Genomic DNA, 72,089 nt, shown 5'->3' with positions numbered 1-72,089 from the left:
TCTCTAAGTGTGAGTTCTAGCTTAGTTCGGTGGCATTCTTGGGACACATAATGTCTAGTGAAGGAATCAATGTAGATTCGAAAAAGATAGAGGCAGTTCAGAGTTGGCCCATGCCATCTTCAGCTACTAAGATCTGGAGTTTCCTTGGTTTTGAAGGGTATTACCGCTGATTTGTGGAGGGTTTCTCATCTATTGCTTCACCTATGACTAGGTTGACCCAGAAACAATGCTCCGTTCAGATGGTCTGAGGAGTGTGAAGAGAGTTTTCAAAAGCTCAAGACAGCTTTGACTACAACTCCAGTATTGGTGTTGCCTATAGGTACAAGGTTTTATATTGTGTATTGTGATGCATCGTGTATTGGTCTTGGCACGGTGTTGATGTAAGACAGTAGGGTAATTACTTACGTGTCTAGACAACTAAAGGTATATGAGAAGAATTATCATGTTAATGACCTCGAATTAGCAGCTATTGTTCATGCCTTGAAGATTTGGCGGCATTATTTGTACGGTGTCCATTGTGAGGTCTATACATACCATCGGAGTCTACAATATCTGTTCAAGCATAAGGATCTCAATTCGACAATGGAGGTGGTTAGAGTTACTTAAAGATTATGATATCACCATCTTGTATCATCCGGGGAAGGCCAATGTGGTGGCCGATGCATTGAGTCAAAAAGCAGAGAGTTTGGGCAGTTTAGCATATCTACCGGTAATAGAGAGGCCATTAGCATTGAAGGTTCAAGCCTTGGTCAATCAGTTCATGAGATTAGATGTTTCAGAACCTAGTCGAGTTTTAGCTTGTGTGGTTTCTCGATCTTCCTTATATGACGACATTAGGGAGCGCCAATATGATGATCCCCATTTACTTGTCCTAAAGGACACAATTCAACACGGTGATGCCAAAGAGGTTGCTATCAGAGATGATGGGGTGTTGAGGATGCAGGATCAGATTTGTGTGCCAGATGTAGATGGACTGCATGAATTGATTCTTGAAGAAGCCTACAGTTCGCGGTATTTCATTCATCTGGGTGCTGCAAAGATGTACCAGGACTTGAGGTAGTATTATTAGTGGAGAGAAATTAAGAAAGATATAGTTGGGTTTGTAGCTCGATGCTTAAATTGTCAATAGGTGAAGTACGAGCACCAGAGACCTGGCGGATTACTTCTGAGACTTGAAATTCTAGAGTGGAAGTAGGAGCGTATCACCATGGACTTTGTAGTTGGACTCCCACAAACTTTAAGGAAATTTGATGCCATTGGGTGATTGTGGATATATTGACCAAGTCCGCGCATTTTATTCCAGTTGGTACTACGTATTCTTTGGAGCAGTTAGCGGAGATCTATATCCGTGAGATTGTTCGCCTTCATGATGTGCCAGTGTCCATCATTTCAAATCGGGGCACACAATTTACATCACGGTTTTGGAGAGCAGTGCAGCAGAAGTTAGGCACACAGGTTCAGCTGAGTACAACATTTCACTCTTAGATGGATGGACGGTCCGAGCGCACTATTCAAATATTGGAAGATATGCTACGTGCTTGTGTTATTGATTTTGGGGGGTTCTTGGGATTAGTTTCTGCCACTAGCGGAATTTGCCTATAATAATAGTTACTAATCGAGCATTCAAATGGCTTCATATGAGGCTTTATATGGGAGACGGTGTCGATCTCCGGTGGGTTAGTTTGAGTCAGGTGAGGCCAGGATATTGGGTACTCATTTGGTTCAGGATGCTTTGGACAAGGTTAAGTTGATTCTGGATCGGCTTCACATGGCACAGTCTAGACAGAAAAGTTACGCCGATTGGAAGGTTCGTGATGTTGCCTACATGGTGGGGGAGAAGGTATTGCTCAGGGTTTCGCCCATGAAGGGTGTTATGAGGTTCGGGAAGAAGGGAAGGTTGAGTCCTAGATATATTGGACCTTTTGAAATACTTAAAAGGATCGGAGAGGTGGCTTATGAACTTGTTTTGCCACTTAGTCTATCGGGTGTTCATACTATGTTTTATGTATCCATGCTACGAAAATATGTCGGAGATCCGTCACATGTTTTGGATTTCATTACAGTTCAGTTGGATAGTAATTTGACTTATGATGTGTAGCCAGTGGCAATTTTAGAACGACAAGTTCAAAAGTTGAGATCAAAGAATATAGCTTCGGTGAAGTGCAGTGGAGAGACCAAACAGTCAGAGAAGCTACTTGGGAGACTGAACGGGAGATGCAGAGCAAATATCCATACCTATTTGAGACTCCAGGTATTATTCAAACCCATTCAAGGACGAACGTTTGTTTAAGAGGGGGAGGATGTAACGACCCGGCTATTCGTTTTGAATAGTACAACCCATTCCCCTATTTACAGCTAAATTCATACTTTACATTTGTTATGTAACTTGCTGGGGTGATTGGTTCGGGTCCAGTGAGGTTTTGAAATGAATTGATACACTTAGTCTCCAAGAGGGAAACTTAAGTTAAATTAATTGGACGGATGGTGAAATATATATAAACGACCTCGGAATGGATTTTTGGTGATTCCAATAGCTTCGTATGGTAATTTCAGGCTTAGGAGTGTGTCCGAATATTTATTTCGAGGTCCGTAGCTAAATTAGGCTTGAAATGACGAAAATAAGAAATTTAAGTTGGAAGTTTAACCGGGAAGTTGACTTTTTGATATTGTGGTCGCAATCCAGTTTTGAAAATTTTCATAGATTTCTTATGTCATTTATGACTTGTGTGCGAAATTTGATGTCAATCGGACTTGATTTGATAGGTTTCGACATCGAATATAGAAGTTAGAATTCGTTAGTTTCATTAAGCTTGAATTGGGATGTGATTCGTGGTTTTAGCGTTGTTTGATGTGATTTGAAGTTTAGACTAAGTTCGTATCATATTTTAGGACTTTTTAGTATATTTGGTAGAGGTTTCGGGGGCCTCCGATGAGTTTCGGATGGTTAACGGATTGAAAAGTTGGACTTAGGAAAATCTGGAAATTTTGCTACTCGTGTAACCGCACATGCGAAGCTTTGATCACAGGTGCGACACTGTAGGTGCGCAAGGATCACCGTAGAAGCATCCAGGAGTGAAGGGCAGGGTAGGTTGCGTAGGTGCGAAGATTTTGTCGCACCTGCGAGGTCGCAGATGCGGCTGAACAACCGTAGAAGCATAAAGGGAGCAGTTTGAACTCATCATAGAAGCGGACAGCTTCTTCGCTGAAGCGAGTCCGTAGAAGTGGACTTTTGTCTGCAGTTGTGATGTCAGCTGCAAGAGCGAGGGAAATTCTCGCACGTGCGAGACCGCACGTGCGGCTAAGCTGGTCGCAGGTGCGAAAACCCCTAGACAGAATAAAATTAGAGAAGTTTCGAGCTTTGGCCATTTTTGGGCATTTATAACACGGGTTGAGGCGATATTTGAGCGAGAATTCATGAGAAATCTTGAGGTAAGCAACTTGTGATTATTTCTACTCCAAAATATTGAATTATCATCGAATAATCTGACTAGATTACGTGTTTTTGAGGTGTAAATCGAGAATTTGGAAATAAGATTTGAGGATTTGGAGCTCGAGTTGATGTCAGATTTTGGTAAAATTGGTATGGTTGGACTCGTGGATGGATGCGCGTTTATATTCTGTATCTTTTGCCGGGTTTCAAGTTGTGGGCCCCACGGGGCAATTTTTAAGAGTAATTTTGGATTTTTATTGGAAGTTGTAGAATTTCATATGGAATTAATTCCTATAATTTGTATTGATTGAATCGAATTTATTGTGACTAGATTCGAGATGTTTGGAGACCAATTTGAGAGGCAAAGGCATTTTGGAATAGAGTTTTACTCGGATTGAGGTAAGAAATACTTTCAAAGTTTGTTTTGAGGGTTCAAGACCCCGAATTATGTGATATGTGATTGGTATTGAGGTGACGCACATGCCAAGTGATGGGCGTGCGGGCGTGCACCATAAGAATTGTGACCTAGTTGATTCCATGGCACTGCATAGTGATCTTATCTTATCGATATCCATGTTTTCATCATGTGATAAAGTAATTGAGTTGTCAATCATGTTAGATATCCTGTTTAGATTTTATGTCAGTACTGTTGGGACACATAGTAGTCGTTTCTCGTTTTCATCTTACCGATTTCATTGATATTTTGTACTCAGTCAAACTCATTCATTTTATATCATATCTCAGTCTCAGTTGTTATTTATTGATACATCATATCATTTTTCGGGCTAGTTTTCATGACATTATGAGCCCGCGAGTGAGACTGGAGAGATTGCTGACTGAGTGAGGCTGAGAGCCTGATTATAAGTGACAGTTATGGGATCGGGATGGACGCCGAAGCGGTTATAATGATTTATGATAGCACTTGGGTTGAAGGAGCCCCTCCGGAGTCTGTACACACATCCAGTTAGCGTGGTTGATATTATTGAGGGATGGATCTTTCCTGGACATGGATCGTGTCCGAAGCATTTGATACATGGAGATGGATCTTCTCCATAGGGCTGGATTGGCCTTTCTCGGTACTGGGTGACTGATGGTCAGTGATGTATATATTCCGGAATGGATCTTTCCTGGGCCGTATGGGCCATATACAGTGCCGAGTAGTTAAGCATTTGAGAGTGTGAGCACATGAGGCAGTCAACATGGTGGATCACATACATCATGTGTATTGGAACGTAGAAGTAGAAGAGTTATATTTTTCACATTGTTCAGATCTGATCTATTTTACTGTTTGAGCTATCTATCTAACTTGAAAGCATGCCTACGTTTTTGAATTGTTATTTCTATTTGACCTGTGTTGGTTGAGTTCATCACTACCTTTCTGTCTAAAGATTGGACTTGTTACTTACTGAGTTGTTTGTACTCACGTTACTCCCTGCACCTCGTGTGCAGATCCAGGCGCTTCTGGTCACGGCGGCTGCTGATTGAGGAGTCAGGTCCAAGAGACTATCGAGGTAGCTCCATGGCATTCGCAGGACTTGACTCTCCTTCATTATCTATATCTGTATTTTAGTTTTTATTTCCTAGACACTGTAGTGGACTGTATTCTGATATAAACGCTCATGTACTCTGTGACACCCTGGTTTTGGGATAGATTGTATCGTATTTTGGATTATTTCTATTTTCAAAAAGGTTTTTCTTAAACCTTATTTGCTTCCATTTTTATTTTCAAAGTTTTAAAACATTGAGATATTGATTTGAGGCTTGCCTAGTTCCACGATAGGCGCCATTACGACAGGTAAGATTTTGGATCGTGACACATAAGTTCAAGCACAAAATTAATTTTGAGGTTATAGTATTTATGCTATTTTATAACAAGTGATAAGTAAGTGTCGTGAAGGTAAGAGGATAAACAAATCTAAGAAAATGAGTTTCGTCAAAGTTTGATATTTTGGGATAAAATACAGTCCAAGCTATAATACCCCGTATTTATGGACCAGTGCCATACAAGGTACCCTATGACCGTGATAGTAAAATATATAAAGTATGGTAAAAGTTATTAGTATTTAAGTGAAATTAGATTTAGAAATTTATTATGTATTTAATTAATTAATTTGGGAAATTAGTTAAAGTATTTGGATAATGCTAAGGAGACAACATGTCCCTATAGGTCCTACAAGGGGGTTGACCATTTTTATCATTAGTAAAAGATAAATATTGCTAGTAGTAGAACTAGATAAAGATTAGATGAAATAAAAGGGTGGGTACATGTACAAGTTAGGTAAATTTATGGAATGGTGTCTAATTTTAGTAGGTGGTTAGTGTAAGTATATATCCATGTGTCTTCATCTAAATTATCCACACATGACAACAACTTATATAAATAATATAGGCAATAACATATACATGGAAGACAACAACTTACATAGCTAATACAAAAAAAAATATTCCCATTGTGGAAACAATTCATTCGAGAATAACTCCATTTTTTGCGGCAACAATATTGATGATGTTGTGAGCAATTCTTTGGGGGGAACCAAGCACGGGAAGCAAGTATATTTCTATAATTGTGTAGCAATTTTACTTCCCAAAATTAATCTCAAGTACACCAAAGAGATTTCTAGTGTTTGTTCGATTCCTATAAGCTCAGGGTAGAGCGTCCGGTTCCATATTATATAAGGTTAAGACACTAATCAAGCTGAGGAATAGGTTGCTACAAAGCTTAAAGAGGTATGTTAAGGCTAATCCTTACTTCTTTTGATATGAGCCAAGCAACGAATTGTAAACGTAATGTTATTCCATAATGGTTCTATTCTTAGTGGTTAAGGATGTCTACGTTATTTATTTCTCCGAAATGTAATTCAAGCATGTCTAAGTATGTTCTTAAGTCCCTATTGAGACATATGTTTAAGTTGTTAATGTTCATAATATAATATTATATGCATCTTCATTTACCACCGAGCTACGACTGGTTGGGCAGTCACTATTTATCACCGAGCTATGGTCGGTTGGGAAGTTACGTATTTACCACCAAGCTACGGCCGATCGGATAGTCATATATTTACCACCGTACTACGGTCGGTCGGACATTTATCATTGATCAGTTGGGCAGTTAATATCACGATAATAATGTAGTAAGGACTATGGTATTGTAGCTATATATAGGTATATACGAGGTTGAACTTATTATACATGTTATGGTGCTTAGCGGCAAGTCAGAGGTTACAAGTTAACTCTTATCCCTCTTAGTGATAATATCTTACATTATGATTTATTCCTACCTTACATACTCGATACATTCTTCGTACTGACGTCCTTTTGCTGGGGAACATGTATTTTATGTCACGCAGGTGTAGATAGACGAGGTGAGGATTCTCCACGGTAGGCTCCCTCCAAATATCAGCTTTTGGTTGGTGAGCTCCACTTCTTCCTAGAGTATTGCCGAGTCAGGGTTCTGTATATATTATTTTGGTTTATGGGAACTTGGGGGTCCTGTCCCGGCTTATATACTATGTTCATGTTTCCATAGAGGCTTTGCAGTACCCTGTGTATAGGGTTAGTTATGACATGTCAGTTTATCATGACGGCCTTGTCGATCCCCATTAACCTGTGTAAATTCTTTATGAGTTGGTTATGTGAGTTAAGTTCTGATGTCGTTACATATATACGTATATCCATGTGTCCTTTAATGGCCTATGACAGGTCTAATAATAAAGAAGAATAAAGTATGTGTTACTCGGTTGAGTAGGCATCAGATGCTAGTCGTGGCCTTCTAGTTTGGGTTGTGACAGATATGTGCTATCTTCAAGTACTCATTATACAACTTCATGGCTTGAGGACTGAATTCTCCAGTCCATTTCACAATTGACTCCTCATGTTCTCTCAACATATTCATTACTTTGACCCTAATAGTCTTCAACATCCCAATAATGGATTTGTACCTTGCTTCTAGTATCCAATAATTGAAAGATTTGGTTAGATTGTTGTCAAGTGTCTGATTCTTGCATACTGTATCAAGGTACGCTCTGCACCACATCCAGGGAGGGTAATTCATCAAATACTTAGCAGTATCTAAATTACCTACGTCTTCTAGTTGGTCTTTGAACTCCTCTTCATACGTTGACCATGCACATCACCATACCAGCTTCTTCAGTTAACCTTTACTTCATCTTTTGCACCAATTTGACTCAATGTGTCTTACACAAAACATATGTTATGCTTTAGGAAGGATAGTCTTTATAGCATCAATCAATCCCTACATATAACAGACAAACAACTGAAATATTAAAGAATTCAATGATAAAATCAGCAAAGATAAAAAACATATACACAACTGAAATCTCATACCTTCTACATGTCTGACATGAAGGTTATTCCTTCCCCACTTTGGAGTTCCAATGAATACTTAAGAAGCTATAAGAACCAATTTCAAGTCTTCTTAGTTTCCTTATCCACGATTGCCCAAGCTAAAAGGTAGAAGTGGTTCATATTATCCTGGCCAACAACAACTAATAACTGTCCCTTAGCTTTTCCTTTGAGAAAAATACCATCTAACTCATTAAAGGGTATTAAACCTTACTTAAAACCCAACTTCAGTGCATTGAAGCAGATGTATATCCTAAGAATTTTTTTTTACCATGTGAAAGTGCCTCTTTAGACAGATTAATCACAACATCAAAGTCTGGATTGAATTCCTTCAACTCATTGGCATATATGCTTCCAGTTTGTTGTAAATTGTAACCATCATTAAAGATTCCTTATAATATTTCAAGGACCATCCTTTTAGCTCTCTTACATTTTGCTTCACTGGCTTTTAATGAGAGTCGTTGATCTAAATGATCAACAGCTGGGATTAGATGGGAGTCCGGGTGGGTCATTTAAATGGGTCGTGGGTCGGTTTGAATGGGAATTAGGTTAGGGTAATTGGGCTTCAAATTGGATTCAGTTGGGGTTCAAAATCGGGCTATAATTGAAATAAAATGGGGCTAACATTTAAATAGCCAATGTTTCCTATTTGATTTATAAAAAATAGTAAAATAATTTTTGTAAAGAAATTACAGTTACTAAAATGATTTATAGTACATAATTATCAAATTAAAAATACTAGACTTAATTTTTTGTAGATATAAACGTAATTAAATCTAAAAGAGGCTAACATTGCAATTACATGTAATTTAGTTTTAAAAATACTAAATAATGTTTAAAAATATGCAAAAATCATCTTAGCTATATTTTAGTAAAATATGAGGATCCAATAAATGAATCACCAAAATAATAATTTTGGGAATTATTATTGGTTTTTTTATGAGTAAAATAGGGGAATAAATTGGATTAAAAATCTTTTAAAAAATAGGAAAAAATGATAAAACATTTGGACATACATGCATATTTATGCTATGTTGAAAGTACCTTGTATAAAAAAATATCCAGGAAAAAAATGGGTATCAATAGGGGTCATTTACACATATTTCACTATCCGTCCAATTAATTCAACTTAAGCTTTTCTCTTGGAGACTAAGTGTCTCAATTCATTTCAAAACCTCACTGGACCCAAACCAATCACCCTGGCAAGTCACATAACAACTGTAAAGCATGAATTTAGCAGTAAATGGAAAAACGAGGTGTACTATTCAAAACGACTGGCCGGGTCGTTACATTATATCAATTATCTTGCAAAGAATCTAATGTAACAATATCAGTTATAAGGTTCAGAGCAATGGGGACCATGTATACGAGATATCAGAAGGATGTGACAAACATATTGTCAATCTAATGATGAAGAGTTGCACGTGTAGGTCATGGGACCTTACTAGTATCCCATGCCCACATGTAATTAAGGCCTTACATCTCTTGACTGAAAAAACATTGGTATCATAGCAAGGAGATATTTCTGCTAACATACAAGCATAAGTTGCAACCTGTGAGGAGATAATTTTTTTTTGCAAAATAGACTCTTCTCAAGCAGTGGCACCACCAGAAATGGTCAAACTTGTTGGTAGGCCTAAGGTGAAAGAGACACATAAAAAGACGAGGCTATTAAAAGGCAAGGGGAATGGTCTATTACAAGGAAGAGTAGAATAGCTACATGTGGTAATTGTGGATAGCCAAATTATAACATTAGGAGTTTTGACAAAGTAAATACTTCTTATACTACATTTTGTTAGTTATGTTTTACCATTTCCTCATCTAACTTATTTTTTACGTGGCAACCAAGACAAGAAAAAATGGTTCCCAAGGGAAAGGAGAAGCATGCTAGAAGGGCTTTAACTGATGAAGAAGTAGTGAACCCAACTGAAAAACACATTAGTTTGTCAGCCCCTAGGAGATACAAAAACATCAAAGCAGTAATGGTATATTTATGTCTACGCCAATTTAAGACTTTGAGGAGGAAGAAGACCTTATTCTAAGGCCTCTAAGGTTGTCTTAGAAATCCTCACTATACTTCAAAATAGGCAGCAACAAACAATAACAACTGCTACAAGGGAAATCAGTTTCAGAGGCAACCATGCAGGCGTATGTGAACCAACAAAACTTCTTTATTCACCAACCAACTTAACTTGGAAGAAAAAATATACTATGACTACAAATCAGTTGGAAGTAGAATGCAAAAAAAAAAAAAAAAAAAGCAAGTTGAAGCCAATGAAAAGACAATATCAGTAATGTTTTTGAAAAATATCAGTAGTATTTTGATGAGGTAATTACTGCTTATGATAATACTCTTATTTTGGTGATTCGATGATGTAATTACTGCTTATTGACAGTGCACCTAAAGATTTGGATGCCACAATATAATTCATGTTGTGTAAGTTTTTGGTGATGTTATAGTGTTGCATCCAAATATCTATTTTAACTGTAATTGCTACTCAACTTTAAGTTGTATGAATCTCCAGTTACTTTGTGTATCTTTTGTGTTTGTGTGTGCTGATTCAATAACTACTTTGTGTATCTTTTGTGTTTGTGTATGCTGATTCAATAGCTACAACCACATACATTAATCACCAGCTATTTTATATTGGTTTTTGACTTATTTAATGCTGAAATGACCAATTCAATAGGGATCAATTGGCAGGGATAACTCTGCATTTTTATCATTATTAAGGAAGACACTAATTTGTCTTTTGGTGCTGAAATTATGATACAAAGTGTTGCCAAAGAAGACTAAAAAAATACAAGCAAACTTCACCAATGATGAAAGAGGGTTTAGGATGAACAACACGACACATCATATTAACGAAAAAATTATCTACAACAACAGTTTTATCCAGTCAAAACAAAACATAACATAAAAAAGATACAATAAAACTAACATAAGACATCTATTCATCAATTGTGATACAACAAATACAAGCAATAAAGCACATGGAATCATAATCAACATCTTCATCGTCACCACTTCCTCTTCTAATTCCCTTGAATCGTTGAATTCATAGTTGTTCATAGTTTCCAAAGCATCAACTTTTTGCTTCCAATTATCTCTTTATATCTTAACCACATTCAATGAAGTATTCAAAGTATAGATTTTAAATGTTGATGCCTCTAATTCAGCCTTTAAATTACTAATTACCACCAATTCTCTATCCGATAGCACATCATCGTGCCACTTCCAATAACCACAAAAATCTTGTTGTCCAACCAAAACCAACAAACATCGCATTATCAACCATTATATAAAGAATAAAAGCTAAAAAATAGAAGAAAAAAAAAACAAAGTTAAAAATAATAAAAAATATAACTTACTTCAGGTTTAAATGAATCTAGGTGGAGGAATTAAAAAGTTCAAGTTTTGTTGGAACCCTAGAGAGAAAAGCTACCGGACGGGATTTTAGGTGTAAATGGGATATGATCTGTGGTGTGGATCGAATTAATTGAAGGGTATTGGGTCGGGTAACGGAGCGATTTAGAGAATATATAGGTTTATTTTGTTTTGGGGGTGGGATTAGTCGTTCAGAAGGCGACACGTGGCTCGCCAATTAAAATAAGGATATTTGTGCCTGGAGGTAGGGGTATACATGGACCGGGTTGGTTCGGTTTTTATCAAAACCAAACTAAATCAATTATATCGATTCACCGGGTTCGGTTTTGTCAGGTTTTCGGGTTTTTCGTTATTTAAATATTATTTTAATCTTACTTTGTTAAATTTTTGATAAATAAATATATATTTAATAAAAAATTAAAATTTGACAAATATATTATCTATTAAAATATTTGTCACGACCCAACTTTCCCTCCGTTTGGGTATTTTGATGGCACCTAATCTTAGGGGCTAGATAAGCCTAGCTCATACTGAGATACAACAACAATAAATGAAATTTAACAGTCTCGAAGCAGAAATCTCTACAAAATTTATAATTTTCAAAACCCGGTAGTACAAGTCATAAGCTCTACAGAGTTTCGCTACAACTTCTAAATACAACCGTATAGAAATAAGTACAACAATGTGAATATAAAATAGGAAGGTGACTCTGAAGCATGCGAACGCAGCAGCATGGCTAGCTTGAGTCTCCTCAGTAAGAATCCGCACAGCTACCATCGAACAATTCTTGGATATGCACAAAAAAATATGCAGAAGTGTAGTATGAGTACACTACAACGGTGTCCAGTAAGTATCAAGACTAACCTCGGTGGAATAGTGACGAGTAACAGTCAAGACACTTACTGGTCTATTAAACTGAACAAGTAAGTATAGAAATAACAAAACATAATATCTATATAAGGACTACGCGATATGGCTAACAACACAGTAATTGCAATAAGGAAGGAAAATAGCAAGTAACAGCGGAACATCGTAATAAGAACACAGAAAAGTGAATGGACTACAACCCAACTCCGGAATTACAAATATAGCAAAGACAAGCCATAACTCAGCAACTACGACAATTTTCACATTTGGTCTTAGCTAGCAAACTTCAATCAATTAGTCAAATGCTTCAAGTGATAAAAATGTTTCTAAATATACTTCGTTCCAATAAGTATTTTTCCAAAAATAGTTCTTTCAAAGTAAATATCTTTCGAGTATAATTTTCTCGAATAAATAACCTTTGAATATAAGTCACCTTGTGACACCTGATCTCAAAATCCTATAATACGGGCCTCAATACCTGAACCCTAACACTTGGCATCATGTGCCCTCATCACATCATATAATCATACTGATAACTCACGTACCAAATAGAGCCACTCTCGCATGGAAGACAAATAAATAATGGTGTGCGTCTATACTCGACAATACTAAGAAACCTCCTATCCGATTAGGGTGCTTAGCCACGTGTATGCTTGTGCAAGTGTCCTAACATAGTTCATACCAGCTAGTAAGTATACAAAATAGAATGGACAACACATATAATATTTACATAGGAAACAACAACTTAGAACACAATGATAGGGGATCTCCCAGGATATCGTCCCGTAGTCCTAGACGTAAATGTGCATAGGATCTCCCGGGATATCGTCCCGTAGTCCAAATCGTAAATATGCAGGGGAATCTCCAGGAATACCGATCCGTAGTCCCAAAGTAAATATCCAGTACAGGGGATCTCCCGGAATATCGTCTTGTAGTCCCAATTATAAATATGTAGGGGGATCTCCCGGAATACCGATCCGTAATCCCAAAGTAAACATGTAGGGGGATCTTCCGGAATATCGTTCCGTAGTCCTAAAGTAAATACGCATCGCAACCAGCAGAAACAACAATTACAGCGCAATAGAAAACTCGTACATCACCACAATACGTATAACAACAACAATGACAATAGTACAAGGTAAGACAAATAAATCAACTCAAGAACCGTAAATCACAAGGAAACGGTAGAACCAGTTCACAAGGAATAGCCACAGAAAAGAATGCTGGCATAAAGGGAATAGTTCAACAAAGAGAAAACTGAAATGTAGCAACGATCCCACAATATACAAGTCAATAACAAGGAAATCAACACGAGTCAAGTAGTCCCAACTAAAGGCGAGTCAACAAAGATATAGGTTATCTAAACTCCTTTTAAGGTTGGACAATTTAGAGGATATTCAACAATTCAATTAAGGAAAGATAATCTTAGATTCACTTAAGACTAAATAAATTTCAGAAGGGATAATAATAGTTCTCAAATAAGACTGGCAGCTATGAAAAGATAGCATGACAATAGGAGAGGCGAAGTTCTTCAATTAAATCAAATAGGAGTCAATTAAGCAATAAGAGTGAATCATGAAGCAATTAATTCTAATTAAGCATGTAGAGGTGAAACTAGTAAATAGGAAACTCAGTCATGTCAAGAACACATTCATATACAGTGAATATACATACCTAAGAAACCTAAAAGTATAATTTTCCACAAATAAGTCCGAGCACGCACTCGTCACCTCGCGTACACGAACTGCAATCAACATAGAAGACTCGAATCCTAAGGGCCCCACACAAGGTTAGGCAAGATACTTACCTCAAACACGACAAACTGATAACCTAAAATGCACTTCTCGGGTGAAAAGACCTCCAGACGGCTCAAAGCTAACCAAATTAACTTCAAAGCACAAATAAAACACATAAGAAACTATTACAAATCATAAAGTCTCAATTTTTAACAAAATCCAAAAATCGGTCCAAAAGTCGACCCCTGGGACCGCACCTTGGAACTCGATAAATTTTACAAAAACCGAATATTCATTCCAATACGAGTTCAACCATACAAATTTTATCAAATTCTGATACCATTTGGTCCCTCAAATCACGATTTTTCATTTTAGAAATTTTCTTTCAAAACCAATATTTTCCAAAACTCAAAACAAAAATTAAATGATGAAAATGAAGATAAAATCATGGAATATGTTAGATTCTAGGTGAAGAACACTTACTCAATCGATTTGTGTGAAAAACCCTCAAAGAATCACTCAAAACAAAGCTCCACAAGTCAAGATATGATGAAAATGGTGTAGCCCTCGATTTTGGAATATATTTTGTCTGCCCACGCATTTGTGCATCGCGAACACGGAGGAAGGATCACGTTCGCGAAGAGGAAAAATGAAGGCTGCCCAGGTTGCTCATCGCGAATGCAGAGAAGAAGAGCCAGGATCCTACGTGAACGCGAAGAAGAAAAATGCAGGGCTTCGCGAACACGAAGTGCTGAACGTGAAAGCGAAGAAGGATTTTGAGGTGGCCAACAACAAAGCATCGTGAACGCGAAAGACTGTTCGTGATCGAGAATGAGAATACCAGAAGTAGAAAATAGCAGTTCCAAAATAGGAAAAATGACCCGTAGCCCACCCGGAACACACCCGAGGCCCCCGGGATCCCATCTAAACACACAAACATGTCATATAACCTAACACGGACCTGCTCAAGGTCTCAAATCACATCAAACAACGCCGAAACAATGAATCACACCATGAATTGAACTTAAGAACTTTCAAATCTTCCAACTTCCAAAACTCATGCCAAAACCTATCAAATCAACCCGGAATAACGCCAAATTTTGCAGACAAGTCCAAAGTAACATACGGAGCTGCTCCAACTCTCGAAATCGTATTTCGGCCCCGATATCATAAAAGTCAACTATGGGTCATACTTCTCCATTTTCCAAACTTCAACTTTTCCAACTTTCGGCGAAATGCCTCAATTTACCCTACAGACCTCCAAGTCCGAATCTGGACGTGCGCCTAAGTCCAAAATCACCATACGAAGCTGCTAACATTATCCAAGACTCATTCCGGAGCCTTTTACTCAAAAGTCGAATTCCGGTCAAATTCTTGCTGCTTAAGCTTCTAAAACTAGATTCGTTCTTCCAATTTGATGCTGAATCATCTGGTAGCTGAATTCAACCATGCACACAAGTCGATACTCATATTATGAAGTTATTCCAAACCTTACGCCGCCAAACGGAGCTTATTGTTGATATCCAATTTTTTCCTATATATTTTTCAATATGCAAAATACCTTCAAAATAGCATATATATGCATATACAAGCATGTCCAAGGTTTTTATTATTTTTTTATAATTTTAAAGTTTTAAATTGATTTATTTTCTCCCATTTTATCAATAAAATCCCCATAATTATTTCCAAAATTATTGTTTTGATAATACATCTATTGGATATCTATATTTATGTCAAAATATAGCTAATTTAATTTTTATATATTTTTATAATTACATCTAGTATTTTTAAAAGCTAAATTGCACATAATTGCAATATTAGCCCTTTTAATATTTAATTATGCTTTATATGCATAAAATTGGATCCTGTATTTTTAAATTGCTAATTATTTATTATAAATCATTTTAGAATTTTTAAATTATTTTTTTAGAAATTATCTACTATTTTTTATAAATTAAATAGGAAAAAAATTTACTCTTACCATAACTCCTATCCATGGCCTTTCCATGGAAAAAAATTTACTCCTGGAGTAGTTCAACTCCTATCCATGGCCTTTCATGCCATTTTCTGGCCATCCATGGTTGTTCGGGTAAGATCCATAACTTTTTCGGCTAAAACCGGTAACGTTCTACGGTTTTCTCATCTTCTCTGGGTTCTCTGAAACCCTAACTCTTGAGATCATCCGATTTCTTTTAGATATATCTTATATCTGTGTATATTATGAGCTTTTATTGTCTTCCTCAAAAAAATTTCCGATTTTCTCCAAAGTAACCATTCGTCTTCAAGACTAGGGTTTCTTATCCTTTTTTAAACGACTTCTCCTCTGTTTTTCAGTATTATCATATGATTTTGACTACATTTAAATGGTTTATTTTTATCTAACTCATTACGTTAAAAATCCTAATTTGTTTGGCTCTAGTTGTGATTCTGAGTTCGTCTTTACTGTTCATTCAGTCGGTTTGTCTGTATGTGCGAATCTCATGGATATGATGTGATTAGTTAGAGTATTTCTATGACTTTCATCCTAGTGATGTCTTATTAAGCGTTCCGATTTGGTTCTTCCTATTTGTACTCCATTTATTGGTTTATTCATGGAAGTCTATACTATTTTTCTTAATATTAGTACTATTTTTTCGATTCTTGAAATCCTTGATTTACAGTATTTATGCTCTTATACAGATTTTCGGCGATTTTTTCCTATCCCTTAAAATTATTTCTTACCTTGTTATGGGATTGACTATATTTTAATTAATTTATGTTGTTATTTCCTTAATTAGACCCTTATGTATCTAGCCCTAATTTACATATTCTGTACCTATGTTACTTGGATTTTTTCCTTATCTGTTACCTGCTTTCTACCGTTGGTAAATTACTCCCTTAATTAAGTGATACTTTGCTGAATTTCGTTCTTAATTAATACTGAGTTCTATAATTATTGAAGAATTGATTCTTGCCTTATTTTGAACCAGTTTTCAAACTACTATATAAATGACTCTCTTCTACAGTCTTAACACACGAACAATTAGTTCAAAATCACACACATACATAAAAACTCTCTCTTCTCTCTTTGCTACTTGTGCTAACTGCTTGTCTAGCCGGCTTAAAGCCAAGGCTAGACTGTAGGACACTACTTGCTTTACTTTCTACACTTTGCTTCCTTAACTAGTATGTTCCTAGTTCAATTCTGAAACTCAACTCTATGTGCTTCTTGTCTGTTAATCCATGTCTCCTTCTGCACTAATTTAATGGCTCATGTGTTTAATTGCCCTTCTTGTCTACTGCTTTATTCAGCATGCTTAAGTTTTGCCCTCTCTTGTTTAAGTGTATCAGCATGTATAATTGAGTTTTGTTTATTTCCCTCAACTAGTATGCCATGTTAGTATCATAGACTCCTAATGTACTTGATTAACACTAAGTGGCATGACTAATTATGTAGGCCCATGTCCTCAACATGACTATTCTGTCTTATTACTATTCTAATTTCAAGCATGATTCCCTTGTTAACACTTTGAAGTAGTAATTGTTTGTGTTCTGAAGGTCAATCAGTTCTTACTTGTTCTTTATACTTACTGGTCTATATACATCTCTTCTCAGCCATGTTTATGTATTTCTGATTTGGGCACTCTATATCCCTAACCCCTTATTTCCCTGCTTGTGAATGTTGAGATGATACTATTCTTTAAATTTGTTATGTGTGTGCTGGCTTGTTCCAAGTTGTTGTTGCTCCTGTTCCCTTCTCCTTTCAAAACTGTTTTCCCTAAGGCAAACTCTTCTATTGCTTTTTCCAAAACTTATTTCAAACATGTTGTTTCAAAACTGTTTCCAATTCAACTCTTTTAAATCTATGTCAAGCATTCCCACATATACTCTTAGACCACTAGGTTCTGCCCCTTTTGTGTGAGCCTTTCCTTGTGACCCTGGAGCTCCTTCTAAACTTGGACACATAAAAGCTGACCTTTCCACACTGCACTTACTCTGTCTTGCTATGCAGTCTGGGTGTGAGTACTGCCCGAGATCCCTTGAGGTCCTTAGGGAACTCTGACACACCCAGATATGAGAAAGACTATGGAACAATCTTGGCACTTGAGGTAATTTATTACATAACTCAGGGAGGAAGTCCTAATCAGGCTCTCAATGGTGTAACTTATCAGTTTTTGTTTCTACTAATGTAATTCATTTCAATGTTAGAATGTAATAACCTGTTGTAAACAAGTATTGGGATGGCTAGTGAAAAGGGATAGGGTAAATATGCATGTTATAGTTGCTAAGGGTAGAAAAATGTTATTAGGTTTATATTCCTAATTGCGCAATAGAAACCATGCTTAGGATTCATATGTGCGTTAAAAATCATGCTCTTAGGTCCTACGTTTATCGATTCAGCATGTGCACCCTTATAAAATCATGTGTTAAAATCTGCTAATAACTAGCACTATGTTATGCGCAGCCATGCACACTTAGAGATCCTGCCTTAGGATAAAAACAACACTAATAAACAGGTCATTTCCATATCTTCTGCATATTCTGAAAGTATGTAATACTTATGCATTTAGAAATCTTGCTCAGGTCCTGCATATACATTATTCTGTATTTTTGTGCATTAGATATCATGCCTTAAGAATTGTATTCACCTCCGCTTAGGCATCTCTAGTGCTGGTAATAATTCCGTAATTCTGAACATTTAGAACAACGATACAATTCAAACAGTCTTCTCTAAGTAACCCTGATAACTAGAACACTATTTTACACCTAGGTAAGCCTTAAGTGCTAAATTTGTCAAAACTGGAAACGTGTTTTTTATGTATGCTGCTTAATCAATAGGCAAGCCTGATTCGGACTACTTTTCTGAGTCATGCAATAAATCTGGTTCTACTATTATCACTTAGATATCATGCTTAGGATCTTAATTCAGACCTTAATTGTGTATGAGTCATGTTGTTTATGTGCGTTGTATGTGGAGGTATATTTATATCACGTCCCGAACCTGGGCATGGACATAACACGACACTCGGTGTCTGACTACATGTGACCGAGCGAACCAACTGGCTGGCTAAATCAACATGTGATATCATAACATACTGAATGCGGAAGATAAACTAACACATACTGATATACTGAAAGTCTGAATGATATAAATCAAAGTACGAAAATACTAATACAATTTTTGAAACGTATTTGTAGCAAACATAGCTTAACATGAAAAACTTGAGACTCTGTCTAACTGTTACTCTAGTCTATGAAGCCTCTAATGAAGTACTGAAACACTGTCTGTTTGTAAATACTGAAAGACTGTAAAGTAATGATAATGCCCCAGAAGAACTGGGGATCACCAAGTAGCTGGTACGAGAATCCTAGCGCTCTGAATCATCAACCTATAAGTCATTACCTGCATCGTGAGATGCAGGCCTCGGGCAAAAGGGACGTCAGTACATTTGAATTGTACTGGTATGTAAAGCAATTGAAAGAAAGAATTATAAATGCTGAAACTGAAACTAAGCTGATAACTGAGAATTTATAATTGATAACTGAAATAATAACTATTGAAACTGAAACTGAAATGATAACTGATATCTGAACATTAAACTGCGACCTCAGGCCCAAATATATATATATATGTGTGTGTGTGTGTGTGTGTGTGTGTGTGTGTGCACAACTACAGCCTCGGGCCCAAATATACGTATACATAACTGCGACCTCAGGTCTTAAATGCCTAAAGCATAAAATACGGCCTCAGGCCCAAAGATGCATAAAGCACTAACTGCGGCCTCAGGCCTAAAGATGCATAAAGCATTAACTGTGGCCTCAGGCCCAAAGATGCATAAAGCATAAACTACGACCTCAGGCCCAAATACATGTGTTCAATATTCAAGAACTGAGAATCGTACTGCAATACATGATAGTGAAATACTGAATTACACTGAGTTGCAAGATACTGGAATACTGGATCACACTGAGTTACATAATACTGGAATACTGAATAGGACTATACTAGGGGCGTGCATTCGATTTATCGATTCGATTTTGACCCTTATCGATAATTACTTATCGATTATCGATTTGTACATATGCTTATCGTTATCGTTTCAATAAGGTTTCGATTTTTTCGATTTCGATTTACCGATTTTTGGAGCTTATCGATTCGATTATCGATTACGCCAATAAGAAAATTTATGGGATTCCACGGAAAGTATATCGCTATAAACACACCTAACAAATATGGACAAGAAGAAGCTAAAATAAGGCGAACACCGTTTATAACATAAAAATTGTATCATTTACGTGGGCTAATACATAAAAGAATATGTAATGAAAATTTTATTTAGAACAAGCTCTTGTAATTTTTAATCAAACAAATAATAGTACAAAAAACATTTGTCATTTACGTGGGCTAATACTAGCAGTGCTACTCCGTGTTATCCTATTTTGGATAGGTATAAAATAGTAAAGATATTATGGCATGACTGATACTGGTATTGTCAATCAGAGACGAAAATGACAAATAATCACCTATCCCTTGATTCGTTGTAAACATCTGATGTAAAACGAGGGGAGGAGAAAGTTCCTAAAGATGTCATAAATAGCAAAAGGGAACTTTACCTTATCGGTTTATCGATAAACCAATAACCGAAGAGGACAAAATCGAAATTGAAATCGATAACTCGATAAGAAAAATTTCGAAATCGAAATCGAAATCGATAAATCGATAAACCGATATCAATAAACTGATAACAAATAATTGATTCGATTTATCGATAAACCACTTCGAATGCACACCCCTAGACTAGACTGAGACATGTATTCTTGAACTAATTATGAACACTGAAACTTCAACTGTTTATGGCATACTGAGTAATCTATACTAAGACTCGGGGCATCAAACCCAAGTCTATATTGAATACGCATTGAGCTCACAACGTTCAGAATAAAAGTGATGAACGAGTTATGAAGCTAGAGAATAGAAGTTTTGTAATTATTCAAGGAACTAGGCTAAATTATATTTCTGAGGCAATTAGTATCGTCGTAAAAGAAACGTAGTGTAGGGAGAATCATTAACATTCCCAAACATAGAGAGTTAGCCTCACATACCTTAACTTCCTGCTCTTGAGCGTAATACAACATTCGCCAACCCTTTCAACTTTAATCTATATCAATACAAGTCAAAGGGATTCCATATTAGCAATAATTATCATGTTTTGGTCACTTAAGCATTTTCTCAAACACTTGGTGACATAAATCTTCATAGTCCTTATTAATGATGTTTCTACACCCAACAAGCCATTATCTTGATCCTAGATAAATTCTAAAGTCTCAGATTGTTATAATCAACATCATTCTTTATCACCCATAAGGTAAACAACACCCTTAACCAATAATCAACAATCAACACCCCAAACCTATAACCGTTCATGCTTTTCTATCAAACCTATCAACTCATATCTCATGAACTAGAGTCTATAATCATTAATCCAATAGTATAATCAATTAGAGGTTGAAGACATTACCTTTTTGAAGTTCAATCCTCTTGAATTCAAGTTCTAGGGTTTCTTCTCTCGACAATGATGTCCCAATCGAATATATAATAATATGGAGGGTTTACCCATGTTAATAAGATGTTAGAAAATTGAAATTAACTTAGAATTACCATTAGAACTTACCTTGGGTGGTGGAAGGACCCTTAGGGAGTTAGGTTTTTAAGAATTCTCCTTTCTATAGCAAGTTTTTATACTTTGGGGCTGTGGGGACAAAATATGGTTTTAAAATGACCCCCCATGAGCGTGCCCGTGCTACTGACCACGCAAAGTGGCAGTAACACTGCCTCAAAAGTAGCGCGGTCGCGCTAGGGACGTGCTACATGACGCTCATATCACATACCATTCTGTAAAATGCGCATAACTTTTTGCACAGAGATCCGTTCGGGTCCATAATATATTGTTAGAAAGATATTTCAAAGGACTATAACTTTTGTGCTTTGAGTTTTTCCAAATTCCTTATACATTTTCACTAAACTCTACTGGAAGACAGACCTTCTGCAAACTTAGTCGATTTTGTCAAATCTTATGCACCTTACTTTCCATCTTGATTTTGAAACAACTATTTTCACCCATAATCATCCCGATGGGACTTCACATGTACAAAATATAACCTTACTAATCGTTTAACTTATTCATACCTAAGTCGAATTTACGAGATGTTACATTATCTCCCCCTTAGGACCATTCGTCCTCGAATGATTGTCCTGACTGTAACTTCTTCTAACTCCGGACCTTAAACAGGTCTGGTGGAAACATGAACTTTCATTAACACTTGTATACTAAACTGAATGAATACATGATTACTAAACTGTTATGATACTAAACTGAATGACTACTGTATTGACTAAATATTGATCTTCCTTGGATACATGAATACTGAACTAACATGGATATATGAATATTGAACTGACACGAATATTTGAGTAATCTGAGTACTGAACTGACATGAGTATCTAAGTACTAAACTGACATGAGTATCTGAGTACTAAACTGACATGAGTATCTGAGTACTGAGCTAACATGAGTATCTGAGTACTGAACTGACATGAGTATTTGAGTACTGAACTGACACGAGTATCTGAGTACTAGAAACTTGAATGTTATAACATGACACGTGAAATACTGGACGTACCATCGGTAATTCTGGTGGCAACTACAACTCATAAGCTAATTGACTGATCCTTCACAAGATTCTATATGGCCCAATATAGCAGGGATTATGCTTCCCCTTCTTATGAAATCTCATAATGCCTTTTATAGGCGAAACTTTCAGAAACACCCAATCATCAACTTGAAACTCTAGGTCTCTATGCCGCACATTTGGATAGGACTTTTGGCGGTTTTGAGCCGTCTTCACACACTTTTGAATCAACTTAACTTTCTCCATAGGCTGATAGACCAAAATTTGTTCCCAACAACTCCCCTTCACCAACTTTGGACCAACCAATTGGTGATCTACACCTTCTCCCATACAGAGCTTCGTACGGTGCCATCTTGATACTAGAATGGTCGGTTATTTTTAGAAAACTTAATGAGAGGTATGTGGTCATCCCAATTACCTTTAAAATCAAGGACATATCCTTAAGTTTTTTAACAATGCGCTTTGCCTGGCCATCTTTCTGAGGATGAAAAACTTGTGCTTATTCCTTTCGAAAAAGGACTTCTAAAAGTTCATTTTAAACTGAGCATCACAATCCAAAATGACGGACAATGCAGTACCATGCAATCATACGATTTCCTGAATGTACAACTTGGTATAATCTTCTACTGAATTTGTAGTTTTTACTGGCAAGAAGTGTGTTGACTTGGTAAGTCAATTTACAATCATCTAATAAAATCATGCTTTTAAAATAAGCAAGATAATCTTGTTATAAATTTCATATTTACCATCTCCACTCAACATATGTGTATTCTGTGATAAAAACACTAGGCTTTCTACTGTTCGACTTTCACTTGCTGACAATTCGGACAAATAGCCACAAAGTTTGCGCGTTCTTTTTCATGTATTTCCATCAATAAATCTCCTTGGTCATGATGCATATTTGGGGAACCTGGATGGAAAGAATACTTGGAATTATGGGCTTCTAACATGACCTTCCCTTTTTAAATCCATCTATGTCTGTAACACACAATCTGTCTTGGTACCTCAAAGTACCATCATCTCCCCCTTATTCAAAAGCCATCGTCTTATACTTGTGAATCCCCTCTTTCAACTGCAATACGTAGGGATCATCACATTGTTTCTCCTTCACATACCGAACTGATTTCTTTTTTATATCCCATGCTAATTATTCAAGTTTTAAATCACTAACTGGACTTACTAAAAATTTTCGTATCACCCATTAGACCAAATGTCTTATACTTGAGGATCCTTCTCTTTTTGTTGGGATCCAAATAACTTTCCTTATTTTCTGCAATTCTTTGTACTCTACGTCAATGACGACTAATCTTCCAACTTACTTCTGAGAAATCTCCTTTTTCTTTTCTAGGAAAAACTAAATTATTCACATAACAGAAAGCTAATGTATTCACAACTATCATACATAATCTTAATAATTTAACTCTGCTCACACTGTCAATCCCGGAGAAAACCCCTTTTGATAACTCTTAAAGGCTATTCTTCTGTAGCTTGCTCTCTCACTGCCTAGCTGATTGTTTTTCCCACTATCATTGTACTTCAGATTTAACTTAAACTCTTTGGGTTCTAACACACGTTTGGTGTTTTAAACTATTAACCACTCACTATTGTTGACCTACCTAAGTAAATCAAATCGTACATCTACTAGCTCTGCTGAAATTGCTAATTCACTATATCTACTCAAAATGTACTTTACTATTCTTTTACTAACCACCTACTAGCATCATGTTTTCTAGTCCTCTTTGAATAACTAATGTGAAATAGAAGATTATTCCTAAAATCCCTCACCATCCGACCCTATTCTACGGTCGCATACTATCTCCCTTTTTTTCTAAACTATGTGCATGGATCACACTTAGGGAATTCATCTGTCTTAAACAAAATTGGAATATCTAACCCCAAACTTTCTATACAATACAAAATCATATCATACTATAAATATCCTCGGTAATCACTTAGTCACATAACCTAAGGGGGAACTGCCATATCTTTTATCTTACATTAATAGCTGCTTCTTATAGTAGCTTACTAGCGTGGTACTTCTAGTTCTGATTTGAATAAATCTAAACAACTTAAAATCATTCTCTGAAATTCAATATTGGCTACCCTTGGTTTTCATTTCATATATCACATCTTCTGGTCATTTGCATGAGTTGTACGAAATCACATCTTTGGTAATAACAAACGTTTCTGACTCCAAGGTATTTTTTCCCTTAGGCTCTTTTCTGTCCAAAACTATAGTGACCAATGTTAGGGTGTGACATCTAAACTATCATCATCCAACTTGTGGCTCCATTTCCAAGAATTAAATGAAGTTGTTCTATGAGGTAAAACACATATAAATACACTACCATGCACAAACGTATCCTTCAAAGTATACCATCATCTGATAGATCACTTCATGCGTCATCCGGTGAGTCTTGGTCTTAATCCAGACCTAAAATATGTGAAGGTTTCTCTATAATCACTATTACTTACATTTTCTTTGAGAACCCATATGCATCACTGTATACTCACAAGTCACCAGAAATTTTGATATACTAAAAATGGATATTTGGTAACCATATAACTGAATACTGGCATACTGAATAACCATAAACTTGCTAATTGAAAGACTGTATAACTGGAAACTGAGGTAAACTAATAACCATAAGACATGATAACTGCTTTTGTACTTTCTGATAAGGTTATGCTCTAATATGTACTACTATCCATTGCATCCCACTTTTAACATCATCTCATGTCTCATTTGTTACCAACTTATACTCCATAATTATACCCCCAATGGGAATCATCTTCTCTAAGAACTTGAGTTTTTTTCCGCACGTCGTTAGGGCATTTTGATACGTTTGGAGTTCGATAGGAAGAGAAGGTTAACTATTGCTCTAAGCTTTATGGCACGATCTAGAGTAGAAAGATATGAGACAATCCTGGATGTCTTGGTAGTTAACCGTTTATATGAGTGGCCGGCACATACATATAAAGGAAACTCCACTAGACACGGCTTCATAGACTCCCTAGAACTCTTGAACCTAGTGCTTTGATACCAAGCTTTGTCACGCCCCAAACCCAGGCCTGGACGTAACGCGGAACTCAGTGCCTGACTATATGTGACCGAGCGAACCAAATGGCTGGCTGAATCAACATCTGATATCATAACATACTGAATATGGAAGATAAACTAACACATATTGATATACTAAAAGTCTGAATGATATAAATCAAAGTACGAAAATACTAATACAATTTATGAAACGTATTTGTAGCAAACATAGCTTAACATGAAAAACTTAAGACTCTGTCTAACTGTTACTCTAGTCTATGAAGCCTCTAATGAAGTACTGAAAACACTGATTGTCTGTAAATACTGAAAGACTGTAAAGTACTGATAATGCCCCGGAAGAACTGGGGATCACCAAGTAGCTGGTACGAGAATCCTAGCGCTCTGAATCATCAACATGTAAGTCATTACCTGCATCGTGAGATGCAGGCCCCGAGCAAAAGGGACGTCAGTACATTTGAATTGTACTAGTATGTAAAGCAACTGAAAGAAAGAATTATAAATGCTGAAACTGAAACTAAGCTGATAACTGAGAATTTATAATTGATAACTGAAATAATAACTATTGAAACTGAAACTGAAATGATAACTAATAACTGAACTGATAACTGGTGACTGATGTGATAACTGATAACTGAACGGTAACTAATAATTGAACTGAAAGGAAGTAAGGATATGAATACTCCCTCTTCTGAATGATGAACAACCTATTTATTTGAATATTAAACTGCGGCCTCAGGCCCAATATATATATATATATACACAACTGCGGCCTCGGACCCAAGTATACGTATACATAACTGCGGCCTCAGGCCCAAAGATGCATAAAGCACTAACTGCAGCCTCGGGCCCAAAGATGCATAAAGCATAAACTGCGGCCTCAGACCCAAATACATGTATTCAACATTCAAGAACTGAGAATCGTACTGCAATACATGATAGTGAAATACTGAATTACACTGAGTTGCATGATACTGGAATACTGGATCACACTAAGTTACATAACACTGGAATACTGAATTGGACTAGACTGAGACATGTATTCTTGAACTGATTATGAACACTGAAACTTCAACTGTTTATGGCATACTGAGTAATCTATACTAAGACTCGGGGGCATCAAATCCAAGTCTATATTGAATACGCATTGAGCTCACAACGTTCAAAATGAAAGTGGTGAACAAGTTATGAAGCTAGAGAATAGAAGTTCTGCAACTATGCAAGGAACTAGGCTAAACTATATTTCTGAGGCAATTAGTAACGTCGTAAAAGAAACGTAGTGTAGGGAGAATCATTAACATTCCCAAACATAGATAGTTAGCCTCACATACCTTAACTTCCTGCTCTTGAGCGTAATACAACATTCGCCAACCCTTTCAACTTTAATCTATATCAATACAAGTCAAAGGGATTCCATATTAGCAATAATTCTCATGTTTTGGTCACTTAAGCATTTTCTCAAACACTCGGTGACATAAATCTACATAGTCCTTATTAATGGTATTTCTACACCCAACAAGTCATTCTCTTGATCCTAGATAAATTCTAAAGTCTCAAATTGTTATAATCAACATCATTCTTTATCACCTATAAGGTAAACAACACCCTTAACCAATAATTAACAATTAACACCCCAAACCTATAACCATTCATGTTTTTCTATCAAACCCATCAACTCATATCTCATGAACTAGAGTCTATAATCATTAATCCAATAGTATAATCTATTAGAGGTTGAAGACATTACCTTTTTGAAGTTCAATCCTCTTGAATTCGAGTTCTATGGTTTCTTCTCTCAACAATGATGTCTCAATCGAATATATAATGATATGGAGGGTTTACCTATGCTAATAAGATGTTAGAAAATTGAAATTAACTTAGAATCACCATTAGAACTTACCTTGGGTGGTGGAAGGACCCTTAGGGAGTTAGGTTTTTGAGAGTTCTCCTTTCTTGAGCAAGTTTTTATATTTTGGGGCTATGAGAGACGAAATATGGCTTTAAAATGCCCCCACGAGCGCGCCCGTGCATCTGAAGACCCGATCACACTACTGACCGCACAAAACGGCAGTAACACTGCCTCAAAAGTAGCGCGGTCGCGCTAGGGACGCGCTACAGGATGCGCGTATCGCATACTGTTCTGTAAAATATGCATAACATTTTGTACAGAGATCCGTTAGAGCTCTATAATATATCATTGGAAAGATATTTCAAAGGCCTACAACTTATATGATTTGAGTTTTTCCAAATTCATTACACATTTTTACTAAACTCTGCTGGAAGACAGACCTTCTGCAAACTTAATCGATTTTATCAAATCTTATGCACCTTACTTTCCATCTTGATTTTGAAACAAATATTTTCACCCATAATCATCCCGATGGGACTTCACATGTCCAAAATATAACCTTATTACTCGTTTAACTCATTCATACCTAAGTCGAATTTACGGGATGTTACAATTTGAGCCTTTCGTTTGTCTTCTATGTTCCCTTTAATTGAATTCATACTTGTTATTGTACAGCCTTAGCATTTTATCTTTAAACTTGAGGGTCTACCTAGAACCCCCTTTATAGGATAAAAGTCTTAAATTTCTCCGGGACTGATAGGAAGGGACGGGTAACAATATGCAATAAAGGTCGAGACCAACCCTCGCTTTAATTACCTTCACGGGGCGGGAAAGGGTAGATATGGATACGATGACCGGTGCGTTAATACCACGTATAGCCCCTCTTTTGAGGAGTGTCATACCGGATATTGCATTGATGTGATCCATATTATAAACAAACCTAGGGCACCCCCATTTCATTTACGAATGTGCTTATATTGTAACTCTTTTCAAGATCTCGCTTTTCACTAATTGTTTTTCAAACATCTGTGTTCTTAAACTTAAATTCCCTACTATTTGAGCCATACTTGCTTATCTGCTAATTGTACAAATTTACAAAAAAATATTTGACCGGGAACCACACTAGTGGATCCTGAGGGGTGTCTAACACCTTCCCCTTAGGATAATTTCAAGCCCTTACCCTATTTCTGGTTACCAAGCGTAGTTATAAATGAACCATATAGGTGCGCCAACGCACCTTAAATCGTTAGGTGGCGACTCTTCAAAAATGCAAACCCTCTTTCCCAAAAGGAGAGAGTTGTCCCAGCAACCAAAATGTCATGAACCCGATCCCGCGAGGGAAAAAGGGGGCGCGACACTTAATTTCTCAAAACGACCGTCCGGGTTGTTATAATATTCTTATGAGAGAGTTTAGTAACACATGTTAGTTATTTTTTTTCGTCTAACAATAATTTTTCGTTGATGTAGGTTAAATAAATTTAGTAATTAAAACATAAAAATCAATATGATACCTAAATAATAATAACCATTTCAAATTCGAAAAAGATATAAGAATTTAATAGATCTCGACATATGAATATATGTAAGAAAAAAGAGATTGACATATTTCAATATCACTTGATAAGAAAATGATCATACAATCCATTATTTAAGGTTAATAAACGTGGAGCACTCATATTCTATTAAATATTATATCCTGTAAGAGAATCCCAAACATTTCTAAATATTTTTAAAGAAAATTCTATATAAAATCTTAAAAGTATAAATAAAATTACATATTTATATGTCGGTTTGGTTCGAGTTTGTTTATTCAATACCAAATCAAATTAAATCAAACTTAGTCAAATTTTTTAATCAATTTGATTTGATTTTTTAGTTTGGTGTAATTTTCCGGTTCGGTTTGTAGAGCCCTAGTGAAACTATGAAGACAGGGATCTTAGAGGCCACATAGTGAAGCTGAGGGTTCTTTTATGCAATTTCAAAGTAGAGGGATATAAATGTCCTTTTCCGTTACTCACCTCCCCAGTTAAATATTGAGGCGCCTAAGGGCAAGAGTTTCAATTGCTTTACCCTAAAGCCGCCATCGACCGCCTCTAACGTATTCTGCAGCTATGCCGAAGCATTACAGGCCTGCTGTAAGTTTCTAGCATTTTCTTTTATTGTTGATTAGTTATGTTTCGCCTTTTCAATTTTGATGCAATCTGCCCCTAGGGCTTTGGTCCCGCAGCTTGTGATGTGTGGGTTACTAAAAAAAATTGATGCAATTTGTTTATTGTTTTCAGGGAAAGAAAAAGGAAGGAAATGCAGCAAGATATATTACAAAATCACAAGCTGTGAAATACCTTCAAGTCAGTTTATCACTGTTCAGGTTTTCCCTTTTCTCTCTCTATATTTTTTTGGTCTATTTTCAATCCCTTTGTGGCAGTAGCTTATATTATTATTAACATGTGGAATAAGTAATGAGAAGATGCTTTTTTTGGTCCTGTGTTAGAATGCTCTTGTATTAAAAAAAGGATTTTGTGGTGTTAGAATGCTCTTGTACAATAAACCCCTCGTGGTCCGACCCTTCCCCAGGCCCGCGCATAACAGTATTCACGGGAGCTTAGTGCACTGGGACAGTATTCACGGGAGCTTAGTGCACTGGGATAGTAAGGTGGTAAGGTGTGGTGTATCTGTTGATTTTGGGCTATTGACTGTATTCAGTGATGGAGCCCTTTTGTTGAAAAACTATACTGTGCAAATAGGGAAAATCATTTTTTTTGGGTTATATATATTATAAACTGTTGAGCGGCAAAGGGGTTCAAGTATTGCAGCTTTGTGTTTTTTCTTTTGAGGTATAAGCTTTTTGGTGTCTTTATTAGTATGCAGTTAATGTCAAAATTTTTAGACTTTAATTTGCATGGCAGGGATTTAAGGAAGACTAAATAAACTATACTTCAATTCTGAACACATTGGAGTCTGTTATATGAGTCTGGGCCTAGACTTCTTTATGGAAGATCATTTACTAACTTTTGTTGTTTTCTCTGTCGACACAGGAAGCTATGCATCTTGAAAGGTATTTTCCCCCGTGAACCAAAGAAGAAGGTTAAGGGAAACCACCATACCTACTATCACACGAAAGATATTTTGTTCCTTAAACATGAGCCCTTACTCGAGAAGTTCAGAGAAATGCGAGCATACGAGAAAAAGATTAAAAAAGCAGTCTCAAAGAAAAATCGGGATCTTGCTGAACGCCTGTTAACTCGAAAACCCACTTATACCCTTGACATGCTTATTCGAGAGAGGTTAGTTTATGCGATCATAGACATTATTGTTTTTCAAGTGAGTCAGCAGCATGTCGGGTACTTAATTATTCTTGTTTATCATGATTGTTCTAGGTACCCTAAATTCATTGATGCACTTAGAGATTTGGATGACTGCCTTAGTATGGTGCACTTGTTTGCTGCATTGCCTGCTGTAGAAAGAGAGAAGATACCGGTAAACCGTGTCCATAACTGTCGAAGGTGAAAGGCTCTTTTCATGTCTATTTGACAGTGTTATTCATTTACCTATATGCATGCTTATCAAACTTACTCTTCATGGATTAGGTTGAGCCATGAATGGCAGGCCTACATTTCGCGCACCCACAAACTACGGAAAACATTTATATCAGTGAAAGGAATATATTACCAGGTAACTTTGTAGTTCGTGCAAGTCCCACAAACCCGGTGGTATATTTTGCTTAGCTTAATTTACTAATGGATCTCTGCAGGCAGAAATAGATGGGCAAAAAATCACTTGGTTAACTCCACATGCATTGCAACAAGTACTTCCTGCTGACGTTGACTACAACATTATGCTGACTTTCTTGGAATTTTACGAGGCTAGTAACATTTGTATATATCATTATTTTGACTTGCTATTTGAGCCATTTTTGTTGCTTGTAAGAGTAATTCAACTTAAAACCCTTTGAAGTAGAAGTCTTGTTCATTTTCTTGAGTCAGCAACTTGTACTGGAGAGCTAAGTAAAATAGGAATTTGCTTTGGTGAACCATCTTTTTAACTGTGCACCTTCTCAAATGCAAACTTGGCTAGGATGTTAGATTGAAACAGAAAATTTAACCCGTGTGTCTACAGTTATACCATGGTCTCTTGCTCATTCTCTTGCAATTGTGCACAAAATACTAGTTACTTGAAGTGGATTGTCTAGATGTAAGTCCATCTAAGATTTACGTGAAGTTGTATGCCTCTTTGTTGAATTTGAAAAGGGAGAATTTTGTTTGCTTCTGTCTCTGTCTTTCATAGATTTACATTGGTAGTGTTGTATGCATATTCTTAATACTTACCTTTCCAATGAAGAGCTGCATGCACATTTGTTGAATTTGAAGAGTGTATTTTCTTGCCTCTAAGTTGATTTCTCCAATACATTATTATATGATTGTTGTCAAGTTTGACATGTTAAAATTTTCGAATGCAGACACTCCTAGCTTTTGTTAATTTCAAGCTTTACCATTCAATAAATGTGAAATATCCTCCCATTCTTGATTCTCGGCTTGAAGCTTTAGCTGCTGGTAAGATTTCATCTTTTCTTTTTTACTTGATTTTTTATCAGCTGGTTAACAAGATTATCGCAATTTTGCAGATCTTTATGCATTATCTAGGTTCTTCGATAGCAGAGCCTCCATGACAGAGTCAAAAGCTGCTAGTATCTTTGACTCTGATGTGAGTAAGGAGACAAACTATGATGAATCTGAACTTAGACTGGCTCAACTTCAACAGCAGCTTCCTTCCAATGAACCAGGTGCCTTAATGCACCTTGTTCAAAATGCTGCAGAAAGTGATGAAGATGATTCCGAAACCAGAAAATGCAAAGCACTTTTCAAGGATGTCAAGTTCTTCTTGAGTCGTGAGGTTGGAGATGTTTCTTTTAAAGTGGAGTAATATATTTAAAATGGTGGTTAATTTTCGTATAATATATATGAAGAATCTTATATTGAAAGGAACTTAATTTGTTCTTTGCTTCCATCTTTTTCTGCTATAATCTTTCATTTCCAACTGTAGCAGGAAAAAAGGGGTGTGGTGGTTCGTCTTTCTATTATAGCATCGGAGCACTTTAGGAAAGAAAAGTCAAAGTAGAATTGTTATTGGGATGAAATTCATTAGGATAATAGTAGAGACATGCATTTAATCCCATAAAATGATGATAATTTATTTGTGTCGTCAAGGAACTTTAAAACCTTTTATTGTCTGTGATGTTTTTTTCGGATTGGTTATGGTAGTTTCATTTCTATCTTAGCCCTATAGTTTATTTTGAGGAGGTGCTTGGCTGTGCCGGCAGTGGACCATGAGGGATCTGTGTAGCTATTTTGAGCAATGAATCTGGTGTCTATGCCTACTGTTATTGATTTTTTCATCTCTTGTTTTGGATTTGATTCCTCGTTATGTTGGTCTTCATCTTTTTCATATTCATTTATTCTTTCAAGTTTTGGCATTTCATTTTTTCAAGGAAGAATAAACTTCAGAGTCTGTAGCTTCTATGCGTCCCTTGCTTTTGCCCCTTTTCTCACTTGTCATGATGCTTTTAACTAATGATTATTAATAAAAAAATATTGTTGTGACCTTGGTGCCGTTGTACATCCTTTTCCTTTTTGTTCCTCTTCTCATTTATCATGCTGCTTTTATCTCTCATGCTTAGGTTCCGAGAGAGTCATTGTTGTTTGTTATCCCTGCTTTTGGTGGTATCGTTTCTTGGGATGGAGAAGGGGCACCATTTAAAGAGACTGACCAGAGTATTACTCATCAGGTAAGGTTACAAAATTGAAATTTAAATAGCTATCAACCTAGTCTCAAAACAGTTATTGAAATCTTGCTTTAACATGTGTCTTTGAAACTGTATATGTGATATATACTTCTCCATGTGTTTTCAGCCATAAATAATGTTTTCTGTTTTTAATTTCAAAATCTTCTATTAAATGATGTATTTTACTCATTTGCTCAAAGCCTTCCTTTAGTGTTTTCACGTGTAGAAAAATAACTTCACATTTTCTGGTTCTTCCATCTCTTCCTCATATTGTAGAGTTTACAAAAAAGAAAAATGTTACCATTTGATAATAACATAATTTGGAATTGTGCTTCCAAAGCCAGTGCTGTGGTTCTGCTTGGCACACTTCTTAATAGGAAAACATTGACTTAGCAAAAATTTATTAAGTTGCATTTTATGGTCATGCAAATGGGTCCAAAGTGAGATGATGATGCGCGTGTGTGTACATATGCATGTATATTATATCTGTATGAGGTGCTTCTACTCTCTCGGAGAGTGAAGATGCCACTGGGACCTAGGTGGGATGGTGAAAGAAAGAGAAGGGAAAGTAACGAGTAGAGGAATAAGTCCACTCATTAGGCACGCAACCTGCCTGCGTCTTATGTCGTGGTCACGACGCCTTTCAAAGCTCGCTAAGCCTCGCTTCCCTCTCCCCTTCACTTATTAAGTGAAAAAAAGTCACCGGCATATACTACGCATGTATATGACATTTTATTAGTAGTGCCCAAAATGGACTGTGTGCCATTCTATTTGACATTGAAAAAGTGCTAGTGCAATAAACTTTTAACCTCTTCCATTTAGGATAAATCCTAATAGTACCTAGTGTATACTCATTTCGCCATGTGCTGTTTTATCTGGGAGTGTAAATGCAGTTTATATAAGAAATAATTGTTCTTTAAAGTATTAGTTAGTAAATTTTATTGTATATTTAATATTGAGATCTAGTTGATTGATTGAAGTACTAGACTGAAATAAAACATTTGTGGTCATTTTTGAGATTTTAATTGTATATTGGACTTCCTATTTCACCTTGCTGTATTTTGGTTTTATGTGAGAAAAATTAAACCCAGCCTGTGTCAAGTTCAATTGTGCAGGAACGGTATTATATCTGCCAATAGGTTACATGAAGCTGGGACTATTACATGCTGCTTTTCTCTTGTATATTCTGCATCATTTTTTTAAAACAAAATTGATAGGTATTATTAACCATATGAAAAAAGTTGGTGCGAAAACATTTTATTATTTATCACAGCTTCTTGAATAAAATGAGACAAGTTAGTGTGGTTAGGATGTTCCTGATCAAAAGTGTGGTTAGGATCTCCAGCATCTAAATGTTAGGGAAGACTTACAATTGCGTAATATCTAGTGTTCATCATGGAAATCTTGTGCTTAGGGCAGGTGTTCTTTCAGATATAGTGAATCATACTTTTAGTATTACATTCCTTGTGAAATATGTTCTTGCATTTATGTTCATATCATCATATGCTTGTGCAGATTGTTGACCGTCCCACTCAGGGCCACAAATTCCTTTCCCGAGAATATGTCCAGCCACAGTGGATTTATGATTGTATTAATGCACGTATCCTTTTACCAGTTGATGAATATGTTGTGGGAAGGTAAGCTTTAAGATAGTGTGGATTTGCCTTGGGTTTCTATTATTTATTAGCTTGCAATAATAGTCAACTGAATATTGTAATGGATGCATAACATTGTCAACAGGATTCCTCCACCACACTTGTCACCTTTTGTTGATAATGAGGCCGAAGGATATGTTCCTGAATATGCAGAGACCATCAAGCGTCTACAGGCAGCTGCAAGACAAGAAGTGCTTCCAATGCCAGGGGTGGGCAAAGAGGATTTGGACGACCCTCAAAATTTACTTGTGGAAGGCGTCATTGACCGTGCTGAAGCTATTGAAGCTGCCGAGAAAAAACGCAAGGTACTATTTAGATGAGGGATGAAGAAGAATGTTTGATTTGCCTTTAAAAAAAAAGATGATCCCTGGTAGTGTAGTGAAAAACTCTGGAGCTGCATTTGCTTGAAATGCGAACTAATTTTCATGTTGCCTTTCCTAGAAGAGCAGTGGCATTTTACACTTGCTTAGTGATGTTTTAATTCTAGATAGTACGCTCGATCGGTGGTAAAATCATATACAAGATCGGTCCGCGGATCGTTATAAAAGAATAAAGAAATATCCTTCCAATGGCGCTCGGAGCTCTCCCAACGAGCTTAGGCTGGCACTACACGTACGAACTAGGAAAGGGCAGCGACCTTAATAGACTACTCTACCGCTGCAGCCAACAAGCCACTAACGCATAAGATTAAGTTGCTTGTTCCAAGCAACTTTACCTATATCTAGTAGCTTTCAGCTGATTTTCATCTCTACTTTGGTGCTACACATTTTCTCCAGCCTAACAGAATTTGGTTGGTGCAGATGTCAATTCTTCAGAAGCAGTATCATGATGAACTGAAAAAAGAACTTGGAAGTACCCAAATTTCTGCTGCTTCAGATGGGAACAAGGATAGTGTTTCTGAGGACATTGATACTGGAGGAGATTCTCTTCCAGATATAAGACAAATTTCCAAGGACGCAGACAGCATGTCCGATGTTCTCATGCCTCGTAAAAAGAGGAAGCTACTAGATGCTATGAAGGTAATGTTTTCTTTGCTCTCGTAGTTTTACACTGTTATTTTTACTTTAGCATGGCTGATCTATGAAAGAAATGCCATGTTGAAATGGTATTTATGCCATTTAATGGAATAGTGTCTTAAACAATGTTACCTCCGCCACATCTTGTAACTTGCTATTTGTACATTTTATATTGCCGCATCTTAGAATGTGCGCACTGTTTTGTGCATTATGAGGAGGTCTTTGTCTTGATTCATGTATATAATGGTCTTGCAGAGGGGCAAAGAGAAGAAACAAGCTAATGTTGACCGTTTGAAGCAGAGGAACAGAATGATTAAAGAAGGAAAAATATCAGAGAAATAAGGAAGCAGTTAATTATGCCCGTCATTTAAAGTTATTTTCACTGTGCTATAGTCTTTCTTCTGCTTTTCTTTTGTACTGGTAATTCTATAATCTTGTATATTAGTTTATGTACTGCCAATCGGCTAAAATTTTGCTGTCATGGGTAATCTTTATTTTTAGTATTGTATGTGTTAATTGATCACTGTTACTTGGCAGGTTAATACATACTTTTTTCCTGGAGTTGCAAAAGTATTCTTAATTTGGATAGTTTGATATTTCACTGCTTACTAATGTAGGCTTCTCCCTTGCCAAATTAGTGGTCTTCTATTCATATTGTCAACAATAATTGTTGAAAATATGATTAAGGAAAAACTTTTTAAACGAGATAGTCACACAATTTAATACGACATTGAAACAGCAAATTGATTATACATGCAGTGGGAAAGCTAATCTATGATCTAAGCTGCCAATGTCAATGGAGTCATGAGTAAATATTGTGGAAGATCATAGTTCAAATCTCAATCTAGCTAGAACATATTAATGAAGCAAATAAAAATTATGGGAGGTCACAATTCAAATCTCAATAGAGGTAAATAATGTTAGGTAGTTTTTTCTTCATCTGCCTTGAGAGTAAGGTTACTCGACATATTTTTACTGATGTTGTGAGGTGGCAGGTACTCGACTTTTGAAAAAAATATGGCATGATATTGATAAACACAAAATTGATCCATAAATAAATGTGAGAAAAAGATTAAGAGGAAAGATGAGGATCTTGTAGAGTTTACTATTTCGAATATGCTTTAGCAGGCACTAATATAAGAAATTAGAAACTTTTTTACAACTTTATGCATGCTTATCTGATCTCTAAAAGCCAGTTTATTGCATTGGAAAAGTGTAGAAGGATAAACCTTTTTTGATTTTTGTCGAGAAAAAGTAAAGTTGGTCTACCACAGAATACTTGGAGCTTACGATTTTTGCAATAATCTTAAGGGAAAAAATGAAAATCCAAGCGTCAATGTTTTTTTTAGATAGATTTTGAAGGAAAACCCTAAGAAGTTAATTATGTGGAGTTTATATCATTAATCTTCTTTTCATCCCATTTAAAACTCTTGAATCATTGAATTTAAAGAGCAATTAGATGCATAGGACATCCATAATTCACATAGGGTCCGGGAAAGGGCTCACTCCTAGAAATGGTAAAAATAGCACAGTATAGCCAGTTTTCGGACTGGTCATTCAAAAATAGCCAGCGTTTACGAAGTCAATGAAAAATAGCCACTATTTTGCTGCAACAGAGACCGGTCCAGCATAATATACTGGAGTTCGGTGCACCTGTGTATGAACTCCAGCATATTATGCTGGACTGGTATACTTGCTGGAACTCCAGTATATTATGCTGGAGTTCTAGTGTACTTATGCTGGTATGCTGGAGTTCCAGCATACTTCAGTATAATATGTTGGAGTTCAAACATACTTATGCTGGAACTCCAATATTATATATTGGCGTATTTTTCGGGTTTTGAACAGTGTTTTCGCTCAGATTTATCTTTACATGAAAAGTGATTTATTTTGATTACTTTTAAAATTGGGCTATTTTTGAATGACCAGTTGTAAATCTGACTATTTTTGAATTTCTCCCCAAGAAATGTGATGCATTCAGTCTTTGCTTTTTATAAACAACTAAGATAATGTCTAAGATCGTCTCTTTATTTTTTTTTCCAACATCATCTACATGCAAAGTTGAAAATAACATACCAATTAGTACAATGCTAAAAAAGAAAAATTGAAGAATACCCTAAAATTAACAAAAAAAAAAGCCCCACCCATACCCCAAAAGAAAGCTTGACGAAATGGGAAGTAGAGGGGTGGTAGCAAAAACAAAATGATGAAGTCAAGACCTTTTGTTTGGTTACGCAACATCATCAACAACTCCAAACTAGCAATCTTATCTTGTTCCTCAAGGGTGTCAATAAGTAATAAATTACAAGTTTGTAACCATTAAGTCCTCATTATCAAACTAGAGAAATCTGATAAATTTAATTTCTTTTCAAACAATAAGATAAGTAAAGTTGTTTCCGTATAACCTATAAGTTATGGATTCGAGTCGTAAAAATAGCCATTAATATTTGTATTAGGATAAACTGTCCATGTCACACTCCTTGGAGGACGACCCTTCTCTTGGCCTTGTATAAATACAAAATATTTTGTACACCGGGCTACCCTTTAAGATCTATAGTAGATCTTGATAGAATAATCCTCACTTTCCCTCGCTTTCTTGCCTTTCTTTCTCCAATTAACATTTCCAATAAATCCTTTGATTTTTGTGTTTTCTTCCACTAAATAACACTGTACTCGTTAAACATCATTATCACCACTCTATCACTTAGATTATGACACTTGGACTATTGCTTAAATACTTAGGGCTGCTTTGCACATGGCTTCTACTATGTATTTTCTTCTCCTTTATTACACATTAAAGCTCTTGTGTCCATTTCCCTTTAGAAGTACCATAAAATATTCTATCCGTTTCAATTTACGCGAATCTATTTTTTTTAGTCCGTAACAAGAAAATAACTTATTTTTATATTCAAAAATAATTTATTTTTATAAATTTAACCATACAAAATATATATGACTTATTTTATACCATAAGTTTAAAACTTTGACTATTTCCTTAAATTCCGTGCAATCAAATAAATTCACACAAATTGATACGGAGTACAAAGTTTGGTACGTATCAGTAGGTTGTCAATATCAGTCACTATAGAGAAATTGATTAGATAAGTAATAATGTGTTTTAAGAAGAAAGGCAAAGAAGAAAATCAAGTAGGGAAATCACTTAGAGCCCGTTTGGACATAAGATTTTTTTTATTTTATTTTTTCGAAATTAGTGTTTGACCATAAAATTTTTATTTTTCGTTCGAAGATGCATTTTAAAATTTTTCGAAAATTTGAAAAACTCCAAAAAGTTGTTTTTCAAAATTTTCACTCAGATCACTCACAAAAATTCAAAACAACTCAAAATTATATTCATGTCCAAACACAACTCTAATTTTTAAATAGCATTTTCACTTGAAAATTTTTTTTCACCTTTTTTTTTGGAATTTTACAATTCTTATGTTCAAACGCCCACTTAAAATCTCCTCTCTTGATGTAGTTTTGTATTTGTAATGAATGGAGTAGTAAGGACCTTTTGTCTTGACAATACAATGGAGTTGACACATTTCCACTGCTTAACATCATTTTTTCTTGATTATAGTCATGACAAATCTCAAATATCTAGCTTAATTTTCATAATTCAAGCTTCTATAGTAGATGCATATCCCTCCTCTTACCAAGAAACTCTTTTACTATATCATTGAAATTTAAGTTGTGACAATAAGTTTGGAGTATTATTTTTATTATATTACTAATTATAATATATATATATATATATATATATATATATATATATATATATATATATATATATATATATCAAAAGATTTTTGCAACAATAATAACATATCCAATATTATCCAATACCGTATCGTCCGGAAAAGATTTACCTATACTTACCTAATTAAATACATTATTTAAATGTTTTTTACTCCTCCAATGTGTAAGAGTTGGACCAATTTCTTAATTGTAGTTTAATAAGAAATTTACATGATTCTTCAAAACCAGTAAAACATTAATGCTAAGGTAGTCCAATTTCCTTCTCAAATGTTAAAAGAAAACAAGTACAAGATTCATAATCGAGCAAGAGGAGGCAAAAATACTTAGTGAGTTCTTCAAGTACTTAAACCTCAGTAAACGAAAGTTATCCAATACCAATAAATAGTCAGATAGCACAAGCAATGACGAAGTCAAAAATTTTCACAAGTGTGTTCAAATTTGAGAGAAGTAAAAATTTTTCGGACAAAATATATTCAGTATATGTTATACACCTTTAAAACTTAATTTATTTTATTTATAATTTTTCGATGAAGAGTGATGAATTAACAATCCTCCGGATAATGTAGCTTCGCCCGTGAGCACAAGCTAGCTCTGACGCCACCGAGTCCCTGAATTACTCAAGAGAACCGACAATTTTCTTTCCTTATGCAAGGTAAAGACAACAATAACTCAGTGAGTCCAAAAACTGAGTTAAGATATGGACAATGCTTGAAAACTAAGGGAGCCAAAGTACCTATTTGAAAAAGGGACATAATTACAGTCATCCTCCAATCACAATACTCACTATTTCAACGGCAACTGACATAATAATAGTGGCATTCTTGTCTTTACACTTTCATCATCCCAAGAAGCTTCAGCTTGATATCAACAGCTGAGCGGCAACGCCAAAAAGAAAAATCACAATACTTTTCACCAATATTTGAGCTATTACTAGCTCATCAGCCACCACTAATGGTTTGAAAGAGCTCAAAAAACCATATTCACTTCACACTGCCACCTCCACTATAGAAACTTCAGTTCTTGATTTGCTTAAAGTTTTGTTCTTTTCTCGTTTTTGTGTAGTGGGGGTGAGGAAAGAATTGATTTTTTTGGTGTTTTTCTTGAAACAATTTATACCCATTTGAGGAAAAGGGGAAATGGAAGGTGGGTCAAACTCAAAAATGAAAGAAAAAAAGGATAGACAAAAGGGTCAAAATCCAAATATTGAGCCTTTTGTACCAAAAAAAGGTCATGATCCTAGAGAGTTAAAATCTTGGGCTAAAAGAACTGGTTTTGTGTCAACAACTTTTTCTAGTGAGACAGAAAGAGCTAATAGTTTAAGTAGGAGGGATTTTACTAGTGGGAGAGATCTGAATGTGAGGAATGATAATACTGGATTTGATTTAGAAAGAGGGGTGGTTAATAAAACTGAAACTGTATCTCCAAAGATTGAGCTTGATCCCATTTTGGGAAGAGCAAGAAATAGAGGTGTTGAAATTGAACCAGTTTTGGGTGAGGGTTTAGGAAATGGAACAAGAAGAGAGAATCTTGGAAGGAGAATTGAGGTGGAGCCAATTTTGAGAGTTCATAATGAGGAGAGGAAAGATGGTTTGAATGAGAATGGCAATGGTAATAATAGTGCTAATGGAGCTGTAAATGGGAATGGACATATAGAAACAAGGAAGGATGACGACAATGTGGATGAAGAAGTGGGTTATCCTGATGGTGAGGATCCTAGTTATGGAGGGTGGCATAAGTCTCCGCCGTTAAAATGTGGACTGAGGGAAAATCCGGGACTTGGTAAGTACATATTCTGCTTCTAAGATTTTTGAATGTTGCTCTTGTCATTGATTTTGATGATGATATGAGTTGAGCTTACAGAAAGAAATGAGTGTTCATATTGCCGACCACAACTTGCTTGGGACTGAGGCGTAGTTGTTGTTGTTGTTTGCTCGTCATTGATTCGAACTACATTTTTCCCTTTTATTTGTCTGTGAATGTCTTTATGTCGAATAATTTTGGAAGAAATTTAAGAATCTTTTAGAATAGCATTGCTAAGAGAGACGGTTCTATGGCCATCTAAGTATAAGTATAAAGCGGAGCGGGAAGAAATGATTTAGTAATGTAGGGTATTTGAAGTAGAAGAATTGATAAATTACTGTTGGTGGTGCTGAAGTCACATGTACAAAAAGGTTAATTGTTCAATCCATGAAGTAAGGTAATGTAGTTGAAATGGTAATATCCTTAATGAAGCCTTTTGTGGAAAGTAAATTCAAACATAAGAAGTATTTAAAATGCTACCTCAGACAATGTACAGTAGATATAAACACGTTTGCCCAATGGGAACTAATCCCCTTAATGAAAGTGCTTCTTGTTACATTTGAGTTCTCATCCAATACGCATTGACAGTTCTGGACTGTAAAGAATTCATTGCTGAAGTCAAGATATTTGACCAAATAGACAGATCTCCAAATTTCCATTGTACAATGTATAATCAAACTTAGGGTATTTGCTCACAAAATTGTCTTTCCGTTGCAAAGAATGAGTAGATACACGCTTTGAGAATTATTTGTGATGAAGAATGAAGACATTTCATGGTGAAATTTATTAGCTGTAGTATCTGCTGAGATTCTATGTTGATAACTATTGACCTTCTTTTGGTCTTTAAACTGCAGTGCCTCTTATGTACTATGGGTTGCAGCACTATTTATCATTGGCCGGTTCACTTATTTTTATCCCTCTGATTATTGTTCCCACAATGGGTGGAAGTGATGTGAGTAGTTTCGTTATGAACTTGCAACATGAATTATAGTAGTACAGTAAGCAAGTTTATTGTCAGTCTCATTGATTTCATTTTCCATATGGTGACAGAAAGATACCGCCAATGTGGTTTCCACGATGCTTCTAGTATCTGGCCTTACCACAATACTGCACTCATATTTTGGCACCCGTCTCCCGTTGGTTCAAGGGAGTTCATTTGTATATTTGGCGCCTGCATTAGTTATCATGAATTCCGAGGAGTACCGGAATCTTGCTGATCATGTAAGTTGAAAATGAAGTTATCCTAGTGAGACTTTGTTTAGGTAAATGGTTCTTTTATGTATCCATTTTTGTAAGTGTACTGAATATGTTCAAATGATTAAGTAGAGATATAACAAGACCTCCATTGGCAGTTTGTAGCCAAGGCTTAATACTTAAATGTGAATATGTACATGAGGGGATACTTCTAGCATTTTACTGCGCCTGAATAAAGATGCAAAGTAAATGACCTTCATCTTTTACTCTACTACTACTTGAAGGTGTTAATTATTTCCAGAACAAATTGCTTCTATAACTTTGATACCTAAATCAGTACCAATCTATAGTCTTTACACTGCACGACCCTTGGAAAATTTGTAGAAAGACCATGCTTATTCCTCATAATGTGGTGTCAATATTGATTGCACGTGAAATTTGTTTAATTAGTTGTTATACTTTTTACATGCTTTTATAGATGATGGATTTTTACTGATGGAAACTTTTTCGGGTGTCCCCAGAAATTTAGGTACATAATGAGGGAGCTACAAGGAGCTATAATTGTTGGATCGATTTTCCAGAGCTTCTTGGGTTACAGTGGCTTGATGTCCCTTTTACTACGGTAATATTTGAGCCCTTTAACTCATTATCCATCTTGACCAGCCCCCTTTCGTCAATTTCCTTTCTAGGAGAACTTGGAAGAGCTGCATTTCTTTTTTAAATAATATGAGGTAAATTTCAGTTTATACAAATGGTCTTTGGGTTTTGCATGCTATCAAAAAGGAAATAAGCAACCTACTAATGGCTTTTGAAATGTTGCGAGGAAGGTTATCCACCAATTGTGCAGTACTGTGCAGAATCCGGAAACCATCTTAGCCGTAAAGAATGTACTTTTTTCTACAAATTACAAATCTGTCTTGCTATAGACGGGAAGATATCAAAATAAACTGAAGCATCAAGAAAGATGGATTACAATCCATTTTGGGATCTATGTAACCTTTGTAATAATTGTCTGTATAAGTTAAAGTTTTACCAAGACTAGCTTTGAATCATCATTGGAGTCATGGATCATTCTTCTAGTTCTGTTTTTAAGACACTTCCAAGAATTAATCGACATGTTTTAAGAACATATCCTGCAGGTTCATAAATCCAGTCGTTGTCGCACCAACAGTAGCAGCAGTGGGTTTAGCATTTTTTAGCTATGGTTTTCCACAAGCTGGTAGTTGTGTAGAAATCAGCCTTCCTCAGATACTGCTGGTCCTTATTTTTACCTTGGTAGGTAGCTCTGTGAATGTTTCATGATCATACTTTCCATCTTTGGTATACTACTTGTATAGATGAGCTGGTCCTTATTTTTACCTTGGTAGGTAGCTCTGTGAATGTTTCATGATCATACTTTCTATTTTTGGTATACTGCTTGTATAGATGAGTTTTTCCCATTATTTAATGAAATCTTTTTCTTACTTGATTAAAGAAAGAACAGTTTGTATCGGCATGGCTATTCAGTGGCTCGCTCCTGAGCTCTAGTATATGTTTTTCTTTCACTAACTTAGTTCCATCATTTCTCTTTGCAGTACCTTCGAGGAGTATCCGTTTTTGGTCACCGAGTGTTTCGTATATATGCAGTGCGTATTTCTTTCTTGTAATACCTTTGTTATGAATAGTTCTGTTTGTGAGATCCATTAAGATTTTTTAGCTACTGTGAAACTATCATCGCATAATTCATCTGTGTGCTAACAAACAAAAAGAATTATTGCAGGTCCCTGTTAGTGTTGTAATCATTTGGGCATATGCGTTTTTCCTGACGACTGGCGGTGCATATAACTTTAAGGGTTGTAGCGCTGACATACCAGCTTCCAACATCCTTATCGATGCTTGTCGAAAGCATGCAGATACAATGAGGCACTGTAGGACTGATGTCTCCAATGCTATGAGAACCGCTGCTTGGGTCAGGATTCCTTACCCTTTCCAGTGGGGTATACCTACCTTTCGGTTACGGACTTCAATCATTATGGTCATTGTGTCACTAGTTGCTTCTGTTGACTCGGTGAGTACTCGGTGACCTGTCTAAAGGTTCATTTATGATATTGAAGTTATTCTAGTTAAATATTTCATCAACATGAGGTCTTGTTTTCATAATTCGGCATTTTCTGGCATAATTTTTGTTTTTCTATGTGATTTTTCAATATAGCCTATAGGAAAAAGAATCTTACTCCTCTTTTTTTCTATGCTGACATATTGCATTTCACAAGTAAGATAATTTATGAATATTTTAAAAAAAGAATGAGTTGATATGGAGTTCCATCTTTATTGTTTTTGGTTCATATGAATTTTTTCACATTGCTTCAAAAATAAAGGAAAGAGAAACATATTTTCTCTTACTAATCTTACTATCTTTAAGAATTCAAGACCAATTATTTTGGATACTATCTTTTGGAGCAACAGCAGAGTTTGTTTGAGTTATAAACTGATTAAGATTTTGACATTGTAGATTGGAAGTTATCACTCAGCAGCAATACTAATCAATTTGAAACCTCCGACCCCGGGTATAGTCAGCAGGGGGATTGGTTTGGAAGGTTTCTGTAGTGTATTGGCTGGACTTTGGGGAACGGGTACTGGGTCAACAACTTTGACCGAGAATGTACACACTATCAATGCAACAAAGGTAGCAAGCCGAAGGGCTGTACAGCTTGGAGCAGCTTTCTTAATCCTGTTCTCCTTCATAGGTATGATTTAGCGAAGACATCATCATTAAGCTGGAAAAAGCTTATCTTATTCCTTCTTCTTTTTTCTAATTACAAAGTAATCTAGTCTTGTTCCAAAGGATGGTGTATTGTGTGTTTGGATACTTTATATAAGCTATTTGTCCTCTTTCCTGAATACTGCATTTGGTTAATCAACCGATGTTGTGGCATTTCTATGCATCACTTCTGCACACCAAATTATAAGTTCTCGTCAACAGATCTCTAACTTCAGAACTTGGTGACTCAACTGTCTCCATTTATCAAAAGTGTGTATTTCTGCACGCATGAATGTAAAGTAAAAGATTTTTGGTTTGGTTTGCTTCTGCCGCGGTTTCTAAGTGTTTTCATTAATCACATGTGAGCGTAGATTTAGAAGCAAACACACTGCCTTCTTTTAGATACTGAACCTTTGTTTTCTGGTTATGTGCTTCTTTAACAATGAAAATTATCTCGGCAATGTTGACATGTAAGCTCTTAATCTTTTTACCTGTGTATGGTAGGTAAAATTGGTGCTATTCTTGCTTCTATACCACAAGCATTGGCGGCCGCAGTACTATGCTTCATATGGGCTCTTATTGTAGCTCTGGGCCTATCGACATTGCAGTATACCCAAAATGCAAGTTCCCGAAACATTATAATTGTTGGTGTATCATTGTTCTTTGGTTTGTCGATCCCTGCTTATTTTCAGCAGTATGCACCAGAGATTGGCCTAATTTTGCCTGGATATCTAATTCCTTATGCAGCAGCATCCAATGGACCAGTCCATACCGGCAATGCACAAGTGAGTTCCTCTTAAAGACTTCTGTTATTGTCCTTTAACTCAACCTACAGGCAATCTCATTTTTTTCTTTTTTCTGTTTTGGATTTGATAAAACAAGCATATAGTAGATTTATAGGATGTTTGTATTTCAAATGAATTTCCAAAATTTGACTTTTTATAGTGTAAAGGTCTGAAGTTTGACAAAAATAATGTATCGTTTGTGCAGTATACAGCCAAAATTAATGACAAACCAATAGAATACTTGTCCTGTAAACTCCTTAACATTTCACGCGATTTGATATAACACGGAAACTGTGTACAAGAATGTGTTATTACTATAGAAGATGTATTTTTTACTCCATTTTCCTTGTTAATTTCCATGAATTTGCAAAGAACTGACGTCTTGTTTCTTCCTAATGTTGTTGTCAGTTCAATTTTGCAATGAACGCTCTTCTGTCGTTGAACATGGTGGTTACGCTATTGGTAGCATTCGTACTAGACAACACGGTCCCTGGTAGCAGACAAGAACGAGGGGTATACATTTGGTCAAAGGCTGAAGACATAATGACAGATCCTTCGTCCCTTTTAGACTACTCTTTACCAAGTAGAGTAGCAAGATGTTTCCATTGGGCTAAATGTGTGGGCACATAACAAGATGCAACAAAACTTGCTCGCTGCGTGCCAAACTTCAGCGAAGAAACTTATTGTGGTAAGAAGCATAGCTTAGAAAGAGTACAGCTAAAATAGGTGAAAGGTACATATACATATTTTTACCATCTTATACACAAGGAGGTTAGAGATTTCACCAAAATATAGCATTATCTCTGTAATTGTGAAACAGCCCTGGGGCAATCCCATATTCAACAATTTATTCATTATTATACAGAAATGTAAGTTGGTTTTTTGGTTATGGTGAATTGAATCACTATATTGAAATACTATTGCAATGGTAACCTGCCTTTGGTATCTTTCCCTGTTTGGTTTGTGAAAAAACATTAGAAAAAATTAAGACTGAAGAATATTGGTATGAGATGAGCTCAAGTGGAGTGACATGGCCAGTGGGATTCATGCGACCGGACCCCCACTTGCTTAGGATTGATGCATAGTTGTTGTAAGAAAGAAAATTTACTGACACTGCATGCCCCAAAACTCACCCTACTAGAACTTCTTCTCATTGTCTTCTTGAGCCGAGGGTCTATCGAAAACCGCCTCTCTACCCCCTCGGGATAGAGGTAAGGTTTGCGTACGCACTACCCTCCCCAGACCCCACTAGTGGGATTTCATTGGGTCGTTGTTGTTGTTGTTCCACTTCAATTCTCTCCCCTTTATTTTCCATGCCAAAAATATCTAGGCTGAAACAACTTTCCAATCAGCTAAAACTTGGATAAAGGAACTTCTTGTTAAGAAACTGATGCTTTGTTACAAAATCATCAACTGAAACTTCTTAAGATTACTGTTACTAACTCTATGGATAATTACCATCTTTGATACACTTTGTATTAACAGTGAAGGAACTTTCCAAAGATAGTTCTGACTTTGTTTACTCTAAAAACTAAGAGACTTGAGTTCCTATTTTTCCTCTCTACAACCATTAATCTTCTGCATGCCCTATAAAACTTTGGCTCAACTCTCTATCTATCTGGTAGAGATTGATCTTTTCTTTTGCAAATCTTCGATTAGAGAACGTAAACTATGATTAGGTGTGAGAATCTTGTCGTCGAGCCTTAAATTTGTCATTGGTGATGTATCTCTTCCAGTTTTTAGCCATTCCTCTATGGCTTCTAGCTCATATGAAAATCCATCAGCTGCAACATGTGGATTCTTCATCACTTCCTGCAACCAAAAAAGGAAGAAATGAAAAGGAAAACATGGTTACTGGAAAATCCCATAATCTTTAAAGTGTTTCCTTTTTCTTTTTACAAGTGAAAAATTCCCCGAGAACCAGTGATGCATGGCTTGAAACTCGGTGGATAATAGGCCGGCCCTCTACCGTTCTCCACTTAAATACTAAGTTTTTGCCACGGGATGGTTCGAACTCGTGACGTGCACCTAACCTGCACATCACTTATTGCGCTCTTACGGCTAGACCAAAGCCCCGAGGCATCTTTGAAGATCTTTTTTTCTACTCTTTAACAGTGAAGTGACATTTTCTTACTCACATATCTCATATTGAAGATGATATCATATGAAGATGATCAGTGGCAAAACCAGAAAATTCAATATGGGTATTCATAATTTGAACACCCTTCGCCAGTAGACTATGCAAGGGTATTCAAAGTCTATTTTTTAATCAATAACAAGTACTATTTTACCCTATACAGTATAATTTTTTGGCAAAGGATGTTCAGTTGGCCACCCTTAGCCACACATAGCTTCGCCCCCAAAGATATAGTCAAAAGTGAGACATCATAGTCAATTTGAAGGAAATAATATTTTAACCAAGTAATGTAAAATGTTGGGGTAGTCAATGAACCTGCAAAATGGGGCAGAGGAAGAAATTAGGGAACTCAGCTGAGTCTTCATCATCTTGATTTCTTTCATTTGCCACAACACATTCACCATTTGCTACTATTTCATCAGCTAATTTCTTCACTTTCTCTACTTCTCTTGCCAGACTAGTCATGTTTAACTCCTTATCTTCATGAATAGACAAACACTTTATTCCTATTCTTCCAAGCTCAACTGCTATATCCAATGGCCACTCTCCGGCCATCGGATCAAGTACTTCAATAAGCTTAGTCTGGTCCATCATTATCGCCTCCTCAACAAGCCCGGCCCAGTTTCTCCCGGTCAGAATTTGTAAGACTAAGTTCCCATAAGCCCGGATATCTGATCTTATATCCAATTTATCAGAAGACAAAGGCGTCTTAAAACCATGGATTTTCGCCACATTATTACGATCAAGAAGGATTTTGGAAGGGTTGAGGTTGCCATGAGCCACGGGCCTTGGCTTGGCCCGATGGACGAAGCATAGGCCCGTACATACATCGGCTGCAATACATATCCTAGCTTTCCAGTTTAGACATTTGTTTCTCCTTTTAGAACTTCTCTTGCCTGAGAAGAGAATGTCTCTTAAGCAGCCATTGTGCATATACTCAAACACAATGCACCTTAGCTCAGAGCAAAATCCGATCATCGCTAGTATATGAGGATGCCTCATGTGGCTGAAGAGCTTCACCTGCATCAGAAATTTTGCGGTCAGACATGTAATGATATTATTTTCGTGATATTTTACTAACTCTTAAAGATTATTAACTTGGAAAAGCATCATTTACCCCTATACCATAGGAAACATCTTATTTGCCCTTGGCCCTAACGAAACTCTAACTTGAAGCATAACAAGAGGGTCATTTTGAACCATGGTTAAAAGTACAATGGTAAAATTTTGACACGTGGAATCCACCCACTCGAGCTCTATTAAAGCTAAGGGCAAATAAGAGACGATTTGTTGACAAGGGTAGAGGCGGACCTATGCTGTACAGAGAGGGGCTTCACCAGAACCCGTAAAGTTCGGCAAAAATTCCATGTATATATGTACTCACCTTAGCTCGGAAGGCATCTGCAGAATCTACATCACCTGAACTATACAGTTTAATTGCAACTGATGTGTGATTAAGCCTAGCTTTATACACATCAGTCCAATCACCACCAGATTTCAACCTCATACGATCCGAAAATCCATCTGTAGCTGCTCTAATTTCTGCAGCAGTGAACTCCTTGTACTCAAAACTCGGTTTCATCAGCATTGTAGCATTTCCTATCGCGTCTTTTTCCCTGCAAAACTCAATCCTTCGTCGTAGAACATCCCTTTGCTTTCTATACTCATCAATCTCCTGAAGTGTATCTGTTCTTTGCTTCACTACTTTTTCCACTTTGACCTCAGCACGCGATCTTGCCACAGACGATAGCTGCAGCTTGTTTGAGAGCTCGCGTTGTAGTTCAAGAATTGAGTTGAGTCTACTCGTCGTGATCTCAACTTCAGTATGAAGTTCACTGAGCTCTTCTTTTGTAGCATCTAACTCCCTCTTTAGATCAGCCTTTCGCGCTATTTCATCGTTTATGCAACCATCAATTTCTTCAGCCTATATATAGCAAAGTCTTTAGCATGTAAATTGCAAAATGAAACTACAACAACAACAACAACAACAACCACCCAGTAAGACCCCATAAGCGGGGTCTGGGGAAGGTAGAGTATACGCAGACCTTACCCTTTTCCCGAAGCAGTAGAGAGACTGTTTTCGGGAGACCCTCGGCGCAAAAAGACGAATAGAGACAAATTGCAAAATGAAACTAACTAAAACAATAAGATTTTTTGAAGAAAAAATGTAAGACTTACCCTTCTAGTACATAATGTGGTAGCCCACTGAGCCTTAGCATGTCCTCTAACATGGCCTTTTGCTTCTTCTCTGCTTAGTTGTATTGTTTGTTTGATCTCCAGAAATTTGATTTTTAAAGCTTTTCTCTTTTCTTGCACAGTCTAATATTATTTGATTATAAATCAGATTTCAATGAATAAGAAATCAATTTCTGAAATTTTGAGGGAATTATGGAAAACAACAAAAGAAAAAGACTAAAATCTTCCTAGAAAAGCCAATATAATCAGGATATTAAATTTTATCACCTACCAGATAATATAATTGTTATATGACCTAACGATTAATGAAGTCGGTAAAAATCATGGTAACACCGGTTTATATTCCAGTGAAGACAAAAAACAGGAAGTGATTTCTTCCTAGCTACTTAAGTTTTAGCGAGCAGAACTACTCCATAGCTGTAGTGATGGGTGATAGTAAATATCTAGTAAAATAGTCGAGATGCACTCAAACTGATCTGACATAAAAACATCAACTGTTAAAACATTCTACCTTCATATACTTCCCAGATTTTAAGGAACTTGCTATTTCATTAACAGAAAAAACCAAAAAAAAAAAAAAAAGGCTATGATGAAATTAGCACCTAAAAGGTCATTACTAGAGGGTTTCATATAATCAAGAACTATAAGCAAACAGTCTTGACTACTCCTGTATGTTTGTTGATCTATCACTATCACATAAATTCTGATTCAAACTGAACAAGAAAAAAGCAAATTATTAAATAGAAAAGATAAATTAATATATGGAAGCCAAAGTTGACTTGTCAAACATAAATTTTTTTTTTATAACTAATCCTGGCCATATAATCTATTGAGTTTAATTTTTTTTTTAAACACTAACACCGTAAAAAAATCCACAATCAGGTCACCTAGAAGATAAGTACACAGGTTAAAATATACCGAAGGTAAAACATTTTTACACTGTCAATGTATATAAGTTAAATTCTAATTAAAAAAAAGAGCAGTCTGGTGCCACTAAGCTCCCGCTATGTGGGGTTGAGGGAAAGGCCGGACCATAAGGGTGTATTGTACGCAGTCTTACCCTGCAATAGGCTGTTTCCACGTCTTAATAAACCTGTGACCTCCTAGTCACATGGCAACAACTTTACCAGTTACGCCAAGGCTCCCCTTCAAGTTAAATCCTAATAATTTATATGAAAATTATCTGACTTACCATATTATCTGCCATAACAAGCTCTGTATTGCTTTTCTGGAGACTTTCGTTAGCAACAAAATCATCAATTTCCTCTGCATTTGAAGATAATATTTGACTCATGTAATTCTCAATTTCCTCTTTATACTTTTCCCATTGATCAAATGAACCATTGCTTGCTGATGAATCACATTGATTTTTCATTTTGGCACTATTTTCAGGGAACATTTTTACAACCAAATCTCTAAAACTTTGCCTCTTTGATCTTGAATTTGCAACCATTTCTCCTTGATCATCCTCTATTAATCCTTCATTATTTCCTTCCCTTAAAAAAACCAGCTTCCCTCCACAAATTATAAATAATTCACAAAATTCTGGTTTTTGTCTATGCACAAAAAATGATCCACTTATTGCACTTCTTGATTTCCTATAAAACAGCATTTTTTGCAGAAAATTAAAATATATTATCACGAACAACAAATAACAATAAACTCATCGTAATACTCCAAATGGGGTTAGGGGAGGGTACTGAGTACGCAGCCTTATCCCTACCTTGTGCAGGTAGAGAGGCTGTTCTCGGTTCCAAGCAAGCTTTCGGATAGATTATCGACTCCAAAAAAATTATCATGAAACAAACTAATAAAAAGTTTTTTATTTTTGGGGGGGTAGGGTAGGAGAGGTTACCATGATGAAGACTTCATGAAAGTCAATGACATGACCAATTTTGTTATCCTAAGACCAGTGATCAAATCCACCATAATTTCTTGAATGGATTCATCATATCCTTCAATCTTGATTGCTTCAACTTTAACCTATTTGAAAGAAAAAGAGATGAAATTTTGGTTAAAAGTGCAATTAAAACTTGTAATAAGAAGTTATAAGATATCATCAAAGCCTTAAGAAAAACATATACATTTCCACAAAAAACTTTGTATCTCCAAAGTATCTTTTGATTCTTTGCTTCTTCAAACTTCTCAAGATCTTTCAGTATTTCTTCATTCACTGAACCTGCTGGTAGCTTTCCCACTATACCAACAAAAAAGGAAACAAAAAAAAAGTTGGTATATATAAATAAAAAAATAAAAGAAAAAGAAAATAATAAGACGATGATAGCAAAGAACTCAATGTGATCCCACAAGTGGAGTATGAGGATGATACTGTTTACGTAAACCTTATAATTATCCTTGTGTGAAGGTAAATAGGCTATTTTCGACAGACTCTCCGCTCAAGAAAAGCTAAATTATAGTAGTATAGAAAATGATGAGAGTTAGGGGGGAAAAGGGTTAATTATATAACACTTACTTGGTGTAATAACATAGTCTTTACATATGTTATTAACAGCATAAAGAATAACAATTGTGATTGATTGAGAAGACCATCTTTTGAGTGCCCATTGTAAAGTCAAAAAACCATCATGAAGATTTGAATTAATTGCTACATAAACCTTGTTTTCCACCTCCAACTCCATAGCCATGGCTTAAAAAAATGAATTTTTTGACTTAGAAAAAGAAATTGTTACATATAACTCATCACACATATAAAAAATTCTTGAAAAAGTTTTTAGTGTGAAGCACATGTAATAATAAAAATAAGTAAAAGTACAAGGTGAAGAAATTAAGCTATGGCTTTTTGAAAATCTTGTGTTTTTTCTTAAAGGGGAGATATTTGAAATGAAGAGAATAGGACTATTTGGCTTTTTATATTGTTGTGACAAGACTGTTTTTTTTTTTTAAGGACTTTTTAGTTTAGGATTTTAGCGGTGATAACAAAGCTGGGGCCAAACTTGATTGATTTTGAGATTTTGAAAATTTCTTGGATATTACTTGAGATTTGAGAGGATTTAATTTGTAGTTAACATTTAATGTGATTAGTTAATAAGGAGATTAGCTCTATGACGTTTTCCACATGTATATCCGAGGATATTCTTTGCTACTATATTAATTGATGAAAACTACTCTTTGGCGTGGGTACGAGGATAAGTCAAACTTTTTCTGTCCAATTAAGGGCCCGTTTGGGCATACGATTTTTTTTTTCTTTTTACCGAAATCGGTGATTGGCGATAATATTTCAATTTTCACTTATAAATAAATTTTGGTACTTTTCGAAAATTTCAAAAAAAATCAAAAAGTTATTTTTCAAATTTACTTCAGATCATTCACAAAAAATAAAAAATAACACAAAATTATATTTATGTCCAAACACAACTCTTATTTCAAACATCATTTTCACTTGAAAAAGATTTCATTTTTTCCCGGAATTTTACAATTCTTATGTCCAAACGGCTACTAATTCTTTGTGTGTGTGTGTGGGTGGGGGATAGTCTTAACAAGCTTTGCTTAGTCTCAATCAACGTTGGAAGATTTTGAACAGGAGCTTCGTTAGATTCTGCTGAAGTGTAAGACGTACGCAAGTGAAGAAAAATCAGCGCTAACCGCTAATTAATTCAATTTCATGGAAAAATAATTTTTAGGATACAATAAAGTTGCATTTTAAACGGAAAGAGATAACATGTCGATTAATATCATTAAGATACTAGTTTTATCTATAAGTGAATCGCTATTCAAATTTATAGTAAATTTCGATAAAATTTTGACTTTAAAATATATATTTCCCGTTTACTTTTAAGACAGAAATGCGATAAAGGTAAGAGATATTGATCTTATCTGTAAGTGAATCTTTACTCAAATATATAGTAAATTTCGATAAAATTTTGATTTTAAAGTCTATATCCCGTTTACTTTTAAGACAGAAACGCGACAAAGGTAAGAGATAGCGGTCTTATCTGTAACTGAATCGCTATTCAAATTTATAGAAGATTCCTTTTTTTATTCTAAAGTGTATGTTTCCCGTTTATTTTAAAGACAGAAACGCGACAAAGGTAAAAGATACTGATCTTATCTGGAAGTGAATCTTTATTCAAATTTATAGTAAATTCCGATAAAATTTTGATTTTAAAGTCTATATCCCGTTTACTTTTAAGACAGAAATGCGACAAAGGTAAGAGATACTGGTCTTATCTGTAAGTGAATCGCTATTCAAATTTATAGTAGATTCCGATAAAATTTTGATTTTAAAGTGTATATATTCCATTAACTTTTAAGACTGAAACGTAACAAAGATAAGAGATATTGATCTTATCTGTGAGTGAATCATTATTCAAATTTATAGTATATTTTTCATTTACTTTTAAGACAGAAGTGCGACAAAGGTAAGAGAAAGTGGTCTTATCTAATAGTGAATCACTATTCAAATTTATAGTATATTTTTCATTTACTTTTAAGACAGAAGTGCGACAAAGGTAAGAGAAAGTGGTCTTATCTATTAGTGAATCACTATTCAAATTTAAAGTAGAATGCGATAAAATCTTGATTTTAAAGTTTTTTCTCATGCACTTTTAAGACAAAAACGCAACAAAGGTAAGAGATACTGGTCTTATCTGCAACTGTCGTTATTCAAATTTATAATAGATTCCTATAAATTTTTATTTTAAAGTGTATATTTTTAGTTTACGTTTAAGATAGAAATGCAACAAAGGTAAGAGATACTGGTCTTATCTGCAAATGTCATTATTTAAATTTATAGTAGATTGTGATAAAAATTTAATTTTAAAGTTTTGTTTCTTGTTTACTTTTAAGAGAGAAACGCAATAAAAGTAAGAGATACTGGTCTTATCTGTAAGTGAAATTATTCAAATTTATAGTAGATTTCGATAAAATTTTGATTTTAAAGTATATATTTCATGTTTACTTTAAGACATAAACGCAAAAAAATGTAGAGATACTAGTTTTTGTAAGTGAATCGTTATTCAAATTTATAGTAGATTCCGATAAAATCTTAACTTTAAAGTGTATATTTTCTGTTTACTTTTAAGACATGAACGCAATAAAGATAAGAGATACTAGTCTTATTTATAAGTGAATCGTTATTCAAACTTGTCACGACCCAAAATCTCACCTGTCGTGATGGTGCCTATCGTGGTACAAGGCAAGCCTCAACTCAACATCTCAATACAGTAGAACTTTTAAATAAAGGCAGAAGCAGTTAATATCAAATAAAACTTTTTAGAACAGGATATAACTCCAAAAGTACTAAACAATCCATCCCAAAACCCAGTGTCACTAAGTGCATGAGCATCTAAATGATAACAACATCCGACTGATAAAACACTGTCTGAAAATACAGAACAATACAACATGAAAAGAAATGAGAGTCAAGGCCAGCGAACGTCATGCAGCTACCTCAATAGTCTCCTGAGTCTGACTCCTCAATCAGCAACCGCCGTGACTAGAAGTGTCTGGATCTGTACACGAGGTACAGGGGGTAACGTGAGTACACCAACTTAGTAAGTAACAGAAATAAATAAGGAACTAAGAAGTAGTGACGAGCTATGCAAATACAGTTATCTCAATAACTTTCAAATAAGAGTAGTCATACTTTTGATTTAACAGTTTAAGTCTCATCAGTGCGTACTGAAATAAACCAGATATCAAATATTCCAGAAATATGTACGACATGGACAAATAGAAGCTAAGTGTAGCAAATAACTGAAAACAAATATGGCCTCTCAAGGCAACAGTCACTCAGCTCATCTCAATAGCTTAATCACTCGGCTCTCAGCCCTCAATAATCATACTCAATAGGTACCCGCGCTCACTAGGAGTGTGCAGACTCCGGAGGGACTCCTTTAGCCCAAGTGCTATAAACTGCACGGGCAACTCACGTTCTGCACGGACAACTCACGTGCTGCACGGACAACTCACATGCTATCATATACCTGCGCTCACTGGGGGTATGCAGACTCCTGGAGAGGCTCCTTCAGCTCAAGCGCTATAATTTGCACGGACGACTCACGTGCTATAATATAATATCTGGATCTGCACGGACAACTCACGTGCTGCACGGACAACTCGCGTGCTATAGTATCAATATCTGGATCAATATGGACAACTCACGTGTTGCACGGACAACTCATGTGCTATAGTATCAATATCTGGATCCGCACAGACAACTCATGTGTTGCACGGACAACTCACGTGCTATAATATCAATATCTCACAACTAGGCCCTCGGCCTTACTCAGTCAGCAATCTCTCCAGTCTCTCAAACTCTCAAAAATCATATAAACAACCCAAATAGAAGTAATATCATGTATCAACAATAAACAGTAAGAGCCAAAGGCATAATAAGCAAGAAAAGCTATGACTGAGTACAAATAGTAATTTAGTAGCTAATTCAGCAAGTACACAACCTCTCAGGTCTCAACAGTGATCACATAAGGCCTAAACATGATTTCTAACATGAAGTACAGTCAATTTCTATGAAAACAGAGGGAACATGTATTAAACAGTAGGCCAATTGATTCCACAGTCTCGCGGGACGGACCAAGTCACAATCCCTATGGTGCACGCCCACACGCCTGTCACCTAGCATGTGCGTCACCTCTAAAATAGTCATACGATACAATGTTCGGGGTTTCATACCCTCATGACCAGATTTATAACCGTTACTTACCTCAATCCGAGCAAAAATCCTACTCTGAAATGCCTTTGTCGCTCAAATCGACCTCCAAACGTCCTGAATCTAGTCACAATTAACTCGATTCATTCAGTACATATTATAGGAATTAATTCCATATGAAAATATAAATTTTTCAACAAAATCCGAAATTAACCCAAAAATTGCCTGTGGGGCCCACGTCTCGGAATACGACAAAAGTCACGGAATATGAACCCCCATCCAACCACGAGTCCAACCATACAAATTTTACCAAAATCGGATTGGCTCAAATCTTAAATTTTTATTTTTGGAAGATTTGGCTAAAAATCTGATTTTTCTTCCATAAATTCATGGATTCATGATGTAAATGCGTATGGAATCATGAAATATAATCAATATAGAATAAGGAACACTTACCCCCAATGTTTTAACGTGGAAATCGCCCAAAATCGCCCAAGAACCGAGCTCCAAAAATTTCAAAACGAAATGGAAAAGTGACTGATTTTTGTGATTAAATGTTTCTGTCCATGCGTCACTAAAAGCCATTTTCGTCACTAAAAGTCTACTAGAAATTGCTTTACCATCCCTTATCCAATTAATCGTAACTTTTTGTACAAATGTCAAAATGATGAACGGTTTAACTTTCTGAAACCTAGAATGCAAGACCTACAACTTTCATGTTTTGTAAATTTTCAGATTCTTTATGTATTTTGAGATATAAGCTTCCAAATTAGCCTCCTCGCATAAACATTTCTGGAAAATTTCTAAATAGCTTTACCAACCCTTATTCAATTAATCATAACTTTCTGTACAAATACCTAAAGAATTAATGGTTTAGCTTTCTGGAAACTAGGATGCAAGGACTACAACTTTCGCGTTTTGCAAATTTACAGATTCCTAATGGATTTTGAGATATAAGCTTCCGAAATAGGTTCCACAATTGCACAGTTGCTGTCTAAGACAGCTTCTGCAGCAGAAAATTTTAGCAATCTTTTTTGTCCGATTTCCATTCCGTTAACCTTCCGAAATCCACCCGAGACCCTCAGGACCTTAACCAATTATATCAACATGTCCTAAAATACAATACGAACTTAATCGAGGCTTCAAACCACGTCAAACAACACCGAAATTACGAATCGCGCATCGAATTTAATTATGAGTTTTCGAATCTTTTAACTTCTACAATTTTGCGCCGAAATATATCAAATCAATCCGGAATGACTTCAAATTTACACACAAGTTATAAATGACATAAAAAACCTATAAAAAATTTCAGAACTGGATTCCGACCCCGATATCAAAAAGTCAACCCCCCCGGTCAAACTTCCAAACTTAAATTTCTTATTTTCGCCATTTCAAGCCTGCTTTAGCTACGGACCTCAAAATAAATATCTGGACACACTCCTAAGTCCGAAATCACCATACGAAGCTATTGGAATCATCAAAAATCCATTTTGGGGTCATTTACACATATTTTATCATCCGGTTCATTTATTCAACTTAAGCTTCCAAAACATGGATTGTTTTTCCAATTAAATTTTGAATCATCTGAAAACAAAACTTGACCACTCTCGCAAGTCATAATAAGCAAAAAGACGCTACTCAAGACTTTAAATAACTGAACGAGATGGAAATGCTTAAAATGACTTTAAAGTATATACTTGTTTACTTTTAAGACAGAAACGCAATAAAAGTAAGAGATATTGGTTTCATCTGTAAGTGACTCGTTATTCAAATTTATAGTAGATTTTGATAATTTTTTTATTTTCAAGTATGTATTTCCTATTTCCTGTTTACTTTAAGACAGAAACGCAAGAAATGTAAGAGATATTGGTCTTATTTGTAAGTGAATCGTTATTCAAATTTATAGTAGATTCCGATAAAATTTTAATTTTATAGTATTTTTTTCTCATTTACTTTTAAGACAGAAATGTAACAAAGGTAAAAGATAGTGGTCTTATTTGTATGTGTGGTTATTCAAATTTATAATAGATTCCGATAAAATTTTGATTTTAAAGTGTATACGTTTCATTTACTTTTAAGACAGAAACACGACAAAAATAAGAGATATTGGTCTTATCTGTAAGAGATCGCTATTCAAATTTATAGTAGATTCGGATATAATTTTGATTTTAAATACCGAATTACCATACCGAAATTAAAAATTTTGATATTGGGTATTCAGTATGGTATTTGGTTTAAATTTTTTTTAAATGGTATTAGGCATGGTATTTGGTATTTTAAAATGGAATACCGAAATACGGATGTCGTACCGAAATATATATTATATTACACAATACACATATTATTAATTATAACATAAATATAAAAAATCCAAAATTTTACTTTCCTTTAAGTTCGTCAATTAACTCTAAGCAAGTAACAAGACATTTCTAATGATCAATTTTTTTTTTATGTATAGTTTTCTCTCTCTGGGTTGGTATTTGCTTGTTTTGGACGAAACTCTTGTCAACAAACGTTTTTAGTTTTGTACTTTTGAGTACTTTAATTAAGAATATTACAGTATATGACTCTATGCACTAGTTAGTATTCAAACTGAATAAACCGAAGTTACCGAACCGAATAAAACGAAACCGAACCATATTGAATTTAATTAGGTACGGTATTGGTATAACATTTTAAGAAATCGAATACCTAAAATACCAAAACCGAAATATTTAAATAATGTACCTAGGGGTGTACATAGATCGGGTTGGTTCAGATTTTATAATTACCAAACCAAACCAATTGTGTCAGCTTATTAAATCTAAAGACCAAACCAAACCAATAAAACTCGAATTTTTCAATCTCGATTTTTTTCGGATTTTCTCGGGTTTTCGGGTTATTCGGGTTTTTTCGGGGGTTTCCGGTAAAATCTTCGTAGAACAAAACATATAACTCGTGCTCCAAATATTTCTTTAATCCTAGTAAGATGCAACTATATAAAATATTTTCCAAGAAAATAATATAAAATATGAGATGTGTCATGGCATTATCCTAAAATATTCAACAATAAAGACAATAAAATTATGTAATATAAATATTGCTAATTAAAAAGCCATAATAAAAATAAACATAATTTAAAAGTACTAAGTCATGTTAAAATAAGTAGACTAATAAGGGAGTATTAATTGCATGACTAAACGCTAAAAAAATAGGTTATGCATTTTTATCCAAAATTATTGCAAAACAAAAAATAAATATTCAATACATTCTCATTCGTAGTATTGAATTGAATGTCTTTTGTTAGCATTAGTTTTGATTTGATTTTGGTTTGGGCTTTTGTTAGCATTATTTAATTTACTAATATTAATGGCTATAAAACTTATTGGAACATTCAAAAGTTCTAAGTCCAACCTTGAAATAATACCTTAAAAGATAAAATTATGAAATTTTTAAGAAATATTTATAAATTACATCACAATAAATATATTTATATATTAAATATATCTAAAATTTCTATATATGTAATGTCGGGTTGGTTTGGTTTCGGTTTGACTTTCTTTGGTTAAAACCAAACCAAACCAATTATGGTCAGGTTTTTTTTTTCAACACCAAACCATAGTCGGGGTTTTTTTTTCGGTTTGACTCGAATTATCGGGTTAGTGCGATTTGTCGGTTTCCTTTATACACCCTAACTGTACCGACCGACGAACACCCCCTACCTAACAGCATAAGCGAAGAAAATAGTAAAACAAAGTCTATCGCTTAAACAGTTGATGTAAATTCATACGCAGATTTCATTTAATTCGTAATGGATTGAATGATAATGAAAACTAACAGGTAAAGATCCTAGAGATTTTCTTATTTAACTACCCCCTGAATGTTATGAAAGATTATTTTAATTAATATTTTCTTATTTGTGTAGCTTTTTAAGCAATATATAATAAAACTAACTAATAAGCCTCTCTTTGAGAAAATGCTATATATATAAAAAAGAAATATCAGCACTAACCGCTAATTAATTCTATTTCATGGTGAAACAACTTTTAGGATACGATAAAATTACCTATCGGTAAGTGAATCGTCATTCAAATTTATAGTTGTAGATTCTGATAAAATTTTGATTTTAAAAAATATATATTTCTTGTTTACTTTTAAGATAGAGACGCAACAAAGATAAGAGATACCGTTCTTATCTATAAGTGAATCGTTATTCAAATTTATCATAAATTCCGATAAAATTTTAATTTTAAAGTATATATTTTCGGTTATTTTTAAGACAAAAATACATTAAAGATAAGAGATAATGGTTTTATCTATAAGTGAATCGCTATGTAATTTATAGTAGAGTCCGATAAAATTTTGATTTTAAAGTGTATAATTCCTCTTTACTTTTAAGACAAAAATGCAACAATGGTAAGAAATATTGGTCTTATCTGTAATTGAATCGTTATTCAAATTTATAGTAAATACCGATAAATTTTTAATTTTAAAGTATATATTTCCGGTTTACTTTTAATACAGAAACACAACAAAAATATACGTTTTTCTTTGTGTTGGCTTATCAATGATCATAATAGACGAGCCTACCGTTATCTGTTTGTATATTTGTATCGATATAATTCATTTTAATCACAAATTTATATGTGATACAGAAATTGTAGAGCTTCTCATAAACCTTGTTAAAAATAAACCTTCTCATCAATTCTCTTGCTTTAATTAATGTCCTGCTTTACATTAACCACATCATTCACCTAACTCAATCAAGATAGAATGGATTATTGACACTCTTAAATCATATTTATTCTGTTCTACTTTGTTTGGCACATTTACTATATATGAAGTCAAAGAAGTTTATTTATTTAACCACATTTTTCTTAAATATTTTTTTATTATTTGGACGTATAATACTTTTTATAGGAACAATTTTCATAAATGACATTTTATTTCCAAAAATTTGAAGAAATTGTTAGAATTCACACCCAAAACTAGTACTTAATCCCTCGTATTAGAGGTGGCAAAATGGTTAAAAGAAAACAGTTATCCACCCATATTATCAATTAAAAAATATGTTGGATAATGAACTTTTTAAAAACGGTCAAATGTGGATAAGAACCATATTATCCACTTAGAAAATAGATAACTAATGGATTTATTATATTTGTAAAGCCTCAAATTGAGAGTTCTTCAAGTTTGGGAGACAAGGAATTTTTTCAAAAGTGATCATATTCAAAAAGTCGTGATATCCATATCTGGTTAACCAATTTTTTATCCATATTAAGTATGAGTCGGGTCAGATAAATTATCCATTTTTTGCATTACCCATTTTTGACCCGCACATATTCGATCCAACCCGCCCGCTTGTCACGCCTACCTCATACTATGAATCATGCCAAACAAAAGTGGAACGAAGGAGTACTAGTCTTCTTGAAAGGTGAGAAAAGAAGGGGAAGAGAAACCTATTTTGAATCAAAACAATGAATATAGATACCTATTTGGGTAAAGATCCCATAAGTGTTATTATTTAGATCCAATCATAGGTACTAAACAATCATATCGAGTAATTAGTTTGGAGAGGACAAAAAGGGGGTGTAGCTCATATGGTAGAGCGCTCGCTTCGCATGCGAGAGGCACGGGGTTCGATTCCCCGCACCTCCACCTAATATTAATGTTTTTAGCCAATTTGACATCATATTCAGCTGCATTTATTGTTATTTGCTGAAAATTAATATTGGGCAACTTTCTGCTATTTTTACACAAAGTTTATCTTTTTGTGTTTACCTTTTTACTTTCTTCTTTAAACTGTATCTTTAATCGATTGCCACGTTAAGAATTTAATGTTTGACAAACTAATACATTTTTCCATTTTTTTGTAGATACTCGGTTTCATTTATTGTTATTTGCTGAAAATTATATTCGGAAACTTCATGCAATTAGAAGCAAAAGGTTTGTCATTTTGTGTTACCTTTCTTCTTTAAACAATTGTAACCAAATTAATTTCTTCTTTAGGCAATTAATGCACTAGTGCGCGACATTGTAGTGTATTCAATTTTCTACTAATCCTACAAGATGATAGATAATGCAACAAAAGATATAATGATTGGGCAATTAACGTACTAATGCGCGACATTATAGTGTGTTAAATTTTCTACTACTCCTACAAGATGATATTAAGGCCCCGTTTGTTTATAAAAAAATTTTTCAAAAAAAAATAATTCAAAAATGTGTTTGTGCATGAAATTTTGCAAGTTTTAAAAAAAAAAATCGAAAATGAGTTTTTCAACATCCAAAAAAGTGGTTTTGACTACTTTTTCAAAATTTTCAGAATTTTTAGTTTCTCCAAAACTGCAATATTTTTCAAGTAAAATGCATGTCCAAACATAATTTTAAATTCCAAATATCATTTTTCAACTTAACTCTAAATGCTAGTTTTTCGAAAATTATAATTTTAATGTCCAAACACCTACTAAATTGCTCCAAGAATAACGACTCTTATACACTCTGTTTACTGCAATAATAGATACAGACAATCGGATTAGGACATTAAAGAAATATTACTAAAGTATTAAATATAACTAAAGGCGGGCCTATAATTTGGAGGTGGTTGGGGCAACTATGAGCATATGAGCAGATGGCTCAACTAGTGTCCCATCAAACTTTTAATCGGAAGGATTCCAAGCAAAAGATATGATCGTTTTCAATAACAAATACACATATATATTCAAAAAAATTGCCGGAATTAATGAGGTTCGGGGACCTCTCTGCTCAATGCATAGGTTCGTCTCTGACTACAATAACTTATAACTCCACTTACTATTGGGGAAAGGAAGCACAACAAACACCAAACATTGCATATTCTATACTTAGAGAACAACATCAATATGCAACATTTACATACTAAGTCTAATCATGACAAAATCAAGAATATCAACAAGCAGTCTTTTTCCAATATCTAAAATTGGAAAACATGTTCATGAACCAAGAAATGAGAGGCCCATACCTTCCAAAATAGTGATTTGTCATTTGCTACATACCCAACAAAACAAAACCAAATGGAGGCCCATGAAATACTGAGAGAGGCTTGGGTCTCATCTTCTGTGGCGTTTCCTTGAGTGATATTTACACAAATAGCCAATCATATTCATTATTTACTTTTTCTAGTCATATACATAATTTATACATTGATTATATATAACTACTCATATATAATATATCACTAATTCATATATTACACCTTCACTGGTTATTTTTAATTTAAGTGATTGACTGAGTGGCTATTTGAGTTAATTCACCTTTCCTTGAAGACTCCAATTGGGCCTGGTAATGTGAACGTATTTAGTGAATGTCTGACTGATAATGAGTAAAAATTGCACGGGCCGCCCTATTTAGTTGTCCTCATTTAACTTATACCCATTTTTTACAAAAAATTTTAATTTGTACCCACTTTTTAAATAACTTCAGTCCCCTTTCTCCTCCTCCTTCTAACTTTTACCTTTTATGTAGTACGTATTTATTTTTGGTGCTCAGCACACATTGAAACAATTTATGTTTGCTTTAAATGTACATCTGTATTTTGTAATATAATATCTTTGAAGTTGTTGTTCTGCTCATAATAAGAACGTATGCTGAATACGCTTGTATATTGATAGTTCTTTATCTTTAACAGGTATGTTTAGAAGGGAACTTGTTTAAAATAAAATTTGAATTCAAGAGTATTAGTGATTCAGTAAGCAAGAAATAACTGGAGTTTAAAATTACGAAACGAAAGACAAAAAGGCAGAAGCTGAAGAAGAAAGAAAAGAACTAGAACACACAAGCACTAGAAAGAAAAGAGAACTAAATAACTTCAGTTCTAGAGCTGAAGTTCGACAGTTACAAAACAAAAACTTCAGCACTAGAGCTGAAGTTATTTAGTTCTCTTTTCTTTCTAGTTGATCAACAGCGAAACACCAAAAACAGTAGTGATTGCCTCAGACTTCAGCTCTAGAGCTGAAGTTTCCCAGTTACAATACAAAAACTTCAGCTCTAGAGCTGAAGTTTCCCAGTTACAACACAAAAACTTCAGCTCTAGAGCTGAAGTTCGACAGTTACAAAACAAAAACTTCAGCTCTAGAGCTGAAGTTATTTAGTTCTCTTTTCTTTCTAGTTGATCAACCGCGAAACACCCAAAACAATAGTGATTGCCTCAGACTTCAGCTCTAGAGCTGAAGTTTCCCAGTTACATTCGCAGTTACAACACAAAAACTTCAGCTCTAGAGCTGAAGCTTACAAACAAAAACTTCAGCTCTAGAGCTGAAGTTCGACAGTTACAAAACAAAAACTTCAGCTCTAGAGCTGAACTTTAGGCCCGGCTACTAGAATGCTGAAGTTTTGCATGATTGCATTTGCTACTTCAGCCCCGTATGCTGAAGTTATACGAAAAAACGGGTACGCATTCAATTTTTTTTGCAAAGCGGGCACAAATTAAAACGTGACACAAAAAACGGGTATAGATGCAAATGCCCCATGATATAATAACCCATACATGGCCCATTAACTTAATTTCATAAGATGATAGAGTATATCATTGAAGGTCTTTTGGTACAAAGGATAAGAATGATAATCTCGGGATAGAATTTGAGATTGTATTTATTTCATATTTAGTTATAACTTATAAGTATTAACTAATCCTAGGATAAATTTTATACTAAAATAGTGGGATTAGCTTCCATCCCCTCGGATGTTCTTATTTATCCCACTATTGTATCAAATGACCTTGTGGGTTTATAAGAAGTATGATTCTGGGTGGCAGAATCAACCGTGGTCTTTAGTAGAGCTCAATACTTCAGGTTCGAAGCCATAACGTTAGCATCTTTCACTCAATGAATCGCGCATTTTTTAAAACTATTCATAAATGCAGATTTGATGATTCATGTTATGTCGGATGAGCAAGATGTGCATTTTAAAACCCACATTGATGATGGTATGAAATTTGAAAGTGCACATTTACTTAAATGTTAAGTACCTTAAAAGAAGAACGTTGTAGTAGTAGTTGCCCCAAAAAAAGAGTGTAGTAGCCTTTTCAAAATGAGACGTAAAAGGTCCATCAATAGGGTAACTAATTAGCAAAATTAAAAGGGCAACTAATTTTGAAACAAAGCTATTTAAATTCTTAATACTATCATAATATTCTTTCTTAAAAATGTTATTATTAAATGAACAATTGCGTTACAATTCCATATTTATATTCAATAATTAAAACGCAGGGGCAGCTCGATCAATTTTGTAGCCTAAAGCCAAATTTTATGAGGGGCCTTAATTTTTTTTATTATTTATTTGAAATCTTTTTTTTTTTTAGCTTTTCTTAGATACAAAGTTATAAAAAAATTTCTTACCAACAATAACTCCTAATAAGTATTTCTCAGTTGACAATATAACTAATTCATTTAACCTTTCTTGTGACATTCTTATTCTTAGGTAAGATTTTATCAATTTTAATTTTAAAAACTTCTTTCCGCTGAAGCAACGGTAACATGAGGTATTAACATTATGCCATAAGCAATTTAGGCATTTGGAAAAGAATTAAATCTTTTTATTTGATTATGTGTATCAGTTAAACTGTTATCTTCTAATTGTACTATTTTTCTTAATATTTTTAATTCAGAAAATAAATCTAAACTATCAATATCGAATGGATTATTAGGTTTTAAGGAACAACCAAAATTAAGGCAATATTTTTTCAAATTTCCAACATCTAGCGATCTTATTTTTTACTACTAAATAAAAAATCAAAAATATTTTCATATGCTTTGAATTGTTTAAATCTATTTTGAAGTGAAAAAATAGTCTTGTCTGTTATGTATAAAAGTAATCAACTCTAAAAGACTCTTCGAAAGCTTTTGAAATTTCATTATCAACATTGCACATCAAACTATTACTTTCTATATATCACACGTTTCTTGCGAAATTTGGGTTCAACATTCATTTCAAGTGCAATTTTGTTGATAGAAATCATAGCAGTTGCAAAATCCTTCTTCTCTATATTTGTTAAACAAAAATCAAACCTTTTCATTTTACAGAACTCTTTTTTAAATTTATACATAATTTATTATGTGTAATAAAAAATAAAATACACACAAATACGCAGACCTTACCCCTACCCTGAGATAGAGAGGCTGTTTCCAAATAGACCCCCGACATTCTTCCCTCCAAGAACTTCCCACCTTACTCTTGGGGAGACTCGAACTCATAACCTTTTGATTGGAAGTGGAGGTTGCTTACCATCAGAACAACCCCTCTTGTTATATGATACTACTAGAAAATCTATGAAATTCCATGTCCTTTACAAAGTGGGGGCAGTAATAATATGATGAGTCCAAATTTTGTGTTGTCTGAAAGATGACAGAGGATCCAATCCAAGTTAATTAATTATAATATAAGTAAATAATAAAAACAATAATATAAGCCAAATAATAACAAAGTTAATAATTAGGGGCGGTAGAATATGTACTAAGTACCTAAAGTAAAGGGTCTTAATTTAAATATAATATATTAATTAGTTGTTCCAAAAGGCAGAAAGTGCACGTGCGTGTCTCCTACCGGAATTATCGAGATATTTGAGTCAAAAGATGCCGCGCACGTGCCTGGTCAATGGTCAAAAGCCAGTGTGATCACAGTGCACGAGTTTAGGGCCGTAAAGTTATTAATTACTCCATAATACTATAATTATTTAATACTTTCGCCATTTTATGATTTAAATAACGAATATTTATTTATCTATTTTTAATGTAGTTCTAACAATAATGATCATCCTCTTTACCTAGAGATTTCGAATTTAGTCTTCGAGAATTCTCTTTGTTAAAGAGAGCTAAAAATTTCATAGTATACTTTTTATTACAAAAATTCGTATTAGTCGAGCAAGAAAATTTTGTATCGAATAATTAAGAGAGAGAGAAAAAGAAGGAGAGAATATGATTTACCTTGATAACTTGTTCTCAATTTTCCGAGAATATGGCGTTATATTATTATAAGTTCTTTATTATAAATACTTTTGAAATTAAGTACACTACCAGAAAATCGCTATTTTTCTATTACTAATCCCACTATAAAATAGTAGTCGGAATCTTTCAACTACAGCAGTCGAAAAATTGTAATTAATATTTTTTATTTAATTTTATTTATATCCGATTACAACTTCTTCTGAAGTAGTCGTAAAAACAAAAGAAATCTTAAGCGGTGTACTTTCGACCTTCTCTGATCTGAGATGACTCTCTATTCAAGTACCTCTTAAATTTAATTTATGCTCAATGAATGAACAAGGTTACTCGATAAATTAATCGAAGCACTCACAAATTAACGACAATTATTAATTTAAAAAAATAAATTAAAATAGATCCAATCATTTCGAAATCCAGAAAAAAGAAGGAAGTTGAAGATAAAGATAAGAACGATGAGTACGAGAGGATCAGAGTATCAAATCGTGACCGTTGATCTTGATAATTTTTTTGATTAATAATATAATTAGGGTGATAATTGTGATAAACATAGGTCATGGTTTTCATGTTACTGATTCTGCTATTTATTTCTACCTTTTGCTAGATTTCTTCCACATGGAATAAATGGCAACCGTTAATTAAATAATTTGAATAATTTTGTTCACAGCTTTAATTTTAAATTTCCTTTTTCTTTTTAATGATTTGGGTTTGAGGATAAACTTCAAGTTGAATATTTTTTTTAGATTCGTAGCTTTCTGTTCAGACATTCTCAGATTAAGTTAATAGTCTAAATGGGATTTGGTTTCTATTTATATCTACTTTTGACTAATATCCAGTATCTTTTTATTAAATAAGAAAAATAAAAAGTATTTTTTTTTATTTTCATGTCTATGTTTATCTTGATCAAATATCTATCTGTCTCACCGCACAAAGTTTCGTCACCTTGTAGATATGTTCTGAATATTTTTTTTTTTTTTTTTGTGTAAATCAGAAATTTCTAGAAATCATTTGTTTCTTAAATTTTTTGAGGAATTATACTTTTGGATTGGTTTAAATTTTCCAATATATAATTTACTTTTTTGGAGTTTTTGAAAACCAATATTCTTTTTTTGTAAAGGCAAATGTTTGGTACCAAATGCAACGACTTTTTCTTTTCCTTTAAGGATATGACTCTCGAATTAAAAATTAGAAGGAAAATAGAAAGAAAAGAGAATATCGAAAAGATTCTTTAAAATTAATGGAAAAGAGAGATATAAAGGGAGTACTAATTATTTTCTAACAAAGAAATAATATTTCTCTCTTTTTCATCTCAAAAAGCCCTTAAAATGATCAAAAAAGAAGAGAAATAAAGCAATATTTGACAATAATGCTCTTGAGCATGTTACACTTTATTTATTTATTTATTTATTTATTTATTTTGTCTTTATAATTTTAGTAAAAGATGTTTTTTTTCTTCTTTCTCTTTCGAATATAGGAGATCACTACGTTGATGCCTTTTGTTTTGTTTCTTTAGAATAATCATGCATACAAATCTGCATATTAACTTACATGTAATTCTTTTGCTAATCTTTTTAAATTTTATTTGGCATTAGTAGAGAATAGAGATACTGTATAAAATAATAGTCTTGTATTTTATTCTTAAATTTTTCAAGTGCTAGCAAAATAATGGATCTTCTTGGTTTATTTTAATTATTTTTGAAGCATTATCAAGGAGAACAAATACTTCATATTGTAGAAACAAACGTTCTTTAATTTTTATAATTCCAAACGTGCTCATTATTTATCATCCTTTATCTCAAAATCTTTTAGATAACATGATCACTTTCGAAGCCTAAGACTATTTTACGCTACATTTCCAATTTCTTAAGGCAAAAAAAATAAAATAATCACATCAAAATATTATTATTAAAAAGGGTAAAATTCTTTTAGGTTATTTAAGCAGCTATCCTGGGAAAGATTGTGTGTACATAGACCTTACCAATATCTTGTGAATAAATGGAAACTCTTTCTAATAGACCGTCGGCTCAAAAGACAATAACAAGCAGTAATAACAACAAGATAAGATGATAAGATTGCCGAAACAAAAAAAACAATAGGTAGTAATAGAAATCTAAGAATAGAAAATACTAATACTATGTACTGGTATGAAAAAAAAATATCATCGACTGTCTACTAACTTCTTATCCTAATTTTCAACCTTCATATCCTCCTATCAAGGTCGTGTCCGAAAAAAGGGTTTAGAATAATTATAAATTTTTTAGGAAGAATAACTCATTGCAGTCTCTTTTTCTATTTTGGCTAAAAATGGAAAGTTTCTATTACATTTTCAGAGACTATAGAAGAAAATTTTAAAAATAATTTTAATAGTTTTTTTTTCCTGCAAGTGGCTTTTTCAATGAATGAGGACAAAGAAAAATGATGCATGCACCGTACGTCCAATGAAGGCGTGTACTTAATATAAAGTTCAAATCCCCTATATATTATCTTTTGTTTATAATATTAATTAATTATTATCCCCTATATTATTTTATTTTATTTTAGCAATAATTCTTTGTGTATAGTACAAACCACGTGTGATGTCACATGCCGTTTAACCAGGCCTTTATAAAGGAATAGCCAATGACTTGTATCATTAGTCACCTAAAGTTGAAACCAACAACTTGGATTATGATAATTAAATTCCTGCGACATAAGTGTTTATTGTACGATACGAAGATTATTCATATGCAATTATGAGTTACTATTTATTTAAAAATTATTCACAGCACGTAATTCGGAATAACTATAAACTATTGATAATATACAGTTCGTGTACCCAATTTAATTTAAATTTTTAATCTTATATGATGAATCATGTCGACGTTACTCTGCCAATTAATTAAGTAATTTCCTCTTCCAAACTCATCTACAATATAAGCCACATAACTGAAATTAAACAATCAACATTATAGTGCAAATCGTGTGTTCTCAATTTATTTATTTATTTATTTATTTATTATTGTACTGTCTAATTCTCATTTTATGAGTTAGTTTTTGAGATTAAATTTGATGCCACGTTCATTTTCTTAACATACAATTAAGTTTGGGATGTGAGTGAGAAAATGGATCTTTTTTGACCGGAAGTGAACTATTTAATAAATATGTATATATACTGTATATTGAATTTTCTCGACTTCTTCATATTTTTAATTTTTATATTTTGACTTTCCTTACAAAAATCCCAATTTCACCCGGGAAGAATATTATTTGCATAAACCATATAAAATTGACTTTGAATTTAATATCACCTGTCCGATGGAACATTTTAACGATATTATTGTTATTTAATATTTATATTTTTTATTAATACTCCGTTCAATTTGATAATATTATGATTGATTTTTAACATATATTTTTTACTGAAAAATACTTTTTGCTCCCGAACTAAACTCTCAGAAGCATTTTCAGAAAATGATATCATAAAAGTTATTTTATTTGGAAAATGCCTTCGGTCAAACCAAATTACAACTACACTTGCTAACGTTTTTTTGTTTGATTCAAAAGAAAGGTGCTTTTAAATTTTTAATTTCACTTTTTTGTTTTGGTTCAAGACCATGGGAACGGAAAAAGTGCAAATTGGTCCAGGTGGGTCGGCCCGACGGTAAACCCGAGGAGAACCCATATACTATGGCATTGGGGGAAAACCCATTTTTCCCAATTCCAAGTTTGCTTATTGTTGTAAAAATATAAAATATAAAAATAATAATAAAAGAGTCTTCTAAATTTTCATTGGATCAATCTCCTCCATCAATTTAGTCAATGCTGTTTTCACTAAATTAATATTCTAATCAGCATCTCAGATTTGCTCTCTGAAAACTTGAGCCCCTTCGTTTCTCTTCTACCAAAAAAATAAATTAAAAGAACTGTTATAAATATATTATATTATGAATGTTCATTTAGTACTCCGTTGTAATTAAGCTTCCTGAAGAAACTTATTCATATGGGACTTTGCCGTAAATATGTTTATTTATTTAGTATTCTATTAGAAATAAGCCTCCTGAAGAAGCTTATCACTTCGGTACCCGATTATGGATAAACATTACCCT

General features: G+C 34.5%; 3 protein-coding genes and 1 non-coding gene across 5 annotated transcripts; 3 read left to right on the top strand and 1 right to left on the bottom strand.

Moving 5' to 3' along the window:
- Nucleotides 1-29,356: 29,356 nt before the first annotated feature.
- On the top strand, nt 29,357-36,380 carry LOC107768178 (pescadillo homolog). Its single transcript, XM_016587285.2, has 13 exons — nt 29,357-29,495; nt 29,643-29,728; nt 30,396-30,644; nt 30,738-30,863; nt 30,948-31,032; nt 31,112-31,222; nt 31,817-31,910; nt 31,982-32,250; nt 33,035-33,142; nt 34,655-34,776; nt 34,880-35,099; nt 35,595-35,813; nt 36,066-36,380. Exons 1-13 carry the CDS (start codon nt 29,472-29,474, stop codon nt 36,150-36,152), a joined length of 1,800 nt encoding a protein of 599 aa, XP_016442771.1. The 5' UTR covers nt 29,357-29,471; the 3' UTR covers nt 36,153-36,380.
- A 3,958-nt stretch (nt 36,381-40,338) lies between these two features.
- On the top strand, nt 40,339-47,033 carry LOC107768177 (nucleobase-ascorbate transporter 11). Its single transcript, XM_016587284.2, has 10 exons — nt 40,339-41,348; nt 42,224-42,321; nt 42,420-42,590; nt 43,085-43,185; nt 43,703-43,838; nt 44,138-44,188; nt 44,323-44,610; nt 45,055-45,289; nt 45,808-46,088; nt 46,497-47,033. Exons 1-10 carry the CDS (start codon nt 40,706-40,708, stop codon nt 46,716-46,718), a joined length of 2,226 nt encoding a protein of 741 aa, XP_016442770.2. The 5' UTR covers nt 40,339-40,705; the 3' UTR covers nt 46,719-47,033.
- Nucleotides 47,034-47,447: 414 nt separating this feature from the next.
- On the bottom strand, nt 47,448-53,317 carry LOC107768176 (putative U-box domain-containing protein 50). Of its 2 annotated transcripts, none has more exons than XM_016587282.2 (8): nt 52,895-53,317; nt 52,506-52,618; nt 52,277-52,404; nt 51,614-52,019; nt 50,404-50,544; nt 49,610-50,149; nt 48,541-49,245; nt 47,448-47,900 (listed from the first exon to the last, which is right to left on the bottom strand). In XM_016587282.2, exons 1-8 carry the CDS (start codon nt 53,064-53,066, stop codon nt 47,703-47,705), a joined length of 2,403 nt encoding a protein of 800 aa, XP_016442768.2. In that variant the 5' UTR covers nt 53,067-53,317; the 3' UTR covers nt 47,448-47,702. The 2 variants fall into 2 exon arrangements, with proteins under 2 accessions (XP_016442768.2, XP_016442769.2); XM_016587283.2 differs by having other exon boundaries at nt 52,764-52,901.
- A 9,299-nt stretch (nt 53,318-62,616) lies between these two features.
- Nucleotides 62,617-62,689, top strand: TRNAA-CGC (transfer RNA alanine (anticodon CGC)). Its single transcript has one exon. It is a non-coding gene; the product is annotated as a tRNA-Ala (tRNA).
- The last annotated feature ends 9,400 nt before the right edge of the window (nt 62,690-72,089 follow it).

Source organism: Nicotiana tabacum, chromosome 11 (genome assembly GCF_000715075.1).
Source record: "Nicotiana tabacum cultivar K326 chromosome 11, ASM71507v2, whole genome shotgun sequence".
In the NCBI taxonomy this organism is placed as follows: Eukaryota; Viridiplantae; Streptophyta; class Magnoliopsida; order Solanales; family Solanaceae; genus Nicotiana; species Nicotiana tabacum.
This window is presented reverse-complemented; position numbering and strand designations above follow the sequence as displayed.

Coding starts and splice junctions, on each gene's coding strand:
- LOC107768178 (XM_016587285.2), top strand. CDS start 29,472: ATGCCGAAGCATTACAGGCCTGCT. Junction 33,143..34,654: donor ACCAGAGTATTACTCATCAG/GTAAGGTTACAA, acceptor ATGCTTGTGCAG/ATTGTTGACCGTCCCACTCA. Junction 34,777..34,879: donor GATGAATATGTTGTGGGAAG/GTAAGCTTTAAG, acceptor CATTGTCAACAG/GATTCCTCCACCACACTTGT.
- LOC107768177 (XM_016587284.2), top strand. CDS start 40,706: ATGGAAGGTGGGTCAAACTCAAAAATGAAAGAAAAAAAGGATAGACAA. Junction 42,591..43,084: donor ACCGGAATCTTGCTGATCAT/GTAAGTTGAAAA, acceptor GGGTGTCCCCAG/AAATTTAGGTACATAATGAG. Junction 43,839..44,137: donor TGGTCCTTATTTTTACCTTG/GTAGGTAGCTCT, acceptor TTCTCTTTGCAG/TACCTTCGAGGAGTATCCGT.
- LOC107768176 (XM_016587282.2), bottom strand. CDS start 53,066: ATGGCTATGGAGTTGGAGGTGGAAAACAAGGTTTATGTAGCAATTAAT. Junction 52,619..52,894: donor AGACTATGTTATTACACCAA/GTAAGTGTTATA, acceptor TTGTTGGTATAG/TGGGAAAGCTACCAGCAGGT. Junction 50,545..51,613: donor TTGTTATGGCAGATAATATG/GTAAGTCAGATA, acceptor AAATAATATTAG/ACTGTGCAAGAAAAGAGAAA.